Here is a 72,089-nt window from a genome sequence, read left to right as displayed (position 1 = left end):
GATTAGCATGAAACAGAAGAACTTTCGTAAACCACTAAGTTACCTTAACGGGGGTATGAATGTCCCCAACAATAAGCATTTCATATTTCTTTTTAACAGTAGGTAGAGGTAGTTGAAAACTTCCAATAGTGATTGTCGGAGATTTTTCAATAACATTAATACCATTCACCTGGAATTATTTCTTCAGAAAGTGCACCGTATGCTCATTACCATTGATATGAAAAGTGACCTTGCTTTTATCGCAATCAATAACTACCCCTGCAGTATTCAAGAAGGGTCTACCAAGGATAATCGACATGTTGTCATCCTTGGGCATCTCAAGTATAACAAAGTCAGTCAAAATTGTAACATTAGCAACAACAACGGGCACGTCCTCACAAATACCAATAGGTATGGCGGTTGATTTGTTACCCATTTGCAAAGATATTTCAGTAGGTGTGAGTTTATTCAAACCAAGTCTTTTGTATAAAGAGAAAGGCATAACACTAACACTAGCACCTAAATCACACAGAGCAGTTTTCACATCGTTTCTTTTGATGGAGCAAGGTATAGTTGGTATTCCCGGATCTCCAAGTTTTTAGGTACTCCATCTTTAAAAGTATAATTAGCAATCATGGTGGAGAATTCAGCTTCCGGTATTTTTCTCTTATTGGTGATGATGTCTTTCATGTACTTTGCATAAGTAGCCATTTTCAAGATATCAGTTAAGCGAGTACGCAAAAAGACTGGCCTCGACATTTCAGCAAAGCATTCAAATTGTTCATCTTTCTTTTTAGTTGACTTAGGTGGAAAGGGCATAGGTTTTTGAACCCACGGTTCTCTTTCTTTACCATGTTTTCTAGCCACAAAGTCTCTTTTATCATATCATTTGTTCTTGGGTTGTGGGTTATGAAGATCAACTGCAGGTTCTATCTCAACATCATAGTTTGGTTCTTTATTATTTGTTTGAGTATCTTCACGAACCTCATAATTATCTTTTTCATTATCAGAAGGTGAGTGTTCACTACCAGATTGAGTTTTAGCATCGGAGATAGAAACTTCATTATTATTATCAGGAGGTTTTTCTACTTCACGTTCACTAGAGACATGAAAAGTCCTATCATTTTTCTTCTTATTTTTATTTTTAGCAGGACTATGTGTATCAGTGTTATCTCTTTGAGAGTCTTGTTCAGTTCTTTTTGGGTGTCCCTCGGGATAAAGTGGTTCTTGAATCATCCTACCTCCTCCATTCATTACTCTAACAGCATGATCACTGATATTATTATTCATTTCATCAAGCAACTCTCTTTGAGATTTAGCAACTTGTTCTAACAGAGTTTGAACCATAGAAGCATGCTTCCCCACACCTCTAACATCATTTGAAATTCTAAATAACAAGTCACTCAAGTGAGAAATCATATCAGAATTGTATTTCCATTGTTTCATAACATTTGCGTTGAAGTGATCTTGCTTTCTAATGTAATTTTCAAACTCATAAAGGCATTGGCTAGGGTGCATATTGTGAGGATTATCATTATCATTGAATTTCATTAAAGAATTTACCTCTACCACCTTAGGCAGTGGTGGCGTATCAATCCCATGTATTTCTTAAATAGGAGGTAAATTTTTGACATCCTTAGCTTTAATACCTTTTTCCTTCATAGATTTCTTTACCTCTTGCATATCTTCAGGACTGAGATATAAAATACCCCTCTTCTTCGGAGTGGGTTTAGACAGTGGTTCAGGAAGAGTCCAATCATCATAATTTTACAATATATTGTTCAATATTTCTTCATCTTGCCCAATAGTTTGTTCCCTGAAAACACAACCATCACAACTATCTAGGAAATCCCTAGAAGCATCAGTTAGTCCATTATAGAAGATATCAAGTATTTCATTTTTCTCAAGAGGATGATCAGGCAAAGCATTAAGAAATTGGAGAAGCCTCCCCCAATCTTGTGGGAGACTCTCTTCTTCAATTTGCACAAAGTTAAATATTTCCTATAAGGTAGCTTGTTTCTTATGAGCAGGAATATATTTTTCAGAGAAGTAATAGATCATATCCTGGGGACTACGCACAAAACTAGGAGCAAGAGTATTGTACCAAGCTTTAGCATCACCCTTTAATGAGAACGGAAATAATTTGAGAATATAATAGTAGCGAGTATTCTCATGTTGAGCAAAAAAGGTGGCCATGTCATTCAACTTAGTAAGATGTGCCACAACAGTTTTAGTTTGATAACCATGCAAAGGATCAGATTCAACCACAGTAATTAACTCTAGGTTGACAGAGAATTCATAATGCTTATCATCAACTGTCAGGACCCCGATTCCAAGCCACATCGATCTAGCCGGTAACACCTCATATCACTTTGCGGCCTCACGCACGGTATCCCACGGGTGTCGCCTTACCATGGCCCGGGACCGTTTGCGCCTTTTGGCTCACGTATATGATAGTGTCGCTAGCATCCATATGACAGAGAACCCGGGCCGACATGGCTAGTCGTGAACCCAAAGCGGCACAAACCTATGGAGACAGGCATACATGAATCACATCGAGCATGTCGGTCATCAGCGAGTGATTCCGGGCTGTAACACTGGGCTAACAGGACTCCGGGGAACCCGGGCTATAGCAGGCTAGGCAGGACTCCGGATATCACCACGTGACATTTCCCTGAAGGGACAGACATAGGAACAAAGTGAAACACATGCCGGCCAGTCAAGTGTCCTGAGCAGTAGTGCTGGGCTAGCAGGACTCCGGTGAACCGGTCTGTAGCGGACTACTATGGCTCGAGGAACACTTGACTACATTTCCCCATAAGAAAGGCTGCCAAGGATAAACAACTAGATTGTCGGATCCCACTCATACCAAGCATTTCAATCATACACACAATATGCCCGATATGAGTACATACAACATGGCATCACAAGAAAACTCTACAACTCAAGTACTTTATTTGAAGGCTCCAGAGAGCCATACATAACATGTTCATACAGATAGGGGTCACATGACCCGACACTCAAGTCATACAATCATACAAGCACATGCGGAAGCAACTAGTCTGAGTACAGACTCTAGAAAGAAAGAAGGCTTCTCGAAGCCTGTCTATCTACATAGGGCCCTCCATGGCCAGGATCACCACCTGGGTGGCTAGTCACTCGTCGACGTCAAGGTCTACGTAGAACTCATCGATGTCGTCTGAAAACAGTAATTAAGCAAACATGAGTACAAAGGTACTCAGCAAGTCTTACATCAGAACCTAATATACATGCTCATTCTCAAGAAGGTGGTGGGGTTATTGCAGCAAGCCAGCTTTGACTCTTGGCTAAGCTATCCTACAGAACTTCATTAGTAAAATAGTTTTCGCACACGAGTCCACTACTCACCAACACAATACTCCACCGGGGATCCTCCCTCGTCATCCTACGAGAGGGCCATCCTCGGTACTCACACTTATCTTGAGTCTTTTAGTAGTATCCATTAACTTGTCTATGAACTGTATAGGCAACCAAGTAGTCCTTTACCGCGGACGCGGCTATTCGAATAGTTTTATACCCTGCAGGGGTGTACTTCGTCACACATGTTTCCACCACTTAGCGTCTGCACACGATATGTGCTCGGCAGACTTCAAGCGAAAACCGACGTTGGGTGTAGCCACGACCTGACTAACCTCACAAGTCTCTAGTCCAGGTTTATCGCCTATTCAGGTTCCATCCGCAAGGAAATCCGGCCGGGTGTCCTCAACGGCCCCAAACGATGTGTACAGGGTTCCCGAGACACAAACGGCGCTCAGTACCCGTGCCACGGTGTATCTACCGCATCATAGCCCACCCCTACGGTCAGCGCTACGCACGGCTGCCAACACATAACCTACAAACACCAGAAACTAGTTGCAACTCCTGGACAGAGGACGAGATGGGTCAGTAAGTCGAGCGGGGTCATATTTCAGGGCCCAATGTGTGGTAGTAACTGAATCTTAAATCACGCATACAGATCTCAGTTCTTATGGACGGCCTCAATGAAACAACCCACCATGTACTCCTACATGGCCTCTCATCGATACCTTTACCAAAACATGTTCAACACATCCCTCACATTACCGACATAAGCATTTCACTCTAGCCCATCACCCAGATGAACCAGACCTGACACAACTCTAAGCATAGCAGGCATAGCAAGGTAGGAATCACATACATGGCTCAATCAACTCCTACACATGCTAGTGGGTTTCATCTAGTTACTGTGGCAATGACAGGTCATGCAGAGGATAAGGGTTCAACTACCGTAGCACACAGCAGTTTGAATCGCGTTGTCTTAATGCAGTAAACAAGAGCAGAAGCGAGAACATGGGTTTGTATCGAATGATCAATGGGTTGCTTGCCTGTTGTAGAGGTAGTATGGTACTGCCCTTCAGACGGATACTCGGGGTTATCCTCGGAGGCAGAACCTACCACGAAAGACACACCGAACATAATCAACACATGGCAATATGCAACAATATGATGCATGCTATGACATGGCAAGATGAAAGTGTCTTGGCCTAATGCAAGCTAAAACAGGAGGGGATGAACTCATTTGAATCAAAGATTCAAATGTTAGCTCATTAAACATGGCCTTATTAGTGCATTACCTTATTCTGCTTAAACAGCAAGGTTAACTTGTTTTGTCATTCATGAAACCATTACAGATGGATAGATTGAATTTTTCTGATCATTTTTCATATATAAATCTTTGCATTTGGAGCTATGGGTTGATTTTCTATGATTTTTAGAAGTTTTGCTATTTTCTGGAATTTCCTATTAAAGAATAAATCCAGTAATTGAATTAATGCGTCAGCACTGCGTCACTGTGACGTCAGCGGGTCAAAGGCGCCAGCCCAGGTCAAACCTGACTGGTGGGCCCCTTCTGTCAGTCTTCTCAACTAACTAACAGAGTTGGTTAGTGTTTAGTTAGCACTAAACTGGGTTAGTTAGGCTCTGGGCCCACATGTCAGTGAGAGAGGGGTAGTTAACGATGTCATTAACCTCTAACAAAGTGATTAGCTCTAATTTAAACTAATCTAAATTAGTTAGAAGCGGCCCCACCTATCAGTGTCTCAGGCGGAGTCAAACTGGGCCCTGGTCAGCGGGGTTAATCCCGCCGGCGTTGAGTCACCGGCGAGGCCGAGACGGCGGAGGGCTTCGGAAATCGCCCACAGGCGACCAAATCGACCGCGGTTTGGTCCTACGCGTAGCTGGGGCTCGCGCGCATCTAGTGGGGCAAGTGGGAGGAGCTGGGGTGGAGCGAGCTCGCCGGAGTCGAGCTCGTGGCGGCGGCCGGAGCTCGGCCGTTGGTGGTTTTGCTGCTGCAGCGAGCTAGGGGGAAAACGGACGTGCTAGCAGGTGCTGCGAGGTGCGGGGAGTGTTAAGCACCCGCGCTTGACCAAATGGCCACCGGAGTGACGTCGCGTCGAGCTCGCGCGACGGCGTGCTACGGTGAGAAAGGGGGCGGCGTCTACGGCGAGCAAACGAAGCAGGGAAGAGGGGGGATCGATAGAGGAGCTCACGGCGGTTGCAGAGCGCGTCTCAGCGGGCTCGGGGGAGGTCGGACGTCGTCGGGGCGTTGCCGGCGATCTCGGCGGACCGAGGAAGAAGAAGGCGTCGGGGAGGCGCTTGGAGGCGTCCGGCATCGCGTGAGTCGATGAGGAGGTCGAGGACGGCAGCGCGGAGCTAATGGGCTTGTCGGAGGGGCGACGGGGTGGCTCTGGTGACGACTACGGCGAACGGCGGCGAGGATCGCGCTCGGCCATCGCGGGAGAGGGTGAGGGAGACGAGGGGGGGAGTGAGGAAGGAAGAGAGGGGGACGTGGGGGTCGGCGTGGCACCCCTGGACGTCTCCAGGGCGTCGGCAGAAGTAGGAGGTGGCCGGCGTGTGGCCGCGGGCGCCGGCCATGCGCTCCTCGTCCTCCTGGCGGGAGGAGGAGGACGACTGGCAAGGCCAGTCGGCTAGGCCGAGCCAGGTGGGCTGGGCCAGCACAGGTGAGGCCCAGGTGGTTTCCCTTTCTCTCTTTTTTTTTGATTTGTTTCTGTTTTCTATTTTTTTCTGCAACTGTTGAGCTTTATTAAAAATACTAAAATGTTTCAAAAATCCTGAAAGTAATTGTGGGCTCTGTTTAGAATATTTCCAACAGCAAACATCTATTTCCAGAATATTTGAGCATTTAAATTATTTTATAGCATTTAGATGCCCAAAATCAAATACTTATGATTTAATTCAATGACCTTCTATTGACCTAGAAAATTGTGCACCAATTTTGCCAGAGGTTCTATCCCAAGACAAAGAGGGTGAACTTTTTAGAAGGGAATTTCAGGTTCATTGAAAATAATTTTAGTAAACCCTAGTTGTTTCCAAGGGGGTGCTGGGGGTTCTGCCTTCCCCATTTCAAATTTAAGAGGAATTTAAACATGATGCACACTCTAATGCTTGAACTAACTAGGGTGTGACATCAACAAAGATAGGTGAAGTAGCAAATTGAGGATCACATTTTATTTTAGCATTCAAATATCTATCTTTATACTTGCATAATAACTTTTCCAGATCATCTATATCCTTACAAGCAAGAATATCTCTAGTTGTCTCATCATTCATAACATAACCTTCCGGTACCTTAGGCAATTCATATCTAGGAGGGCTAGTTCTAATAGGTGTTTCAATATTTTCAGTTTCAAGATCTTCATTAGTTTCAAAAATTTCATCAGTTTGAACATTCTCAAAAGCTTTAGTTCTAGCAACTTGTTCATCAAGAAATTCACCAAGTGGCACATTATCATCAAGCAAGGTACTATCATCATCATAAATATCATTCATAGTAGAAGTAGCATCATCAATAACTTGTCACATATCAGAATTGATAACATGTGGTAGTGTTGCAAGTTTACTTATAACAAAAGGTGAATCTAAAGCAGAGCTAGATGGTAGTTCCTTACCTCCCCTCATCTTAGAGGGAAAAATCTTAGTCTTAGCATCCTTCAGATTCTTCATAGTAGCAATTTGACAATAATCCCATGTGACTCAACAAATAGAGCTATGCTCCCAGGCAACAGCGCCAGAAAAAGGTCTTGATAACCCACAAGTATAGGGGATCGCAATAGTTTTTGAGGGTAGAGTATTCAACCCAAACATATAGATTCAACACAAGGGGAGCCAAAGAATATTTGCAAGCATTAGCAGTTGAGTTGTCAATTCAACCATACCTGGAGATTAATTATCTACAGCAAAGTGATCAGTAGCATAGTAATATGATAGTATTGATAGTAGTAGCAACAGCAATAGTAACAGTAATAGTGATAGCAATAGTTTTGTAGTAGTGATAATAGTAACAATAGCAGTAGTAAGTTAGCAAGAACAATATGTATGAAAATCGTAGGCATTGGATCGATAATTCGTTGGATGATATTCATCATGTGACAAGTCATAACCTAGGGCCATACGACACTAGCTCCAGTTCATAATATAATGTAGGCATGTATTCCGTAAATAGTCATACATGCTTATGGAAAGAACTTGCATTACATATTTTGTCCTACCCTCCTGTGGCAGCGGAGTCCATAAGGAAACTAAGGGATATTAAGGCCTGCTTTTATTAGAGAACTGGAACAAAGCATTAACACATGATGAATACATGAACTACTCAAACTACAGTCATCACAGGGACATGTCCCGACTATTGTCACCCCGGGGTTACGGATCGTAACATGTAGTAGGTGACTATAACTTGCAAGATCGTATGTAGAACAAAGATATAATGGTGATAACATAAATGGTTCAAATCTGAAATCATGGCACCCGGGCCCAAAATGACAAGCATTAAGCATGACAAAGTCATAGCAACATCAATCTCAGAACATAATGGATACTAGGGATCAAGCCTAAGAAAACTAACTCGATTACATGATGAATCTCATCCAACTCCTCACCGACCAGCGAGCCTATGAAGGAATTACTCACTCCCGATGGGAAGCATCATGGAATTGGCGATGGAGAAGGGTTGGTGATGACGAAGATCAAAGACCCCCCTCTCCGGAGCCCCAAACGAACTCCAGATCTGGCCTCCCAATGAAGAATAGGAGACGGCTGCGACTTCACCTCATGGAACGCAATAATTCTTTCTCCCTCATTTTTTCTGGAAAAATAGGATTTTATAGCGCTTGTTTCAGGATCTACGGGGCCACCAAGTGGGGTCAACCCACCTAGGCGCGCCTGGAGGGGGTGGCATGTCCTGCTGGGTTGTGCCCACCCAGGTCCCCCCCTCCGGTGGTTCTTGGTTCCAGTAATTCTCTTTTATTGTATAAAAATTCGTTGCAAAGTTTTGTTCCAATCCGGGAACTTCTATTTCTGCACAAGAACAACACCATGGTAGTTCTACTAAAAACGACGTCAGTCCGTGTAAGTTTCATTCAAATCATGCAAATTAGAGTCCAAAACAAGAGGAAAAGCATTAGGAAAAGTAGATACGGCAGAGATGTATCAGTTGCTTGGCTTAATTTAGTTTGCTACTGATTACATAATGCCATAGCCTATTAATCCCATTATATACTGCGCCTATCTATGTGTTTGATACTTACTGTTAAGAATTACCTGCTTGCCTGAACTTAAATAGGTACTTCAGCACATAGATAGCTGGTCATACGTACTTCTAGGGTGCAATAGAATTCACGTGTAATTTACGTTCTGATACCCTGCTTGTTTAAATGGTTAGTTGTTATCACTTCTAGCACTACTAATGTTTGCATGTTCATAGATAGACAACTGTCAGGTTTATATGAGGGACACCGTCTTTTTAACTTATATATATGTTTTGAAATCACTTTGCTTACATCAAAGAAATTTATAGATGTCTGTGTTGCTAGTAAATGGTACCGACTTGTTAATTTAATACATTGCCAAGAACTTGCTAGTTTTACTAGTTCATGTGTAATTAAATACATTGCCAAAACTGGTTAGTTTTACTAGTTTGATGTTAGTTTCTTATGGCTCTTGCAACACTTTATTTATGATTGCTAACATTCAAGTTTGCAGGATCCAACTGAAACTCTCTTGGCACAACAGGTATGTTTTCAGAAACTTCCTTGTTTACCTGGTTTGTTGCTGTAACTTGTTGTTCTTTATCTTACCAACTTCAAGTTCAGGATCCAATTGGAAGTCCAATTTCATAGAAGGTAGATTTTCAAAAATATATTTCTATAACAGGTTGCTGTTGTAACTTGTTTCTCTAATCAAGTTACTGACTACTCAACTTTTCAGGATCCAAGAGAAACTCTAATGTCACAACAGGTTCCTTTTGCAAAACTTGTTTGTTTAATTGCAACCGATTGCTCTAATCATGTTACTTGCTACTCAACTTTTCAGGATCACAGAGAAACTCCGATGCCAGAAGAGGTACCTTTTGCAAAACTTGTTTGTTTAACTGCTTTGCTACTGCAACTGTTTACAATGATGTTAATAACTACTTTTCAGTATCCAATTGAAACTCTTTAATTCCTTGTTTGTTTAACTGGTTTGCTGTTATAACTCCTAGTTGAGATGTTTTGCTAACTTCAACTTTTTGGAATCCAATCGGAACTTTAATGGCAAAACAGGTTAGCCCAAGATCAAAGAGCGAGGTCCCCATGGACGTTGTATCATCCCACAGTAGTGGCACTGGCCCAATCGTGCATCATGAATTGCCAACTACTGATGCTGTAAAGGCTAAACTATTGTTAGAAAGAGCTTCTGCACTTAGAGTTGAAGTTGAGATGTTGAGGAAGCAAACAACACAATCACAAGTAGTACTCAAGACAACCATTAAATATTTCGTGGATTTCAAAACTAAGAAAGTTGAGACTGACTCTGTTGTTAAGTTCCTGAAGGAAAAAATGGAAATTAAATTCCCACTTGGTAAATCATAGGTGAAATGTTCTTTCCATCATTGAATAACCTTTGTGTTGTTTGTTCATGTAATCGATCAAACCATTTGTTTTAGAGATCATGTAATAATTGTTTTTTGTCTTTTGGTTTGTAATTTTTTAAGCACAAGTCTGTATTAATTGATAAGACTCTGAGACATTTCATTTTGATTGTCATGCCAGACCTACAAATATGCCAATCGGGCTGAATGTGCAGTCAGGAATAATAGTAGTATAGATGGTACTTAAGTGGCACGCATCTGAGAGGACCAAGATGTTGTACTAGCTTCTCTAAAAAAGGATGCTCTTGTAGCAAAAAAAAAGTACAGCGGCCTGGCTTATGTATGTTAGTTGATATTATTGATCCATATACTCTATAAGTGTTTATATGTCTGACAGTGTTGTACATTATTGGTTGATTGACTCGGTATTTGAAACTTGATACATCGCTTGTGTACATATATAAATGAGAGTACACATTATGTTGCTTGTGACACTTGAGTTGGACATAAAGTGGTTTCAAATATTCGAATTCATCTTAAACTGGATTCTAGCTTCTGAATTCGAGTATCGGCATTTGTAAATCATATTCATATATGACAGTGGAATACATTTTTGTCGTGCTTTTCAAGATATATAAAAATACATAGAATGATTTATAAAGATTCAAATAGGAATACAAAATGGATTCGAAATTAGTTGCTAGGGTAAATGTGGATGGTTCTTGTGCCAAAATTCGAAAGAAGAGGTAGAATGTCCACTCCCATGTCGGCTGCCCCAAGCCAGTGTTTGGAGGATGGAAATTACTGTCTACCCCTTACATGGACAATCCATCGGCCTAATTTCCAGTTCTCTCAATAGGGTGTGACGCCCCCGATTTGACCGTACACTAATCATGCACGCAAATGTGTACGATCAAGATCAAGGACTCACGGGAAGATATCACAACACAACTCTACAAATAAAATAAGTCATACAAGCATCATATTACAAGCCAGGGGCCTCGAAGGCTCGAATACAAGAGCTCGATCATAGACGAGTCAGCGGAAGCAACAATATCTGAGTACAGACATAAGATAAACAAGTTTGCCTTAAGAAGGCTAGCACAAACTGGGATACAGATCGAAGGAGTCGCAGGCCTCCTGCCTGGGATCCTCCTAACTACTCCTGGTCGTCGTCAGCGGGCAGCACGTAGTAGTAGGCACCTCCGGTGTAGTAGGAGGCGTCGTTGAAGGTGGCGTCTGGCTCCTGGGCTCCAACATCTGGTTGCGACAACCAGGTAGAAGGGATAGGGGGAAAAGAGGGAGAAAGCAACCGTGAGTACTCATCCAAAGTACTCGCAAGCAAGGAGCTACACTACATATGTATGCATTGGTATCAATTGGAATAAGGCTATCATATGTGGACTGAACTGCAGAATGCCGGAATAAGAGGGGGATAGCTAGTCCTTTCGAAGACTACGCTTCTGGCAGCCTCCGTCTTGCAGCATGTACAAGAGAGTAGACTGAAGTCCTCCAAGTAGCATCGCATAGCATAATCCTAACCGATGATCCTCCCCTCGTCGCCCTGTGAGAGAGCAATCACCGGTTGTAACTGGCACTTGGAAGGGTGTGTTTTATTAAGTATCCGGTTCTAGTTATCATAAGGTCAAGGTACAACTCCAAGTCGTCCTGTTACCGAAGATCACGGCTATTCGAATAGATTAACTTCCCTGCAGGGGTGCACCACATTCCCCAACACGCTTGATCCCATTTGGCCGGACACACTTTCCTGGGTCATGCCCAGCCTCGGAAGATCAACGCGTCGCAGCCCCACCTAGACCAACAGAGAGGTCAGCACGCCGGTCTAAACCTAAGCGCCCAGGGGTCTGGGCCCATCGCCCTTAGCACACCTGCACGTTGCGAACGCGGCCGGGAGCAGAACTAGCCCCCTTAATACAAGATCAGGCTTACGTTCCAACCCGGCGCGCGCCGCTCAGTCGCTGACGTCACGAAGGCTTCGGCTGATACCACGACGTCGGGATACCCATAACTACTCCCGCGTAGATGGTTAGTGCGTATAGACCAAATGGCCAGACTCAGATCAAATACCCAGATCTGGTTAAGCGTGTTAAGTGTCCGCGAACGCCGACCAGGGCCAGGTCACCTCTCTCCTAGGTGGTCTCAACCTGCCCTGTCGCTCCGCCACAAAGTAACAAACGGGGGCCGTCGGGAACCCAGGCCCACCACCACCTGGGTGGAACCACCTGCCCCTTCAGCCCCCATCTCCGAACAGTACCATAGGTAATGTAACAGTGTAAAGTATATAGCATATGCCCGTGATCACCTCCCGAAGTGATCACGGCCCAGTAGTATAGCATGGCAGACGGACAAGAGTGTAGGGCCACTGATGGAACACTAGCATCCTATACTAGGCATGTAGGATTGCAGGTAAAGGTAACAACAGTAGTAACAAGGACAGGCTATGCATCAGGATAGGAATAACGGAAAGCAGTAACATGCTACACTACTCTAATGCAAGCAGTATAGAGAAGAGTAGGCGATATCTGGTGATCAAAGGGGGGGCTTGCCTGGTTGCTCTGGCAAGAGAGAGGGGTCGTCAACTCCGTACTCGTACTGGGTAGCAGTGGCGTCGATCTCGGTGTCTAGCGAGAGAAGAGGGGGAAGAAACAATAAATATAATGCAAACAAATGCATGACGATGCATGACATGACAAAGCGTGATGCTAGGTGTGCCCTAACGCGGTACGAGGTGGTACTGGTGAAGGGGGGAACATCCGGGAAATTATCCCCGGTGTTTCGCGTTTTCGGGCAAAGGAGCCGGAGGGGGAAAGTTGCGTGTTCGCTATGCTAGGGATGCGTGGCGGACGAACGGGCTGCGTATTCGGGTTTGCCTCGTCGTTCTGAGCAACTTTCATGTACAAAGTTTTTTCATCCGAGCTACGGTTTATTTTATATTAATTTTTAAAGTTTTAATTCATTTTCTAAAATTATGTATTTATTTTAATCCGAATTGACCAAGTCAAAAGGACTGGTCTAAATGGGAGTTGGTGGCCCACATGTCACTGCTTTAATAATTTCCAAAAGGATTTATCTAAACTAAATAGATGGGACCCACATGTCATTTGCTAATAGGCTAACTTAGCACTAAACTAATACTAAGCTACACCTAACATAATTAAACAAGGACCGGCCACTACTGGGCATAGCCTAGCCGGCCACACGTACGGTGCGCAAACACATAGAGCACACACGCACACACAATGCTTGGGTTTAAGAGAAGATAGCATTTTGTGATTTTTGTAGGATTTAAACCATGCATCAAATGAATTTGGTCCAGTGGAGTAATATGTAGTTTGTCAAGTGTACATTCTACTCATATTTTTTGGCCTGTTAGTAGTTGTTTAACCGCTGATTAGAGGCTGCCTAGGGGGTTAGTCAAAGTAGATATTGAAAAGCTAACTAGTAGTACAGTAAGCAGCAGCAGTTGGTGCAGCAGCAGGGCAAGAGCTTCAGCAGAAGCAGCCCGAGCAGGCACATGGGCGCGTGCGGGATGGCAAGCAGGGCCGGGCGCGGCGTCGGGCGAGCAGCAGGCGACGGAGGCGGGCGCAGCCAGGCGGCGGTGAGAGCGAGATGCTGGGGGGTGACGCCGACGCGGCCGGCGCCAGCGGGTGCGAACGGCGACGACGGACAGGGCCAACAGCGGCGCAGCAGTAGACGACCTCGAGGCCTGGCGCGGGCGAGACGCAGGGGGTAAGGCCATGGGCAGCAGCACCACGTACGCGTACGCAGACGAGCTCGGGGATGGCGGCTACGGCAACAAATCAAGGGGGTAATGAAGGAGGATGGACGCGGCTCACTTCGAGGGAGGTCGTGGACGTGCCTGGAACCGCCGGGAGGCGCCGGTGGTGGAGATCGACGGCGATGGCGCCGTGGCCGTGGCGGGGAAGACGACCAGATGGCGAGGTTGTGGAGGGCTTCAGCTCGAACCGAAGGTTGTAGGCGATGCAGACGAGGCCAACGGAGCTGCAGAGCATAACCTCGCGGGTCAGGGACGGCTCCGGCCATGGGAACAACGGTGACGCGGACATGGACGTGCTTGGGGCATGGGAGATCTGTGGGGAGGGAGAGAGGGAAGGAGTGGGGGAATGGGATCGAGGGGTCGGGGCGTGGCGCCCTTATCCCCTCCCGGCGCTGTCGGCGAGATGGTGCGGCGGCGACCAAGCCCCTGTAGCGACCTGGTTGCGTGAATAGGAGAGAGAGGAGGGTTCGGTGAGGGTGGGCCGGCCTGATGGTTTAGTGGGCCAAAGCCCGGGGGTAGGCTGGTTCTTTTTATTTATTTTTTTTGTTTCGTTTTGGTTTTCTTTCTTTTTATTACACTCTGTTTATATTATTTTAGTAGGAAAAAACAGCTTTACTAAAACATATGACTGTCTCTATAAATCGATTTACAAAATAAACCACAGCCACAAAAGGTTTCACACATAATAAAAATAGTTTAACATTTTAAATTAGGAAAGGCATTTAACAATTATTTTTAGTCACTGTTATATTCACAAAAGAGCATTCAAATACTTTACAAAAGTGTTGGATCACCACCATAATTAGTTATGTAATATTTCCCACACTTTGAACATTTTATTTTGCATGGTCGGGAAATTTAAATTTTAAGCTTTAATTTGAATTTGAGTTTGAACTAAGAGTTGGATCAAACAAGGATTAGCAACAGTAATGTGATGACATGGCCCCATTAACGGGGGATTACTGTAGCTTAATGATCCGGGCATCACATAGGGGTAGGTTAGTAACTTCAATTAGACGTGACATGGCCGCATCTGAGCCCATTCCGACACGGTGGGCGCCAAACATGGGTGGAAAAACACATTTGATTCAAGCTCGTCCGAAAGACCTCTGTCTCTCCCTCCATTTCCCCATTCATACACGGTAGGCAGCATAACAAACTCGACTTGGCCGAAATTGATGTAGGCAAATATTTTCAATAGGGGCAGGTTTGTAACTTTACTCAGAAGTGAAACAACCGCCCTACCTGTCAGCCCGGTTCGTACACCATGGATGCCAACCGCGGGCGCCAAAACACCCTCTCCTCGCCAGAAATCACTCTGGGCAAATATTGGTGACATGTAAGATTACCGTCCTATCCCCAACAAACGAGACGTCCAAATTTTAAACAAGGGCTAAGTTAGTAACTTTCCCATATTTCAGACAGGCGCGTCCCAAAAACATGGTTCCCCATACCTCTCCCTCCATTTTTCCATTCATACACCGTCCGCGCTAGAACACCATCCCCACACCAGCCTCCTCTGTCCGCCACCCCATCCATCGCCGCCTTCCTCCACCCCATCCATCACCACCATCCTCCCCCATGCCGGATTGCCTACCAAGACCACGTCGTCCACTACAAGAGATGGACGTTTCACATCCACGGTGATGGACCAGGAGACTTGCATCGCGTCCTCTCGCTTCATCGATGATGTCGTCCTCTTTGCCGGGGCCGCTCACATGACCTTCTCATCCACCGCAATAGGACTTATCCCCCGATGCACCTGTCTACCATCGCAGATCTACTTCAACGCCACCGACAGCCATCGCACCCCCGATGCCTACACAGCTCCACAAGAGAGGTGGTACTTCATATTTGCTCAACTTTTTATCTCAACCAGAAAATAGATCGTAACTTGGTTACCGTACTTTCTTTTCATCTCTTAGAATTTAGTTCTTAGTTGGAAGCAAACAATGGATGCTAAATAGCATTTTTGCGGTTTGCAGCTTTAAATCTGCCACGGCATAGTCATAATAGGGTTTAATTGATCATGCTTAGGAAACTGTTATGATACTGAACCTCATGCCCTATGTCTGTTTTCAAAGCACAAAGAGTTCTTGACGAGATTCGCTGGCGTTACTACGAGGAAACTGTTATGATACTGAACCTTACTGAACCTCATGCCCTATCGAGCATCTTATCCCATCTTAAAGTTGGTTTATTCGGCAGCCGCAAATGCTACTCATTATAGGGATTTCGACAAAGTGAATTTATTTATTACTAAAGCCGAAGTCAGTAGGAGTACTATTATGAAGAAATTCAGACGTCGAGCTCGGGGACGTAGTTTCCCCATAAAAAAAGCATGTGTCATATAACAATTGAACTAAATATAGTAAAGAAATCTAAATAACCTTTAGATCCATCTAAGATTTCGATTCCTAGTAAAAAAAATATAGAATAGAAAAATATGGGACAAAAAATAAATCCACTCGGTTTCAGACTTGGTACAACCCAAAAACACCATTCCTTTTGGTTCGCACAACCAAAAAATTATTCTGAAGGTCTACAGGAAGATAAAAAATAAGGTATTGTATCAAGAACTATATACAAAAGAATAGGAAAAAGGGCTCGAATAGAAAAATAGAATCAGACTCAAGTTCCGAAGTAATTACACATAATAGAAAAATGGACTCAGGTTCAAGTTCCGAAGTAATTACACATATAGAAATCCAAAAAGAAATCGACACGATCCATGTCATAATCCATATTGGATTCCCAAATTTATTAAAGAAAAAAGGAGCAATCGAAGAATTAGAGAAAGATCTACAAAAGGAAATTAACTCTGTAAACCAAAGATTTAATATTTCTGTCGAAAAAGTTAAAGAACCTTATAGACAGCCTAACATTCTTGCAGAATATATAGCTTTCCAATTAAAAAATAGAGTTTCATTCCGAAAGGCAATGAAAAAAGCCATTGAATTAACTAAAAAAGCAGATATAAGGGGAGTAAAAGTAAAAATTGCGGGTCGTCTCGGAGTAAAAGAAATTGCATGCGCCGAATCTATTAAAAAGGGTAGACTTCCCCTCCAAACAATTCACGCTAAAATTGATTATTGCTGCTATCCAATTCGGACTATCTATGGAGTATTAGGTGTAAAAATTTGGATATTCGTAGACGAAGAATAAGTAATCTTGTCTTCGGATTTTGTCCATTGATAGAATAAAAAATGACAAGAGACTTTTTTCCTGAAATCCCTGCAAAAGAAGAAATTATACCTCTTTCTATAAGATTTAATGAAAATTGATAAATCATTTAATATAATTGCTATGCTTAGTGTGTGACTCGTTATTTTTTTCTTTTTTTTAAGAAAAAAACTTTGTAATTATAGAAAATCAACTAATAACCAACCTATTGCTTTGTATTGTCGAGATCCTAACTAAGAGACAGTCCCTATATGAATAAATACCTCTATCATAAATGAGTAGATGTGTCATATAGTTGTAGCAACTGCAATTTTTTCTCTAAAAAAGAAAAGGGATTCTAGGTTGTGAAGCAAAACTAAAGGGATGTGGATAAAGGGAGGGATGATAGAAAGAAGGAAGAGGAAATAAATAAGATATAGGACTCCACTATGTATGATCTATGAATTACATCATAAAAGGCAATGTGATAAAGCATCAATATAATAAAAATAATAGAGAATTAAAAATTGTAACTTGAAACAAGAACTACAAATTTAAAGCAATAATAAAGAGCCGCCCGGGTTAATAAAACTGAGAAAATTAACTCGGAAAGATATTTTTTGGAAGCTCCGTTGCGGGATTCAGACCTAACCATTCAAGGAGAAGCAGTGGGAACGACAGAACCTATGATTCCATAGGATTTTATTGAAAAGAATCTTAACACTTCATTGGGTGGGATGGCGGAACAAACCAAAAAAATTGTCTTATTTGGTAAGTTTATAAATTAACAAATAAGACAGGAAAGTGTAAATATTCCCCCGCGAAAATCTTATTGAATTAGAATACTTTACCGCGATTCAATAAGAGTAAGAAGGATTACATTATCTATAAATATAGAATTTAGATAAATATACACACACATCTGGATATATTCTAGATCTTCTTTTTTGACTATATATTATATTTTTCTGTTTTAACAAATTCAATATAAAAAAACTGAACTTTTCTATTATCTATTGATGTGTATCTATCCGTACCGTAATATTTTGGAGTATTATGAATTAGAGAAATGTACATGCTTTCTGATTCCATTCACGAGGAGCTGGATGAGAAGAAACTCTCATGTCCAGTTTTGCAGTAGAGATGGAACTAAGAAAGAGAACCATCGACTATAACCCCAAAAGAACCAGATTTCGCAAACAACATAGAGGAAGAATGAAAGGAAAATCCTGCCGAGGCAATCGTATTTGTTTTGGTAGATATGCTCTTCAAGCACTTGAACCCGCTTGGATCACGGCGAGACAGATAGAAGCAGGACGAAGAGCAATAACACGATATGCACATCGTGGTGGAAAAATATGGGTACGTATATTTCCCGACAAACCGGTTACACTAAGACCCACGGAAACACGTATGGGCTCGGGAAAGGGGTCCCCCGAATATTGGGTATCCGTTGTTAAACCTGGTTGTATACTTTACGAAATGGGGGGAGTATCTGAAACTATAGCTAGAGCAGCTATCTCCATAGCTTCCAGTAAAATGCCCATACGAAGTCAATTTATTCGATTAGAGATATAGAACCCTAAAAGGGGTATGGAAGATAAAAAAAATGCCCAGTTTTTCTTTCTGGAAAGACAATATTTTTTTCATCCTTTTGCATTGAAATAACAAATTGATATCAAAATAATATGATTCAACCTCAGACCCTTTTAAATGTAGCAGATAATAGTGGAGCTCGAAAATTGATGTGTATTCGAGTCATAGGAGCTGCTGGTAATCAGCGATATGCTCGTATTGGTGATGTTATTGTTGCTGTAATCAAAGACGCATTGCCCCAAATGCCTCTAGAAAGATCCAAAGTAATTCGAGCTGTAATTGTACGTACATGTAAAGAGTTCAAATGCGAAGACGGTATAATAATCCGCTATGATGACAATGCTGCGGTTATAATTATCAAAAAGGCAATCCAAAAGGAACTCGAGTTTTTGGCGCGATTGCCGAGGAATTGAGAGAATTAAATTTACCAAAATAGTTTCATTAGCTCCTGAAGTATTATAAATACTAGTAGGCGAAATTGAGACCAAAGAATTAATTTAGTAGATTGTGTTTTACGTATATGTTTTAAAATCCAAAATGAAAAAAAAAAAAAGAAAACATGTTGATTATAGAAAAATTAGGAGGAACCTAGAATTAGAGTCTTATGGGCAAGGACACTATTGCTGATTTACTAACCTCTATAAGAAATGCGGACATGAATAAAAAAGGAACAGTTCGAGTAGTATCTACAAATATTACCGAAAACATTGTTAAAATACTTCTACGAGAGGGTTTTATTGAAAGTGTTCGGAAACATCAGGAACGTAACAGATATTTCTTGGTTTCAACTTTGCGACATCAAAAGAGAAAGACTAGAAAAGGAATATATAGAACAAGAACCTTTTTAAAGCGTATCAGCCGACCCGGCTTACCAATTTATACCAACTATCAAGGAATTCCTAAAGTTTTGGGTGGAATGGGAATTGCTATACTTTCTACTTCTCGAGGAATAATGACAGATCGAGAAGCTTGACTAAACAGAATTGGGGGAGAAGTCTTATGTTATATATGGTAATCGCCCCGCCTATAGTGCTCGAATTCTATCTCGCCCTTCCTATTTTTAAAATAAAAATAAAAAAATAGGAGAAAAAAATATGACAGAAAAAAAATAGGAGAGAAAAAAAACCCGAGAGAAGCAAAAGTAACTTTCGAAGATTTAGTTACGGAAGCCCTACCCAATGGAATGTTCCGCGTTCGGCTAGAGAATGACACCATCATCCTAGGCTATATTTCAGGAAAGATACGGTCTAGTTCTATACGAATACTGATGGGGGATAGGGTCAAAATTGAAGTAAGTCGTTATGATTCAAGCAAGGGATGTATAATTTATAGAATTCCCCATAAGGATTCGAAGCGTATCGAAGACTCGAAGGATAGCGAAGATTTGAAGGATAGCGAAGATTTGAAGGATACCAAAGATTCAAAGGATTAGGTTTTTATTATTTTTCTAGGGCAATAAATTCTAAGTTCTAAAATTCAAGCGAAGAGACTTATTTTTTCCAAAAGATTACATTCATAGTTTAAAAAAGGATACGGAAATATGAAAATAAGAGCTTCCATTCGTAAAATTTGTACGAAATGTCGACTAATTCATAGGCGTGGACGAATTAGAGTCATTTGCTCTAATCCGAAGCATAAACAAAGACAGGGGTAATCTATCGAAAAAGAACTTTACTTTCGAAAAAGTAAGAACAAGTACCCGCAGAAATGTTCCAATTCCAAATAAAATAATTTCATTTAAAATAATTAAAGTAAAGGGTTTATTTTACCCTAAAAAGGATATCTTTGTATCTTTTTTTCTTTTTTTATTTCTAACTCATATTTATGAGATAATAAAATATGGCAAAAGCTATACCAAAAATTGGTTCACGTAAGAAAGTGCGTATTGGTTTACGTAGGAATGCACGTTTTAGTTTACGGAAGAGTGCACGTAGAATAACAAAAGGGGTTATTCATGTTCAAGCTAGTTTCAACAATACCATTATAACTGTTACAGACCCACAAGGTCGGGTGGTTTTTTGGTCCTCGGCCGGTACTTGTGGATTCAAATGCTCAAGAAAAGCATCACCCTATGCTGGTCAAAGAACAATAGTAGATGCTATTCGTACAGTAGGTTTGCAACGAGCAGAAGTTATGGTAAAGGGCGCTGGTAGTGGAAGAGATGCCGCATTACGAGTCATTGCTAAAAGTGGTGTGCGATTAAGTTGTTTACGCGATGTAACACCTATGCCGCATAATGGATGTCGACCGCCTAAAAAAAGACGTCTGTAAAAGAATTAACCCGCTTTCAACTTTCATTTCAAGAGAAATAAACGATTCAATGATAAAATAATAATACTAGTCTATTATGGTTCGAGAGGAGGTAGCAGGATCCACTCAAACACTACAGTGGAAGTGTGTTGAATCAAGAGTAGATTGTAAGCGCCTTTATTATGATCATTTCATTCTGTCCCCGCTTAGAAAAGGTCAAGCGGACACCGTCGGTATTGCCTTGCAAAGAGCTTTACTTGGAGAAATAGAAGGAACATGTATCACACGCGCAAAATTTGGGAGTGTGGCGCACGAGTATTCTACAATAGCAGGTATTGAAGAATCCGTACAAGAAATTTTACTAAATTTGAAAGAAATTGTATTGAGAAGTAATCTCTATGGAGTTAGAGATGCATCCATTTGCGTCAAAGGTCCTAGATACATAACTGCTCAAGATATCATCTTACCGCCTTCCGTAGAAATCGTTGATACGGCACAACCTATAGCTAACTTGATAGAGCCCATTGATTTCTGTATTGATTTACAGATCAAGAGAGATCGTGGATATCAGACAGAACTCAGAAAGAACTATCAAGATGGAAGTTATCCTATAGATGATGTATCCATGCCTGTTCAAAATGTGAATTATAGTATTTTTTCTTGTGGGAATGGAAATGAAAAACACGAGATACTTTTTCTAGAAATATGGACTAATGGAAGTTTAACCCCTAAGGAAGCACTTTACGAGGCTTCTCGTAATTTGATTGATTTATTTCTTCCTTCTCTACACGCGGAGGAAGAGGGCGCTAGTTTCAAAGAAAATAAAAACAGGTTTACTCCACCCCTTTTTACTTTTCAAAAAAGATTAACTAATCTAAAGAAAAACAAAAAAGGAATTCCATTGAATTGTATTTTTATTGATCAATTAGAATTGACTTCTAGAACGTATAATTGTCTAAAAAGGGCCAATATAGATACACTATTGGACATTTTGAGTAAGACTGAAGAAGATCTTATGAGAATTGACAGTTTTCGTATGGAAGATAGAAAACATATATGGGACACTCTAGAGAAGCATCTCCCAATTGATTTACTTAAGAATAAACTCTCGTTTTAAATCCATTGCAATTTTTTTCTTCCTTTTCGAGTTAGAATAAAAAGAAAAAATTTAGCATCTTTGGTACAATATATATTTTCGTGAAATGGATCATAATAAAATGGATTTTAGGTATCTAGGGAAGATTCACTTGGAAGTAACTATTTCCTAGATACCTATGGTACTTCACGGTTGAATGAATCAAAAAATATCTAAAAAGACCTAAAGTTAATGATTTATCAATGGGTAATGTTGCTCCAATACCAACCACAATGCAAAGACATTAGAATTTCTAGGGAAAATTGGACAGCATAACAGCTGTAAATGCTCAGAAAAAGATTTGAGACATCCACAACAGTTCGCAATACCCCTCAACAACATCATATCAAGGTTCTGATTCAATTAGCAACATACTAAGAATACTAAAAACTGAACTAGGACTTGTAACAACAATCCTATAAGCTACTACGGATTAGTAACACGTGAACCTGATAGAAGAAGAGAGCCTAGTCCTTAACCCACGTTGAATGAGAAGAGAATGACTCAGATCAGAGGCATAGGGTAAAGGAGTAAAAGAGCCTTACGTTCCCTCCCACAATCAATTCCCCTACATATAACTAAAGCATTTCTAGACTCGACATCGACCAATTTGGCTCAACGAACCTACAGGCAGTCCGGCTCTGATACCAACACTGTCAGGACCCCGATTCCAAGCCACATCGATCTAGCCGGTAACACCTCATATCACTTTGCGGCCTCACGCACGGTATCCCACGGGTGTCGCCTTACCATGGCCCGGGACCGTTTGTGCCTTTTGGCTCACGTATATGATAGTGTCGCTAGCATCCATATGACAGAGAACCCGGGCTGACATGGCTAGTCGTGAACCCAAAGCGGCACAGACCTATGGAGACAGGCATACATGAATCACATCGAGCATGTCGGTCATCAGCGAGTGATTCCGGGCTGTAGCACTGGGCTAACAGGACTCCGGGGAACCCGGGCTGTAGCAGGCTAGGCAGGACTCCGGATATCACCGCATGACATTTCCCCGAAGGGACAGACATAGGAACAAATTGAAACACATGCCGGCCAGTCAAGTGTCCTGAGCAGTAGTGCTGGGCTAGCAGGACTCCGGTGAACCGGGCTGTAGCGGACTACTATGGCTCGAGGAACACTAGACTACATTTCGCCATAAGAAAGGCTGCCAAGGATAAACAACTAGATTGTCAGATCCCACTCATACCAAGCATTTCAATCATACACACAATATGCCCGATATGAGTACATACAACATGGCATCACAACAAAACTCTACAACTCAAGTACTTTATTTGAAGGCTCCAGAGAGCCATACATAACATGTTCATACAGATAGGGGTCACATGACCCTACACTCAAGTCATACAATCATACAAGCACATGCGGAAGCAACTAGTCTGAGTACAGACTCTAGAAAGAAAGAAGGCTTCTCGAAGCCTGTCTATCTACATAGGGCCCTCCATGGCCAGGATCACCACCTGGGTGGCTAGTCACTCATCGACGTCAAGGTCTACGTAGAACCCATCGGAGGGGGCGGTGTTGTCGTCTGAAAACAGTAATTAAGCAAACATGAGTACAAAGGTACTCAGCAGGTCTTACATCAGAACCTAATATACATGCTCATTCTCAAGAAGGTGGTGGGGTTATTGCAGCAAGCCAGCTTTGACTCTTGGCTAAGCTATCCTACGGATCTTCATTAGTAAAATGGTTTTCGCACATGAGTCCACTACTCACCAACACAATACTCCACCGGGGATCCTCCCTCGTCATCCTACGAGAGGGCCATCCTCGGTACTCACACTTATCTTGAGTCTTTTAGTAGTATCCATTAACTTGTCTATGAACTGTATAGGCAACCAAGTAGTCCTTTACCGCGGACGCGGCTATTCGAATAGTTTTATACCCTGCAGGGGTGTACTTCGTCACACATGTTTCCACCACTTAGCGTCTGCACACGATATGTGCTCGGCAGACTTCAAGCGAAAACCGACGTGGGTGTAGACCACGACCTGACTAACCTCACAAGTCTCTAGTCCAGGTTTATCGCCTATTCAGGTTCCATCCGCAAGGAAATCCGGCCGGGGTGTCCTCAACGGCCCCAAACGATGTGTACAGGGTTCCCGAGACAACAAACGGCGACTCGGTACACCGTGCCACGGTGTATCTACCGCATCATAGCCCACCCCTAGGGTCAGCGCTACGCACGGCCGCCAACACATAACCTACAAACACCAGAAACTAGTTGCAACTCCTGGACAGAGGACGAGATGGGTCAGTAAGTTGAGCGGGGTCATATTTCAGGGCCCAATGTGTGGTAGTAACTGAATCTTAAATAACGCATACAGATCTCAGTTCTTATGGACGGCCTCAATGAAACAACCCACCATGCACTCCTACATGGCCTCTCATCGATACCTTTACCAAAACATGTTCAACACATCCCTCACATTACCGACATAAGCATTTCACCCTAGCCCATCACCCAGATGAACCAGACCTGACACAACTCTAAGCATAGCAGGCATAGCAAGGTAGGAATCACATACATGGCTCAATCAACTCCTACACATGCTAGTGGGTTTCATCTAGTTACTGTGGCAATGACAGGTCATGCAGAGGATAAGGGTTCAACTAGCGTAGCACACAGCAGTTTGAATCGCGTTGTCTTAATGCAGTAAACAAGAGCAGAAGCGAGAACATGGGTTTGTATCGGAATGATCAATGGGTTGCTTGCTTGTTGTAGAGGTAGTAGGGTACTGCCCTTCAGACGGATACTCGGGGTTATCCTCGGAGGCAGAACCTACCACGAAAGACACACCGAACATAATCACCTCATGGCAATATGCAACAATATGATGCATGCTATGACATGGCAAGATGAAAGTGTCTTGGCCTAATGCAAGCTAAAAACAGAAGGAAATGAAATCATTTGAATCAAAGATTCAAATATTAGCTCATTAAACATGGCCTTATTAGTGCATTACCTTATTCTGCTTAAACAGCAAGGTAAACTTGTTTTGTCATGCATGAAACCATTACAGATGGATAGATTGAATTTTTCTGATCATTTTTCATATATATATCTTTGCATTTGGAGCTAGGGTTGATTTTCTATGATTTTTAGAAGTTTTGACTATTTTCTGGAATTTCCTATTAAAGAATAAATCCAGTAATTGAATTAATGCGTCAGCACTGCGTCACTGTGACGTCAGCGGGTCAAAGGCGCCAGCCCAGGTCAAACCTGACTGGTGGGCCCCTTCTGTCAGTCTCTCAGCTAACTAACAGAGTTGGTTAGCGTTTAGTTAGCACTAAACTGGGTTAGTTAGGCTCTGGCCCACATGTCAGTGAGAGAGGGGTAGTTAACGACGTCATTAACCTCTAACAAAGTGATTAGCTCTAATTTAAACAAATCTAAATTAGTTAGGAGCCGGCCCCACCTATCAGTGTCTCAGGCGGAGTCAAACTGGGGTCAAACCCCTGGTCAGCGGGGTTAATCCCGCCGGCGTTGAGTCACCGGCGAGGCCGAGACGGCGGAGGGCTTCGGAAATCGCCCACAGGCGACCAAATCGACCGCGGTTTGGTCCTACGCGTAGCTGGGGCTCGCGCGCATCTAGTGGGGCAAGTGGGAGGAGCTGGGGTGGAGCGAGCTCGCCGGAGTCGAGCTCGTGGCGGCGGCCGGAGCTCGGCCGTTGGTGGTTTTGCTGCTGCAGCGAGCTAGGGGGAAAACGGACGTGCTAGCGAGGCGCTGCGAGGTGCGGGGAGTGCGTTAAGCACCCGCGCTTGACCAAATGGCCACCGGAGTGACGCCGGCGTCGAGCTCGCGCGGCGGCGTGCTACGGTGAGAAAGGGGGCGGCGTCTACGGCGAGCAAACGAAGCAGGGAAGAGGGGGGATCGATAGAGGAGCTCACGGCGGTTGCAGAGCGCGTCTCAGCGGGCTCGGGGGAGGTCGGACGTCGTCGGGGCGTTGCCGGCGATCTCGGCGGACCGAGGAAGAAGAAGGCGTCGGGGAGGCGCTTGGAGGCGTCCGGCATCGCGTGAGTCGATGAGGAGGTCGAGGACGGCAGCGCGGAGCTAATGGGCTTGTCGGAGGGGCGACGGGGTGGCTCTGGTGACGACTACGGCGAACGGCGGCGAGGATCGCGCTCGGCCATCACGGGAGAGGGTGAGGGAGACGAGGGGGGGAGTGAGGAAGGAAGAGAGGGGGACGTGGGGGTCGGCGTGGCACCCCTGGACGTCTCCAGGGCGTCGGCAGAAGTAGGAGGTGGCCGGCGTGTGGCCGCGGGCGCCGGCCATGCGCTCCTCGTCCTCCTGGCGGGAGGAGGAGGACGACTGGCAAGGCCAGTCGGCTAGGCCGAGCCAGGTGGGCTGGGCCAGCACAGGTGAGGCCCAGGTGGTTTCCCTTTCTCTCTTTTTTTTTGATTTGTTTCTGTTTTCTATTTTTTTCTGCAACTGTTGAGCTTTATTAAAAATACTAAAATGTTTCCAAAAATCCTGAAAGTAATTGTGGGCTCTGTTTAGAATATTTCCAACAGCAAACATCTATTTCCAGAATTATTTGAGCATTTAAATTATTTTATAGCATTTAAATGCCCAAAATCAAATACTTATGATTTAATTCAATGACCTTCTATTGACCTAGAAAATTGTGCACCAATTTTGCCAGAGGTTCTATCCCAAGACAAAGAGGGTGAACTTTTTAGAAGGGCATTTCAGGTTCATTGAAAATAATTTTAGTAAACCCTAGTTGTTTCCAGGGGGGTGCTGGGGGTTCTGCCTTCCCCATTTCAAATTTAAGAGGAATTTAAACATGATGCACACTCTAATGCTTGAACTAACTAGGGTGTGACATCAACAAAGATAGGTGAAGTAGCAAATTGAGGATCACATTTTATTTTAGCATTCAAATATCTATCTTTATACTTGCATAATAACTTTTCCAGATCATCTATATCCTTACAAGCAAGAATATCTCTAGTTGTCTCATCATTCATAACATAACCTTCCGGTACCTTAGGCAATTCATATCTAGGAGGGCTAGTTCTAATAGGTGTTTCAATATTTTCAGTTTCAAGATCTTCATTAGTTTCAAAAATTTCATCAGTTTGAACATTCTCAAAAGCTTTAGTTCTAGCAACTTGTTCATCAAGAAATTCACCAAGTGGCACATTATCATCAAGCAAGGTACTATCATCATCATAAATATCATTCATAGTAGAAGTAGCATCATCAATAACTTGTGACATATCAGAATTGATAACATGTGGTGGTGTTGCAAGTTTACTTATAACAGAAGGTGAATCTAAAGCAGAGCTAGATGGTAGTTCTTTACCTCCCCTCATCTTAGAGGGAAAAATCTTAGTCTTAGCATCCTTCAGATTCTTCATAGTAGCAATTTGACAATAATCCCATGTGACTCAACAAATAGAGCTATGCTCCCAGGCAACAGCGCCAGAAAAAGGTCTTGATAACCCACAAGTATAGAGGATCGCAATAGTTTTCGAGGGTAGAGTATTCAACCCAAACTTATAGATTCAACACAAGGGGAGCCAAAGAATATTTGCAAGTATTAGCAGTTGAGTTGTCAATTCAACCATACCTGGAGATTAATTATCTGCAGCAAAGTGATCAGTAGCATAGTAATATGATAGTGTTGATAGTAGTAGCAACAGCAATAGTAACAGTAATAGTGATAGCAATAGTTTTGTAGCAGTGATAATAGTAACAATAGCAGTAGTAAGTTAGCAAGAACAATATGTATGAAAATCGTAGGCATTGGATCGATAATTCGTTGGATGATATTCATCATGTGACAGTCATAACCTAGGGCCATACGACACTAGCTCCAGTTCATAATATAATGTAGGCATGTATTCCGTAAATAGTCATACATGCTTATGGAAAGAACTTGCATTACATATTTTGTCCTACCCTCCTGTGGCAGCGGAGTCCATAAGGAAACTAAGGGATATTAAGGCCTGCTTTTATTAGAGAACCGGAACAAAGCATTAACACATGATGAATACATGAACTACTCAAACTACAGTCATCACCGGGACATGTCCCGACTATTGTCACCCCGGGGTTACGGATCGTAACATGTAGTAGGTGACTATAACTTGCAAGATCGGATGTAGAACAAAGATATAATGGTGATAACATAAATGGTTCAAATCTGAAATCATGGCACCCGGGCCCAAAATGACAAGCATTAAGCATGACAAAGTCATAGCAACATCAATCTCAGAACATAATGGATACTAGGGATCAAGCCTAAGAAAACTAACTCGATTACATGATGAATCTCATCCAACTCCTCACCGACCAGCGAGCCTATGAAGGAATTACTCACTCCCGATGGGAAGCATCATGGAATTGGCGATGGAGAAGGGTTGGTGATGACGAAGATCAAAGACCCCCCCCTCCGGAGCCCCAAATGGACTCCAGATGTAGCCTCCCAATGAAGAATAGGAGACGGCTGCGACTTCACCTCGTGGAACGCAATAATTCTTTCTCCCTCATTTTTTTCTGGAAAAATAGGATTTTATAGCGCTGGTTTCAGGATCTGCGGGGCCACCAAGTGGGGTCAACCCACCTAGGCGCGCCTGGAGGGGGTGGCATGTCCTGCTGGGTTGTGCCCACCTAGGTCCCCCCCTCTGGTGGTTCTTGGTTCCAGTAATTCTCTTTTATTGTATAAAAATTCGTTGCAAAGTTTTGTTCCAATCCGAGAACTTCTATTTCTGCACAAGAACAACACCATGGTAGTTCTACTGAAAACGACGTCAGTCCGTGTAAGTTTCATTCAAATCATGCAAATTAGAGTCCAAAACAAGAGCAAAAGCATTAGGAAAAGTAGATACGCGGAGATGTATCAGTTGCTTGGCTTAATTTAGTTTGCTACTGATTACATAATGCCATAGCCTATTAATCCCATTATATACTGCGCCTATCTATGTGTTTGATACTTACTGTTAAGAATTACCTGCTTGCCTGAACTTAAATAGGTACTTCAGCACATAGATAGCTGGTCATATGTACTTCTAGGGTGCAATAGAATTCACGTGTAATTTACGTTCTAATACCCTTTTTGTTTAAATGGTTGGTTGTTATCACTTGTAGCACTACTAATGTATGCATGTTCATAGATAGACAACTGTCAGGTTTATATGAGGGACACCGTCTTTTTAACTTATATATATGTTTTGAAATCATTTTGCTTACATCAAAGAAATTTATAGATGTCTGTGTTGCTAGTAAATGGTACCGACTTGTTACTTTAGTACATTGCCAAGAACTTGCTAGTTTTACTAGTTCATGTGTAATTAAATACATTGCCAAAACTGGTTAGTTTTACTAGTTTGATGTTAGTTTCTTATGGCTCTTGCAACACTTTATTTATGATTGCTAACATTCAAGTTTGCAGGATCCAACTGAAACTCCCTTGGCACAACAGGTATGTTTTCAGAAACTTCCTTGTTTACCTGGTTTGTTGCTGTAATTTGTTGTTGTTCATCTTACCAACTTCAAGTTCAGGATCCAATTGGAAGTCCAATTGCATAGAAGGTACATTTTCAAAAATATATTTCTATAACAGGTTGCTGTTGTAACTTGTTTCTCTAATCAAGTTACTGACTACTCAACTTTTCAGGATCCAAGAGAAACTCTAATGTCACAACAGGTTCCTTTTGCAAAACTTGTTTGTTTAATTGCAACCGATTGCTCTAATCATGTTACTTGCTACTCAACTTTTCAGGATCACAGAGAAACTCCAATGCCAGAAGAGGTACCTTTTGCAAAACTTGTTTGTTTAACTGCTTTGCTACTGCAACTGTTTACAATGATGTTAATAACTACTTTTCATTATCCAATTGAAACTCTTTAATTCCTTGTTTGTTTAACTGGTTTGCTGTTATAACTCCTAGTTGAGATGTTTTGCTAACTTCAACTTTTCGGAATCCAATCGGAACTTTAATGGCAAAACAGGTTAGCCCAAGATCAAAGAGCGAGGTCCCCATGGACGTTGTATCATCCTATAGTAGTGGCACTGGCCCAATCGTGCATCATGAATTGCCAACTGCAGATGCTCTAAAGGCTAAACTATTGTTAGAAAGAGCTTCTGCACTTAGAGTTGAAGTTGACATGTTGAGGAAGCAAACAACACAATCACAAGTAGTACTCAAGACAACCATTAAATATTTCATGGATTTCAAAACTAATAAAGTTGAGACTGACTCTGTTGTTAAGGTCCTGAAGGAAAAAATGGAAATTAAATTCCCACTTGGTAAATCATAGGTGAAATGTTCTTTCCATCATTGAATAACCTTTGTGTTGTTTGTTCATGTAATCGATCAAACCATTTGTTTTAGAGATCATGTAATAATTGTTTTTTGTCTTTTGGTTTGTAATTTTTTAAGCACAAGTCTGTATTAATTGATAAGACTCTGAGACATTTCATTTTGATTGTCGTGCCAGACCTACAAATATGCCAATCGGGCTGAATGTGCAGTCAGGAATAGGGGTAGGTTAGTAACTTCAATTAGACGTGACATGGCCGCATCTGAGCCCATTCCGACACGGTGGGCGCCAAACATGGGTGGAAAAACACATTTGATTCAAGCTCGTCCGAAAGACCTCTGTCTCTCCCTCCATTTCCCCATTCATACACGGTGGGCAGCAAAACAAACTCGACTTGACTGAAATTGATGTAGGCAAATATTTTCAATAGGGGCAGGTTTGTAACTTTACTCAGAAGTGACACAACCGCCCTACCTATCAGCCCGGTTCATACACCATGGATGCCAACCGCGGGCGCCAAAACACCCTCTCCTCGCCAGAAATCACTCTGGGCAAATATTGGTGAGATGTGAGATTACCATCCTATCCCCAACAAACAAGACATCCAAATTTTAAACAAGGGCTAAGTTAGTAACTTTCCCATATTTCAGACAGGCGCATCCCAAAAACATAGTTCCCCATACCTCTCCCTCCATTTTTCCATTCATACACCGTCCGCACTAGAACACCATCCCCACACTAGCCTCCTCTGTCCGCCACCCCATCCATCGCCGCCTTCCTCCACCCCATCCATCACCACCATCCTCCCCCATTCCGGATTGCCTACCAAGACCACGTCGTCCACTACAAGAGATGGACGTTTCACATCCATGGTGATGGACCAGGAGACTTGCATCGCATCCTCTCGCTTCATCGATCATGTCGTCCTCTTTGCCGGGGCCGCTCACATGACATTATCATCCACCGCAATAGGACTTATCCTATGATGCACCTATCTACCATCGCAGATCTACTTCAACGCCACCGATAGCCATCACACCCCCGATGCCTACACAGCTCCACAAGAGAGGTGGTACTTCATATTTTCTCAACTTTTTGATCTCAACCAGAAAATAGATCGTAATTTGGTTACTGTACTTTCTTTTCATCTCTTAGAATTTAGTTCTTAGTTGGAAGCAAACAATGGATGCTAAATAGCATTTTTGCTACCGTCCTATCCCCAACAAACGAGACATCCAAATTTTAAACAAGGGCTAAGTTAGTAACTTTCCCATATTTCAGACAGGCGCGTCCCAAAAACATGGTTCCCCATACCTCTCCCTCCATTTTTCCATTCATACACCGTCCGCACTAGAACACCATCCCCACACTAGCCTCCTCTGTCCGCCACCCCATCCATCGCCGCCTTCCTCCACCCCATCCATCACCACCATCCTCCCCCATTCCGGATTGCCTACCAAGACCACGTCGTCCACTACAAGAGATGGACGTTTCACATCCATGGTGATGGACCAGGAGACTTGCATCGCATCCTCTCGCTTCATCGATCATGTCGTCCTCTTTGCCGGGGCCGCTCACATGACATTATCATCCACCGCAATAGGACTTATCCTATGATGCACCTATCTACCATCGCAGATCTACTTCAACGCCACCGACAGCCATCGCACCCCCGATGCCTACACGGCTCCACAAGAGAGGTGGTACTTCATATTTGCTCAACTTTTTGATCTCAACCAGAAAATAGATCGTAATTTGGTTACTGCACTTTCTTTTCATCTCTTAGAATTTAGTTCTTAGTTGGAAGCAAACAATGGATGCTAAATAGCATTTTTGCGGTTTGCAGCTTTAAATCTGCCACGGCATAGTCATAATAGGGTTTAATTGATCATGCTTAGGATGAAAATGCACGTACGCCGCTAGGGTGTGTATCTCTATAGGGTGACCATGGTGGGTCGCAGCCCACCCTGGGATTTTGGGTCGGCCCAGGCCCGATTCCCCTCTGTTCTGTTGTGCTTCCGATATCTACTCACCCCCAGCCACCTGCCTCACCGGTGACTTGCTGTCCTTGGAGGAGATGCCGGACTAACAGGAGGTCAGGAGCCGCTCGCCCAACAGCGTCACTGCTACCCGAACACGCCGCTGAGCCTACCTTCCCAGTCCATTCAGGGGTCAAGCATGGAGCAGCCAATAAGCCAACCCGATTTATCCTGATATACGTCATCAACACTCAGCAGCCACTCCTCATCACCCATTTTCTAATTGATTCATTACTCACTAGGCAGGACTGTCATTAGGGTTTGTTGTGTACTGAGTGCTACTACACTTAATGGTTTAGATGTATTTTAGTAATCTTTAGTACCTGGAAAGTTTATAGGGTTTCAAAACTCCGGCCCTAGGAACAGACACTAGTCATTTGGGATTGTTGGTCATAGTGACATTGACCCAGATTACTACTGCAGGCCAAATTTGTTGATAATTTTGCTTGTCTTTCTTACTCATTTGATATGATATTCAATTATTCACGTCGATTGGTTCCAAACAATACATGCTCGACCAACTTCTTGATTCAGATTTTGGATGGTCTCTTACTGCAGTTACAATCCTGCATACTTGTCCTAGTAAGCTCACAAGTAATGATCGATTCACTAAATCTATGCTTGCCTTGTCATATTTGTTGTCCACATTCTATTAGGGTGGACCACCCTGTTTCAAAATACTAGAACCGTAGACATGAGTTAGTAGTATTTCTCTGTGTGATCTCTTCCATCATGTGTGGGCAATGGATACTGCATTGTATAGAAAGAAAGTGTCTTTTCCACCTTTTACATAGACTATGATCTTTTACATGGAATACAATCTGCCTACTTCCTTTGTGTCACACTACCAGCACTCCACCCTTGAAGCTAAACATTATGCCACTCATAATTCCTTACTTTATTTGTTCAAATACAAATTTGATATGATTCTAATGTTCCTACTTCAGCTTTGAAATGTGTGTCTGCCTGTTATAGAGACATAAGAGGTTTCTATTTCTGTGTGTGGTCTGGTCAGCACAGTTGGGGGTGAACTTTGCATATGCAGGGGTTTATAAGGAGACACTCTTTGAGTTGAATCCACAATGCATTCCATAGACAATCTGACTACTTTTTATGTTTTCATGAATCTCATATACTAAACAGCATCATAATGATTATGAGTTTGCGCGCATGAAAAGAATAAAGCAGAACAATGCCATGGCTATCAAACTTGGCATTAAGGGACTGAAATCAAGTTTGGATTTAATGCAATGCAAACTCTCTGCACCTACAGATTCATGCTCAGAATATGATCCTAACAGCGATTCTCAGCTAGAGGGAGACCTAAGTCAATGTAGCTCCCTAGTGGAGGAGTCAGAGGCAGATGCCCTATCTTATTCACCCATCAAGGTGCTTGCTCTCACTTTACAAGGTTATATTGGTCACACATATCTTGCAACTAATGCTTTGCATTGCTTCTACTTTGTTGCACTGCCATTAGCTTAGTTTCCACATCATGTATGTGAATACGCCCTGCCTATCCATTTTCAGTACATATTCCATCTGCCATCATACCATATTTATCCATTCAAATGTTGTTCTTGTGTATCAGACGTTCAAAAGGAAGAGGGCGATTGCTGATCGTGGAGGAGCACGAGCAAAGTATTTGGAAAAGGTAATGACACCTGATAAATCAAATAGCCCATTAGGTGTAGTTGCAATATCACCTGACCCGCAAAACACAGCCCCAACTCTAGCAGACTCTAGCCCTACTACACTTGTCATCTCTGATGCCCAACTTAGCAGACCCCAACTGCAGCAAACAATATGATGATGCCTGTTGACATAGCACCAGCTCTACGATGCAAAACCCCCATTCCAACAAAGAGTACACCAAATCCAGTTGACAAATCCCTTTTCGAACGAGAGAGAGCCCTAATTGCAGCAAATAGGACCCATGTTCCATTTCTTTGCAGTTTAGAAGATGAAGCTTATATTGTTGTCAGGAACTTTGTGTGCATCTTTCCTTCAAGGAAAGATTATACCACAGACACAGAACAATTTCCAGTCTTCCACCTCAACTTACGTGTAAGTAATGTACTAATGTTATTGCATATGTTTCTGCTAACAGAAGACACACTATTTCATTCTTTTAAGTAGGTGAGGACCAAACTGGATTGTCATGAAAAGCAAGGGTTGGTTGCACTTTTCAAGCACTCGTTGATGAAGTATCGTTCCTACCTGAGGCAAGCACACTTTGATGGCAAGCCTCTAGACGGAATTTCTGTAAAGTCTCTAGTGCTACATTTATCAGACAGTGACTGGAATAATCTTGTTACACATTGATCTCGTCTGCAGCGTAAGCTACTGCCTATGAGATCACATCACAATTTGAACTACATTTCTGCATGTGCCTTAATGTCTCACTTGTATGAAAACTGTTTGTAGAAGAACATTCATTCTCAAGGGACCACAAAATCTCGCAACTATACTGCACACTTCATTGCTCTTGTGAGTACCTCTTGCCCTATATGACAATACTTATTTTCATAGCCGGTTTATCGTCCATTGATGGACATTATAAGATCCATATGGAATCATAAATAAATTTAGAATCAACCCAATGCTTTTGAAGTGGTTTAGCTCTGAAGTCCTCTTGAAAGGACTGAACGTCGTCTATCACTGTACTTACATTAATACCTACTCTCTTTGTCCCATAATATAAGAATGTTTTATATAGTACACTAGTGTTCAAACCACTCTTATATCATGGGAAGAGGGATTGGTTCATTGTGTAGCATTCCGCATCTTATCTCCCTCGCCCACCATTTCCTAAAAAATATCAGATCTATATTTAATCTTACCAAAAAGTTGAATACACAGACAATGCCAGTGCAGAAGTGTAACCCATTGCTCTTGTCAGTACATTTTATCCTATAACGCTTGTACTTCCAGGGATTGGTAGTTGATTATGTAGCATCAATCCGCATCTTATCTTCATTATCCTCTATCTCTTCCAGTCTTATCATATCTATAATTACTCTCTACAAAATGTAGAGTATAGGCAATGCTTATGAAGAAGATTTTGTGCTGAAATTCTTGAGTTATCCTTACCTTGACATGGAGAAGGGCATTATAAAGTCGGTGTTAACTGTTAATGCAAGTCAGTCATTCTAAAGCCTTTATCCTCAACTGCTGTTTAATTTGCTCATACTCCCTATCGTTAACTGCTGTTTAGTTTTCTATTTCTATCAAAATGCATGTTCGCAACAAACGTAAGTTCCAAGTTTTACTTGTAAAACAAAATTCCTTATTCATACCATGCACATTACTTAATACTCCCTATATGTATGCTTGTTTTTGTGGATCTATAATCCAGTGTGTGGTGAAGCAGCCCATGTTTGCACCTTGTCATCTCGTATTTTATCTTACTCATGTGGCTGATGATATGAACAACATGCCATGCACATTAACCAAAATAGATACAATGATTGTCTTTGCCCTACATCTATGTTTGTTATGTTGACATGGTAATCCGCTAGTGTGGTGAAGCTCCCTGCATTATGAACAATGCAAATTATTCTATTGATATTTTAATCTTACACTTTATTTTCTAATTTGAAATTGGATGGAATTGAAAGCACAGTTATCGTATTTGTTTATACACATGTAAAACCTGTCATCTCTCAACTTGTTTCCGGGTGATATGCCTAATGGCATGCACAAGTCAGCTGAAGGCTGTGAGACAAACCCAACATATGTTGCAGCAAAGAATGCAAAACATCTTGAAGATAGCGAGACAACCCCAATGTCTTGTCTTGATGTAGTGTTCAAGTTACTTGAGACTACCAGTCAGACAATCTCACAGAATTCGCTGTCTGAATCAGTTCGACTTCTCCAGTCCCAAGTTCTAGCAGAAAGGCATTCTGCAACTCAACTTCGACTTAAAGTATTATCTCTAAGAAATATTGCGGGGAACACCAATGAGAACCTCATTGCTAAACAGCTACACCTGGAAGCTATGACAGACATGCTAGGCCAGTCTCACAGCCTTGCTCAGCAGCTTGTGCAGCAGTTCCTGCGAAAGGCTAACCTTTCTTCAATTGTCTTGGAAGTGGTCTTGGTTCAGTATTATTAAGTTATGCTGCAATGGTGCCATGTTTTTGTAATCTACTTCTTTGTTGCACTTTATGATCACTAGTGGCAAACTTCGATGCTCAGTGGATGTAATATACCATAAATCCTTTATTGTACAGTGTAGGTTTATTCTAAGTCACTATGCCGTAATTTCTTTATTTTATAGAGTAGGTTTGTTCTTAATTCCTACTAGTTACTGCCATCATTTGCTATCTAAAAAACTGGAGAAAATATGATGTAGTCGACTGGGCTGAAACATTCGCCTCTAACGGGCTTACTTTTTAGTGGATCACAATTGCACCGGCCTGCAACTTTCTTGGGCCTGAAAGGCCATTGGGGCCTTCACACTTTGCGCCAGGCCCACAACTTACACGAGCCATTAGTGGACCCAACACTTAGTTGGGCCCATGTAGCTTTGGGCCATTAACAGGCTGAATATTCTGCTGGCCTGTTACGACCTAGAAGAAATCATGGGCCTTTAGAAGGCCCAAATGCATGTTGGGCCCAATTTTCATTAGTCGTCAACGGGCCTTCACTAGGCTGAAATGTAGACATGGCCTTTTTCGGCCCAGTTATACGACGGGCCATTACCAGGCCGAAACATATCTCGGGCCTTAGATAACTCACTGATATCATGGGCCTTTAAGAGGCCAAAAGCTTAGTAGGGGCATCAACGGGCCGAATTATACGACAGGCCTTTATCAGGCCCAAATTCATGTTGGGCTGAACTGTTGCCACCTTTATCATGGGCCGTTAGAGGGCCGGATGTAGCGTCGGACCATATATGCCCCATGGGTAGGACGGGCCATTCCCGGGCTGAAAGACACACCAGGTTGAAATGGGCCCATGTCTACATCGGGCCTCCAAGAGGCCGAAATGTCACTGCACCGTAATTGGGCCCAAATATTCAGTGAACAATAATGGGCCAGATCTGGCTTCAGGCCGTAAATGGGACATGTTTAAACATGTCGTTATTGGGCTGGCTGAAAGTGCAACTAATCCATGGGTGGTTTTGGTAATTCTTAACAACATATAGCTCATTGAACTAATATTCTCTTAAGATAATCAGTTCAGAAATTTCAATGATTGGCACGACATGCACTAAGAGATGTGGACCACTCAAAATGCTAAGGTCACATATTAGCAAAAGCTCAAGAATCTACTTCTTCATTTTAGTGATCCAAGATCACATTGAGTCCATAGGAAAAGCCAATACTATTAAAAGGGGATGAGGTGTTGGTTAATGGCTTGCTTGCTCAAAATGCTTAGTGATATGCTCCAAAAGCCCTCAACCACTTTCCCATTTCCACATATGTCCTAAACCTAAAGCCAAACTCGGCCCCACCGATTTGATCTATCTGGCGCCAACGAGTTCACTTGACATAGCCATTGCCAGAAACCCTAATCAGTTCGGTCTTACCGATAGGGATCTCGGTCTCACCGATATGGGATTGCAAACTCTCAGTTTCCCTTCGTAACGTTTTGGTCTAAACGAGATGACTGATCGGTCCCACTGAGTTGGCAATGCAAACTCTCTGTTTCCTTTTCATAACATTTTGGTCTCACCAAAAAGAGTGATCGGTCCCACCGAGTTTCCCCGGCCAAGTCTCTGTTTGCTCATTACTGAAATCGGTCCCACCGAGTTCATGTGATCGGTCTCACCGAGATGAGGTTTCTCCCAAACCCTAGCGCATCGGTCTCACTGAGTTGGTATTGTCGGTCCCACCGAAAAACCTAACGCTCACATTTTGAACCAAGACGGTCTCACTGAGTTTCACTATTCTATCCCACCGAGTTTGGTAAATTGTGTCTAACGGTTAGATTTTGTGTGGAGGCTATATATACCCCTCCACCCTCCTCTCCAATTGAGAGACAGCCAACACAACATGCCTACACTTCTAGCATTCATTTTCTGAGAGAGAACCACCTACTCATGTGTTGACACCATGACATTCCAATACAACCACAAGAATCTTGATCTCTAGCCTTCCCCAAGTTGCTTTCCACTCAAACCATCTTTCCACCATATCCAAATCTATGAGAGAGAGTTGAGTGTTGGGGAGACTATCATTTGAAGCACAAGAGCAAGGAGTTCATCATCAACACACCATCTATCACCTTTTGGAGAGTGGTGTCTCCTAGATTGGTTAGGTGTCACATGAGAGCCTCCATCAATATTGTGGAGTTGAACCAAGGAGTTTGTAAGGGCAAGGAGATCGCCTACTTCGTGAAGATCTACCCAAGTGAGGCAAATCCTTCATGGGTGATGGCCATGGTGTGATAGACAAGTTTGCTTCCTCGTGGACCCTTCGTGGGTGGAACCCTCCATGGACTCGCGCAACCGTTACCCTTTGTGGTTTGAAGTCTCCATCAACGTGGATGTACGATAGCACCACCTATCGGAACCACACCAAAAAACTCCATGTCTACATTGCGTCTGCTCCCTCCAAACTCCTCCCCATACTTTCATATGCAATGCTTTACATTCCACTTCTATAATCTTAGAATTCCATGTGTAGGTTGATTTCTTGACTTGCGTTAAGTTGCTAAAATCTACCGAGACATAAAATTGGGAAAAGGCTAGATTTTTATTTTGTCAAGTAGTCTAATCACCCCCCTCTAGGCATATTTTCGATCCTACAATTGGTATTAGAGCTTTGGTCTCCATTTGCCTTGATTTCCATAGCTTTGGTGATCATAGCTTTGGTTTCACAACCTAGGAGAGTATGGCGTATAGCGAGGGAAATTACCACCGTAGAGGTCCTTACTTTTATGGTACTAATTTTGCTAGTTGGAAGCATAAGATGAAAATGCATATTCTTGGACATAACCCCACCGTTTGGGCCATTGTGTGTATTGGCTTACAAGGTGAATTCATCGATGGAATGGAACCGAATCGTGAAGCAACCGTTGGAGAATTGAAGATGTTGCAATACAATGCTCAAGCTTGCGATACCCTCTTAAATGGATTGTGCCTCGAAGAATTCAACAAAATCAGCCGTCTTGAGAATGCAAAGGAAATTTGGGATTCTTTGATTGATATGCACAAAGGTGCCGACTCCGTCAAGGAATCCAAATTAGATGTGCTTCAAAGTCAGCTTGAGAAGTTCAAAATGAAGGATGGTGAATGTGTCGCTGAAATGTACTCTAGGATTGCTCTCATCACAAATGAGATTGCCAGCTTAGGAAGTGCAGAGATGACCGATAGATTCATCATCAAGAAGATACTAAGAGCCTTGGATGGAAAATATGACACTGTGTGCACATTGATCTGAATGATGCCCAATTACAAAGATCTCAAGCCAACGGAAGTCATTGGTAGAATTGTTGCTCATGAGATGTCACTCAAGGATAAAGAAGAGCTTCACAACAAGTCTAGTGGTGATTACAAAGCTTCATGTGATGCTCCTACATCATGAAGTGAGAAACAAGTCTTCAATGATGAATTGAGCTTAATGGTGAAGAACTTCAACAAGTTCTACAAGAGTAGAAGCAAAGAAAGAAGTTCCAAGTCAAGGTCCTACAATGACAAAAGATCTTCTAGTCATGAACGTAATTGCTATACTTGTGGAAGACCCAGACACTACACCAATGAGTGTATGGCTCCCTACAAAAGAAGAGAAGACTCACCTAAAAGGAGAAGTAGGAGAGAAGAATCACCTCCTAGATAGAGAAGGAGTAGAGATGATCGTTATGAACGAGGAACCTCTCACAGAAGCAAAGATTTTGAAAGGAAGGACAAGTCATCAAGGAGCTATACAAAACGAAGACATCGAGATCATGTTGGTGAATGGGTATCCGGTTCCGACTCCGATAACCACTCTAAGAGAAGTTATCACTCCGACTCTGAATATACTCAAGATGAAGGTGTTTCCGGTCTAGCACTTGTGTCATCCAACTCCTACGTCATATTTGATTCACCAAATGAAGGAATTGGAAGATGCTTCATGGCTAAAGGCCCAAAGGTATCACACCCCGAGTATGTTAATTTCAATAGTGATGAAGATGATTTTCTAGGTGATGATGATTTACTTGTTGACAACTCTAGTGATGTGTAACGCCCTCGATGCGGCTATATCTCCCACGTGTCGAAGCACGACTTAGAGGCATAACCGCATTGAAAGTAATGTCGCAAGTGAGGTAATCTTCGCAAACAACCCATGTAATACAATAGGGGAAAAGATACATAGTTGGCTTACAATCGCCACTTCACACAATTACATGAATAAAGCATTACATCATCCAAATACAATCAAGGTCCGACTACGGAACCAAAATAAAAGAAGAACCCCAAAAGCGACAAAGGTCCTCGATCGACCCCAACTGGGCTCCACTACTGATCAACTAGAACGAAAAACAACACAAAGGACAAGATCTTCGTCGAGATCCTCCTGAGCTTGATTGCGTCATCTGCACGGTCACATCGGCACCTGCAAACTGGTTTTGGAAGTATCTGTGAGCCACGGGGACTCAGCAATATCGCACCCTCGCGAACAAGACTATTTAAACTTATGGGTAAGGTAAAGGTATGAGGTGGAGCTGCAGCAAGCGACTAGCATATATGGTGGCTAAACATACGCAAAAGAGAGCGAGAAGAGAAGGCAAAGCACGATCGAGAAACTATGATCAAGAAGTGATCCTAGAACAACCTACGTCAAGCATAACTCCAACACCGTGTTCACTTCCCGGACTCCGCCGGAAAGAGACCATCACGGTTACACACGCGGTTGATGTATTTTAATTAAGGTCAACTTCAGGTTTTCTACAACCGGACATTAACAAATTCCCATCTGCCCATAACCGCGGGCATGGCTTTCGAAAGTTCAAAACCCTGCAGGGGTGTCCCAACTTAGCCCATGACAAGCTCTCATGGTCAACGAAGGAATAGACCTCCTCCCGAGACATTCCGATCAGACTCGGTATCCTAGTTGTACAAGACATCCTCGACAATGGTAAAACAAGTCCAGCAAGACCACCCGTTGTGCCGACAAATCCCGATAGGAGCTGCACATATCTCGTTCTCAGGGCACACCGGATAAGCTAAGCGTACAGGAGCCGACGTGACCCAAGTTGCCAAGGGATGGCCCTGCACGGTGCTCTGGGTTGGACCAACACTCAGAGGAGCACTAGCCCGAGGGTTTAATAAAGATGACCCTTGGGCTGGCCGACCCAAGGGAAAGGAAAGGCTAGGTGGCAAATGGTAAAACCAATGTTGGGCCTTGTTGGAGTAGTTTTATTCAAGGCGAACTGTCAAGGGGTTCCCATTATAACCCAACCGCGTAAGGAACGCAAAATCCGGGAACATAACACCGATATGACGGAAACTGGGGCGGCAAGAGTGGAACAAAACACCAGGCATAAGGCCGAGCCTTCCACCCTTTACCAAGTATATAGATGCATTAATTAAATAAGATATATTGTGATATCCCAACAAATAAACATGTTCCAACAAGGAACAACATCTCCATGTTCCAACAAGGAACAAACTTCAATCTTCACCTGCAACTAACTACGCTATAAGAGGGGCTGAGCAAAGCGGTACCATAGCCAAACAACGGTTTGCTGGGACAAGGTGGGTTAGAGGCTTGGTTCAACAATATGGGAGGCATGATAAGCAAGTGGTAGGTATCGCAGCATAGGCATAGCAAAAGAGCGAGCAACTAGCAAAGCAAAGATAGTAGTGATTTCGAGGGTATGATCATCTTGCCTGAAATCCCGCAAGGAAGAAGAACGAGTCCATGAAGAAGACAAACGGACGTAGACGAACGAATCCTCACAACACGACGTTATCGGAACCAACCCGAAGAAGCAACACCGGAAAGAAGCAAACAGTCGTGGTAAACAACCACCACATAAATATGGCATGATGCACAACCAAGTATGATGCATGTCCGGTTAAAAGAAGCATGTCATGGCAAAGTGCACAAACAATACTACAAATTAAGTGGAGCTCAATATGCAACTCCGTTGCACATTGACGGAACACCACGACAAGTTATTTAGTTCGATCTCGTTTATGTACCCAACAATATTAAATGTTGTTAAACATGGAAAGAGGGTGAAGCAAAGTAAAACTACCTATCTAGTCAAGGTTAAATGAGGCCGGAAACAACGAACAACAAATTCCGGTAAATCCCCATATGCATATTTTAGATTTGGTGCTGTTCTGCCCTAAACACAATTTTAGGGTTGTTAAACATGCAAAACAAGTACACCATGTTAAACTAGGCATTTTTCTACCCCATTTACATATAAAGATTATTAAAATCCGAGTTACGGTTATTTAGTTATGAAAAAAAATCATTTTAACATGGCATAGGGGCAAATTTAATCAAACCGCATTTTAAGCATTTTAAACATAAATGAAAGTTGCATATTATTAAATTAGACAAAATTCTAGACATTTTACATATTTAAAACATTTTAATCCGATGCACGGTTTATGAGTAATAATATGCATGATCTAGGGGGACTTTTCTGCAAAACAGGTAGCAACTGGATAATTACTAAAATCACTGGACAGGAAAAAACACAGCGGGCCGGATCTGGTTGGCCTAACTGAAATAGGAGTTGGGGAAGGCTGCTCACCCATGGGCCTCGGCCCGTTCGGAGAAGAGGAGGCCGGCTTAGGCAGCGGTTGGGCCGGCCTGCCTGCGACCCACACGGGCGCTGGATCAGGGCCAGGGACGCAGGAACTAGTGGCCCAGCGAGGAGGCGAGTGAGGCTGAGCGGTCGTCCGCCTGATCCCACGCACAACGCAGAGGTCATGGCGGCGGCGAACTGGGTGGAGGCCGCAGGTCCAGGAGGTTGGGGACGGGCACCGGCGGCCGGAGCAGACCAGATCCGGGTGCGGTGGCCCCATTTCCGGCGATGGTCGAAGGGATCCGGCGAGGGTGAAGCAGATCGGTGGCGGTGCTCCACGAGATTCCTGGCAGAGAGGGAGAACAGCGAAGGGAGAGGTTAGAGAGAGAGCTCGGGGAATAGGAAGGAGGGTGCGGGCTCACCGGTACTCATCTCCGACGATGGCGGCGGCAGATGGCGTCGTGTAGTGGGCGGCAGCGAGCGCTCCCAATCCCATCGGGATCAAGCGAGAGGTGGGAGGAGCAGGCGACGCGGTTGCTTGCATGGTAGCGTCGGGCCAGATTCGGTCCGCAGCGGGCCGTGGACGGGCTTCGACGGGCCCGAGCGGTGTAGGGAGGTTGATGGGTGACATGGCGCGACGGGGATGGTGGAGAGCGCCTGGCCGGCGGTGGCTGGCCATTTGGGTGGTGCCAAATGGCGGCGAGACTGTGGCTGGGTGCGGAAAACTGAGGAGGGGGAAGGCTAGAGGTAGGTGGATTTGACTAGGCTGTCCAAAATTGGAAGGAAGGGGGTTTATATAAGGAAAGGGGTGTTAGGATTAGGGTTAGGAGGGGTTTGGGGGCTTCCGGACCCTCGGATCACGATCCGATGGCACCGGTCAGAGAGGAGGGCTAGGTGGGCTGTGCTAGAGAGATAGACTGAGAAGAGAGGAGAGAGAGAGAGACCCGACGACTGTTTCCGGAGACCGAAAACGTCCGACGATAGACCGGCTATATTGCCGCTATAGTTAAACGTTGGGGCGTCAAACGAACTCCGAATGCGACGAAAATTGACAGGCAGCCTACCTACAACATAAAAACACCCGCACGCCAACTTTCATCCCATTCTGAGAACATTTTCCGGCCACTAATAAAATAATATTTCGGACATGCCGCGAGCGCGTGCGAGTGTGGTTGGGCTCAGAACGGACAACAAACGGAACTGGGGAAACCCGGACGAATGCAAGTTTTGAAAACATGATGATGCAATGCACATGATGACATGACAAGATGCAACACGCAAGAAAAAGACAACACAACAACAGCGAATAACTGGAGGACACCTGGCACATCGGTCTCGAGGCGTCACATGATGAAAACTATGATGAACTTGCTATGAATCAAGCTAATCAAGATAAAAACAAATGACGATCATAAGAAGGAGATTTAGCGTCTAACTAAAGAACTAAACACTCTTAAGTTAGCTCATGAAATTACCTTAGAAGATCATCGAGAACTTTTAAAGGCTCATGAGAAGCTACGCTTTGAAAAGCTCAATCTAGAGCAAGAACATGGGTTCTTAAAAGCAATCAATGATGATCTTCGTATGAAAAGTTCTTCTTACATTGCCAAGCGTTTACTCTTGTCCACTTACATGCCACAAGTAAAATCTACCAAAAAGAGTAAGAAAGATTCCTCTTCTAGTAGTAACAATAATCATGCTAAATTCAATATTGTTGCTTATAGTAGTTCTCTTGTTTCCACTAATGATTCTCTTAGCCAAGTTACACTTGAGAAAGAAAATAGCTTATTGAAGGGAATTATATAGAAAGGTGTTTACAAGAGCCTTGCCGGAAGTAAGCAATTTCAGGAAATTGTAGGCAAGCAAGGAAGGCACCAGAAAAATCAAGGTGTTGGTTTTGAACGAAAGTTCAATGCCAATGGAGTTGAATGGGAAGAAGATCAATACACCAAGACTAAGCTTGTTCCTCAACAAGAGAAGTATGATCCTATGTCCTTTAAGGGGAAACAAGCTCAAGATGATCTTCCACCACAAGACCATAATCCAAAAGGCAAGGACAAGCTTCAAGAGGAGATTGATGCATTTGAAGAAGCTCCTAAGGCCTTGGTCAAGTGGGTTCCCAAGACTAAATCAAGTTCTACTTCATCAAGTACAACTACAACTCCAAGGATTCCCATCAAGATGATGTGGATCCCGAAGAAGAAGAAGAACTAGAGAGTTCTTGAGGGTGACTCTGCCAACATACTTCACTCATATTCATATTGGCAAGGACAAGTGCAATCAACTTTCACATCTTGCACTAGTTCAAGGAGTCACAAACCCTCTTGTTGGTAAGTTAAGGCACAAGATAACCTAATGTTTTCATGGACATCATCTTGTGTGTACTTTAGTCTATGTCTATGAATATCCTTGTATGTTCCTTGTGGGACTAACCCATGTAGGTATTGCAAGTGCAACTCACTCCAATGATTGCTTCAAATGATTTACATCAACATTGAGCATCCACATCTTCAACATCTACATGAAGTCATCATCGACAAAACCCAAGGTTAGTTCATCCCTCTTAGGGGGGATATTACATCTAGGGAGAGCTTTACTCTAAGAATTGAGCTAAAGCAACTCTAATGGGGTGAACACAACAATGCTTTATGTAAAAGTGGTAACCCCACTTGTGCTTAAACGATGAGTGTCACCTACGATCAAATGTTCTCATTTGACTCCTCAATCAATATACTCATATATAGATGACCTAGTCAACGCCAATTGCTTGATGGATGCTAGAGTGTTTGTGCATGCTCTGCCACATATTTCATTTGCCATCTTATTGTGTGAGCATGTTGAGTGCATGTTTTTCTCATTCGAGGACATCCATTTGTTGCTTTGATTGTTTGGTATTTTCTTTTGCCAAATGGATGGACAAGAATGCCTAACAACTCCCTCTAGCTACCTATGCTTTTCTCGTCTCAAACTCTATTCATGCTACATCACAAAGTTTGATCAAGTCAGATTCTAACCCTCTGGGTGAGGAGCACTCGGAGCCACCGATTCTTCATTGACTTAAACATCCAAAACCTCTTAGTGTATTTTGGTCTGACCGATTCATTCCTTTCGGTCATACCGAGTTCATTGAGTTGATCTAGGTTTCAATATCGGTGCAACCGATTTGAACAGTTCGGTCACACCGAGTTGCAGTAACTGCTTGCGATTCTACATCTCGGTGCCACCGAGTCGTTCCACTCGGTCACACCGACAGGGTCTGGATATATATACCCATGGGTCAAATTTTGGAAATTTCTCCAAAACCCATCGCCCGCGCATGTCCAGCTCTGCCGACTCGAGGTCTCCGGATTGTCTCCTCATCGCCAGCGACCCCCTGCCGCTGGTCTTCGCCACCGTCAACGGATGTCTCCGCCTCCATTGGCACCATATCGAGCCCATCACCATGTTAGGGTATGAGTTCAGTTCTTTGAGCTTTCTCACTCTGATTCTTAGAACGAAGACAATGCCATGATTCTTTCCACGTTTGAGATTGTTCTGTCCAGCAAAAACTTCCTTTAGATTAGTTTTGATTCAAAAATTTAGGGTTAGGTTTCTGCCGAATTCATCTCGGACCGACCGAATTGTAGAAATCGGTCTCACCGATTTGGCCTAGGCCATTGCACTTGTGATTTTCGGTTTGACCGAAACATGCAAATTGGTGTGACTGAGTTCGATTCTCAGTGATACCCTAGCAATCTCGGAGTCACCGAACTGTGTCTCAGTTCGATCGATTCCACTAGTTTAGACACTAATATTGCTTCGGTGTCACCGAATTTAACAAATCGGTAGCTCCAAAATGCTTTCTGTAGAAAACTAAAACTAAGTTTTTTGACTCAATTGTTTTGCAAAATCTCTACACTTTGTGATGCTCGTCCACTCTATCTCAACTATATATATTCACAGGGATATCTTTCAGGGTTAGCTTGCAGTTTTAGCCATGTCAGACCAGAGTGACAGCCAGAACAGATCTGAGGAACGGGTTAACTTGAGTGAGGGCACTAGTCCATCTGGCAGCTATGATGAGGTTAGCAGAAGCACCCCAAGCCACTTGCCCAAAGCAGCAACAAGGACAAGGAAGAAAAGGAATTTAGATGCTGAAGATGAGGACTATGTTGCTAGTGAGGAGTTAGTCGCCTCCAAGAAGAAAGTGTTGTAAAAGGAATATGATGTTGCTGCTGCAACCAAGCCTAGGTTGCACAAGAAAGCTCCTGCCAAGAGAGTGCCGATGTCCAAAGCCAGGGCCTCAACTCTTGATACTTTGAGGTCCACTAAAGAAGAGGCTGCTGGTGAGGGCAAGAAGAGAAAGGAAAGGGTCAAAAAGACCATGGCTTGAGTTATTGGAAAGCCATCTATGATGATTGAATCCGATGGGGAAGAGGATGAAGATGATGTTGCACCAGCACCCAAAGCATAGAAGTTGATGGGGTGCCATCAAGTCAGGAGCTGCTCCATCAAAGCCCAAGACTGCCCCGAGGCTGCTGCTCAAGCTTCTAAGCCTGCAGCACCCTAGAGATCAATTAGGAACATTCCAATTGTTGAGATGGACAAGGCCCGAGTGCCTGAAGTGGAAGATGAAGAAGAAGCCCAAGTGCTTAGAAAACTCAAACCAAAATTCCTGATAATGATGACAATCATCCAATTGCTGAGAACATGAAGAAAGAAAAGATGCAGGACTCAGATTGTGGAGATAGTCAGACCCCTATGCTGTGAGAAGAGGAACTGATGTGGACTACAGGTTTCACACTACGGAACAACAGGACTTTTATGAGACTGTCCTCTTGGACAAGAAGCCCATTGTGTGTGACATGAAATGGGTGAACTGGAAATACATTCACAGCAATGAAGATCATTTCCCTTGAGTGCATGAGAGCTTCAGACTCAATGGAGTTGACACATTTGTTGGTCAAAAATTGACAAATTGGAATGATGAGTTGATCATGCAGTTCTATTCCACTGTTCACTTCTACCTAGATAGAAAGATTGTCTAGATGACTGAAAGTACTAAGTACCAATCTACAGTTGCTGAGTGGGCCAAGCTTATCAATGCCCCTGAAGAGCATGAGGATGATACTGATGTCTATGCCACGCGCAAGAAATATCACAACTCCATGGCCAATATGTACAAGGAGATACCTGACAAGGCCTTGGAGACACACAAGCTAGGCTTCAGTATATTACTTGTTGTCTGGATTGGCCACCATGAACACCATTTTTAGGCACACTTTGTTGCCCAAGTTAGGAGATCATAGGATGATCAAAGGCCACTCCATCAACTTGCTTCAAATGTTTGATGTGCCACAGAAATTTAAAGTGATGAGTTTGATTGTTGAGACTATCAAGAGAACTGCAGCGTATCAAAAGAGATCATGTGGCTATGCTCCACACATCCAGATCCTCATAAATTCCAAGATGGGCACATGCACATATCTGTTGGATAAGGAGCACCATCCCTTGAGGCCTGATTTTCAGGATAGCACTATGGTGATGGATCCTTCACATCCAACTTCTATTGAGGCTCAAGAGAAGAGAGAGAAGGCACAGGCTGAAAAATCTTCAAAGATTCCAGATCCTTCTACATTCAATCGCAAGACCAAGCAGGACCAGCTCAGCTATCTGCTTGAGGCCACTATGAGAATAGAGAAAGGACTAGCTACCCTGACTCAAAATCAAGAGAGCGTTGAAAGGATTTTTGAGACAAAGCTTCTTGACTTGGATGTCAAGGTCACTGAGATTCAGACTTTAGTGGAGAAGATATAAGAAGAGCTTGACAACAGGAGTGACAGGACTACCACAGATGCCTATTAGAGGGTGCCTAGAAGACAGAGGTCTGCAGCAGTGCCAGTGACAGGCACTAGGGCTACAACCTCAGCTCCAAAAGCCACAACCTCAGTTGCCCCTCTAGTTGCTACTCCACCAGCTCCACAGACCTCTTCAGATGCATTCGTTGCAGGACTCCTCTCCACGCCACCTTCGCACTCCGGAGCTCCTGGAGATCGTGCTTAGAGAGCCGCATAGCACTATGCATTTTCAAGCTTTTTGGTAACTTGTTGCCAAAGGGGGACAAAGTGTATAAATCATAGGCTTTGAGAGAGAGAGTGTGTGTGTGTGTGTGTTTTGCTTCTTTTTGCCTCTCTTGCTACTTTGTTTGCTTGCTCGTTTGGTTGATATTCTACTTGTGTGTGAGAGATACTTGTCTGGTTATGTGCTTGATCATATGATACTTTAATGTTTGTGCTTGAATGATGATATTCTATCTCTCATGTATGATGATTCACATCTTTTCTTGGTAATGAGTGCATATTTCATATTATATCATTTTGAGCGCTCCACCAAGATGTATGTGACATGGAAGAGTAACCCATAGTCCTAATTGATTGTGCATTTGCATTCAAAAGCAAATTTTACATAATGCACAAATTTAGGGGGAGCTCTTTCTTATCACATACTTCTCAAAGAGACGATGTATTTCATTCTTATTATCATTTGTCGAAGCTTTGATCTATATGTTGTCATCAGTTACCAAAAGGGGGGAGATTGAAAGTGCAACTAATCCCTGGATGATTTTAGTAATTCTTAACAAAATATAGCTCATTGAACTAATATTCTCTCAAGATAATCATTTCAGAAAGTTCAATGATTGGCATGGCATTGACTAATAGATGTGGACCCCTCAAAATGCTATGGACACACATTGGCAAAAGCTCAAGACTCTACTTCTTCATTTTAGTGATCCAAGATCACATTGAGTCCATAGGAAAATCCAATACTACTAAAAGGGAATGAGGTGTTGCTTAATGGCTTGTTTCCTCAAAATGCTTACTAATATGCTCCAAAATCCCTCAACCACTTTCTCATTTCCACGTATGTCGTAAACCTAAAGTCAAACTCGGCCCAACCGATTTGATTTATCCAGCGCCACCGAGTTCACTTGACATATCCATTGTGAGAAACCATAATCAGTTCGGTCTTACTAGTACGGATCTCGGTCTCACCGAGATGGGATTGCAAAGTCTCTTTTTCCCTTCGTAATGTTTTGGTCTAACCGATATGAGCAATCGGTCCCACCGAGTTGGCAATCCAAACTCTTCGTTTCCTTTTCATAACATTTTGTTCTCACCAAAAAGAGTGATCGGTCCCACCGAGTTTTCCTGGCCAAGTCTATGTTAGCTCATTACTGAAATCAGTCTCACTGAGTTCATGTGATCGGTCTCACTGAGATGAGGTTTCGCCCTAACCCTAGCACATCGGTCCCACCGAGTTGGTATTGTCGGTCCCACCGAAAAACCTAACGTTCACATTTTTAACCAACTCGGTCTCATCGAGTTTCACTATTCGGTACCATCGAGCTTGGTTAATTGTGTGTAACGGTTAGATTTTGTGTGCAAGATATATATACCCCTCCACCCTCCTCTACATTTGAGAGAGAGCCATCAGAACATGGGTGCACTTCCAGCATTTGTTTTCTGAGAGAGAACCACCTGCTCATGTGTTGAGACCAAGACATTCCAATCCAACCACAAGAATCTTGATCTCTGGCCTTCCCCAAGTTGCTTTCCACTCAAACCATCTTTCCACCATATCCAAATTTGTGAGAGAGAGTGGAGTGTTGGGGAGACTATCATTTGAAGCACAAGAGCAAGGAGCTCATCATCAACACACCATCTATTACCTTTTGGAGAGTGGTATCTCCTAGATTAGTTAGGTGTCACTTGGGAGCCTCCGTCAAGATTGTGGAGTTGAACCAAGGAGTTTTTAAGGGCAAGGTGATCGCCTACTTCATGAAGATCTACCCAAGTGAGGCAAATCCTTCGTAGGCGATGGCCATGGTGTAACATCCCAAATTTTCAATTTGGAATGTTATACATAGATCATCATTGCATATCATATTTTATTTGCATTTTGGCTTGATCCTAGAAATCCTACGCAACTCAAGGACCCATGGGGAGAGTTGGGGATTTCGTTATTTTCATATTTGGAGTTTTCTCAAATTTTGAAAATAGGATCATTTGATTTAATTATTGTATGTTCAATAATTCCAATTATAAAAATAAGTGAGAGGGAATAAAATGACTTTCCCAAATTAAAGGAATATTGAGGATTTAATAAAAAAAATCAAATAATTATTTTGGAGTTTTTCGCTGTTTTATTTGAATTTAGGAAAAATACTCGTTTTTCAAAATTGCATTTAGGCCCCAAATAAATGTTCACCTTGTCCGACTTGATTTTATAAGTCGGGGAAAATTTATTTCGGGATTTTTGGAGTCCGTTTAGTATTTCTTTTATTTGTTTTTCTGCGCGAAACTATTTAAAAAAACGAACCAACCTAGTCGGGCCGTACCCGACCCGGACTCTAGCCGGACGGCCTTTATAAGCCGGGGGAGCCCAGCCCGAGCCACCCAGCCCCGCCCTAAACCTAGCCGCCGCCGCCCCGAGCCGCCGCCGCCGCCCCGCCGGAGGTAGCCGCCGCCGGTCTTCACCGGTTAACCGCCCGGTTTTTTTATAAAAAACCGCGGTCGTTTTCTTTATTTAGATCGGTTTATTTTTTCCAGTTTAGTTTATTTAGCGGGCGTTCATCTGTACGTTCGTTTAACGAATGGTTTTCGTCGTTTAGCCGCAGACAGCGAACGTTCGTTCGTTAGCCTGTTCATCGTTTTTCTTTTTCTCGGATTTTCCGCGATTATTTCTCATCGCGATTTCTGATCCGATTTTCGTTTTAGTTTAAATTTTCGCTCGTTTATCGGAATCAGGCGATTCAAGCGCCTAGAGTTTTGTCTCGAAACCCTCTTTCCGTTTAACTAACTCAAACAAGTTTTTGCTTCTGTAAAATTAGACTTAGATCCAGATTAGTTAATGAAGCTTGTTTCTTTCGCTCTTTGACCTTCATTGCTTCGTTTGATTTGATTCGTTTTGCAAACCGGAGTTCTTAAGTTGAACATTCTGGGTAGATCTCTTATTTGAGTTTTACATGTGCATTAGATGAGTACTTATTGTGTGCTTGTTTGTTTGCGATAGAGTACCCTGAGTGCGCCGCTTGCTACTTGGAATCACTAGGTTTCACGGATCATTAGCAAGGCAAGTAACACTTTGATCATACCTATTACTACCCAGTTTTATTGCATTAGATCAATCCTCAAACATTGCATGATTAGGATCTAATTAAATTGTGGGTTTTGGGGATGTAGATGACGTAGTACCTAATACCTGTTTTATTATCAAACCCTTGGGAGTTACTTCTATGTTTGCTTATATTGCCATGCTATGCTAGTAGACGTGGATTGGGTGAGTGTATCCATGACAGAGGTGAGATTGTTAATTAATGGTTTATTTAAGGTGGCAACTTTAATACACATCTGGGTGGATTGAGGCACCTGGGTATTCCAGCGATTGCCTGTTGTTTTTCCTTATGGACCGCCACCCAGGCTCAAAGGGATCATGAGATTATTCATACTAGAAACTTCCGTGTGCAGCCACAAGCTACTATGGGCTCTAGAATAGTTGATTAAGCCGTGCGAACTCTTACAGTGGTAGAATAGCAGATGTAGGGGAAAGTAGGTGTAATGGTCTACCCGATCGTAAGGTGCTAGCGCTTCTGAAAGACTATGTCTCGGTCATCTGTTTCTCAAACACCATGTAGTGCGAGAAATCCAACGGAGGAGATCGAGTCTTATGGGGAAAAGTGCGCAAACCTCTGAAGAGTGTATAAACTAATCATGATTAGCCGTGTCCCTAGTTATGGACGTCATGAGAATCTAGTACTTGGATTATCATGTGAATATCATCATGTGACTTTAATTAATTTTGTTGGGTTTTAATTATGATGTTTAATTGGGATTGAGAGGGTGTCTACACTCTCAATGTTTAACAACCACCATGATAGTTAGATAAAATTTATTCCTTTGCAGTAGGGAAAAACTGGCTTTACGCAAAACTGTAACCATAGAGCTTTCCACCATCCAAATATGCATGTAGTATAGCCTATTTCTGTTCATTACTCTCTATGTGTTACATTGCCAGCATATTCCATGTGCTGACCCGTTTTTGGGCTGCAACGTTGATGTTGCAGACTTTTCAGACGACGAGTAAGGTGCTTTTAGGTCGTGGTTCTATACTCAGTGATGCCATTGGAGTTTATGGACTCACTTATCTTCCAAGCCTTCCGCTGTTATCGTAATTAGATGGCCTTAAGCCATATTATTTGTAATAAGTTCTCTTTTGAGACACTCGTTGTAATAAGTGTGTGATTGCAACTCTGTTATAAATCCTTCAAGTATTGTGCATGTCAGCATTACTGATCCAGGGATGACACTGAAGCACACAGATCAAACTGTTTGAGGTCTGGTCGCTACAAGATGGTATCAAAGCACACACTGACTGTAGGACACGACCACTATGCTAAAGCCCTAGATCACTACTCACTCTTCTCAATTGTGACTCCTCGTCTTTTCTACTCTTTTAGGATGGCGGATGCAAGGAACAAGTTCATGCAACCGGATGAAGATACACCCTTTGGACGCCACCTGAAGGAAGTCACTAAGTACCTGAACATCGGAGTACCAAGCTTCACCGAGACCTACAACGCCACTTTACCCGAGGAGGAGCGCTGGATGATTCAAGTTCATGTTCCAGGAAGGACGTTCGCGCCAGTCACCGAGCCCATAGAGTTTTCCTTTGATGCACCAACCTGGAGTCTAGGAAAGAGCATGGCGGCCCACATCACCATGGGACGTATTGGAGAAGTTTACCGCAATGATCTCAAGGATACTATCTACCGGATTTGTGGGCACCGAGATGAGCACTGGGAAATGATCAGCACCAAGAAGGATAGATCAATTGAAGCTTTTATCCAGGAGTTAAACCAGCACATTCGACGTCAGGAGAACCAGATGTGCGCAGACATGATAGATCTGAAGAAGGCAATGACAAGAATCACGGAACTGGAGGAAGAACTCAAGGCTACACATGAAGATTATGAGGAGGAAATCATCGTACTAATGGAGAAGAATGATGACCTAATTAAGAAGATCGGAATATTCATGGGAGACCCCACACCAGTAGAAGAAGACGAAGAACCCAAGGAGATTGGCCCGGAAGACTACATCATCATCGACGACACCGACTCTGACCTGAGCGATGATGACTATGAAGATGAAGCTGGAGCAGATATCATGGAGTCTGCAACCGAGGAATATTTCTAGTAGACCACCACATCAGTAGTAGTATTACACCATGTAAATAGAGTAGTCCAAGCACTTTTGCGATAGTTAGACCGATTGTATGCCCTTGTTTGATTGATTGAGTGAAATGTTTGTGTTTGTCTCATGTGCATATGGGTAGTGCTTTCTCATTAGAGCTCATTCTATTCTAATCTCTCCCCTCTAAACCCATCAGATGCCTCCGAGACGTGACAATGGATTTGTCTTCCCACCGGAGCTCACTCAGTTGATCCAGCAGCAGAATGCGTTGATGTAGTTGCTAGTCCAGAATCAGAATCAGGGGAACAACAACAACAACAACCCACCACCACCACCTGTTGATCACTTAACTCGTTTCCTTAGACTAAATTTGCCGGTGTTCTCCAGTAGCACCGATCCTATAGTAGCAGATGATTGGCTCCACAAGATTGGAAGGGAGTTAACCACTATAGGATGTACTGACGCTGAGAAGGTGCGTTTTGCCGCACATCAGTTGGATGGACCAGCAGCATCATGGTGGGAGAATTACACTGTCACCTACCCTATAGCCATGGTGACATGGGACCAATTTCAGCAGGCTTTCCGTACAGCCCATGTTTCAGCAGGAGCTATGGCCATGAAGAAGGGTGAGTTTCGCAACTTGCGCCAAGGAGGACGGACAGTTGGCCAATACGTGGATGACTTTAGTAAGTTAGCACGTTATGCCCCGAATGACGTTGCTACGGATGCAGCTAAGTAGGAGAAGTTTCTGGAAGGACTGAATGATGAGTTGATCATGCAGTTGATGGTAGAAACTTTCAACAACTACCAGGAACTGGTAGATCATGCTCTTATGATTGAAGGGAAGCAGCAGCAGATTGAGAACCGCAAGAGGAAGTATGGACAAGGGAAGTACAACTCAGGAGCTCATCAGAAGCCACGTTTTACCCCGAAAACGGGAGGACATTTTCAGCATACCCATGGAGGAGGGAGTTCGCGTAATCATAATGGCCCCAAGAACGGTAATGGGAATGGGGGAAGCAACGGTCAGAACCGTACCAACCCATCAACCCCAGCTAAGAGAGACCTGAGCCAAGTCACTTGTTATAAGTGTCAGAAGACCGGACATTATGCCAATGAATGTCCTGAAACCCAGAATGGAAATGGCAATGGAAGCTCTGGGAAGAAGCCGAACCCTTTCAACAGGGGACAGGTGAACCACGTTAACATGGAGGAGGTTGAAGCCCAGCCAGATGCAGTAATAGGTAAGTTTTTGGTTAAGTCATTTACTGCAATCATCCTTTTTGATACTGGTGCATCGCATTCATACATATCAAGGGGATTCGTGGATAAGTATAAACTGCCCACCAAGGTTCTTAGAACACCTATGTTAGTAAGCTCACCAGGAGCGGAGTATATGGCCAGTAAAGGATGTTTTCAAGTGCCATTGAGTATATGTAGGCATGTGTTTCCCTCGGATTTAATCATTTTGGAATCACAAGGTTTCGATGTAATTCTGGGTATGGATTGGCTATCGATGTATGGAGGAAACATCGATTGCGCCAGTTAGTCGATTTTGCTTACCACCCCAGAAGGAAGAAGGATCAAGTATGTGTCACGACATGAGCTGAAGAGGACACAAGTAAATTCCCTAACAGGAGTTGTACAGGAGGAAGTACCGGTGGTAAAGGATTTTTCGGATGTATTTCCAGAAGAATTGCCTGGCATGCCACCGGATAGAGACATTGAGTTTTTGATTGAGCTTTTGCCAGGCATGGGACCAATATCTAAGAGACCGTATAGAATGCTTGCAAAGGATTTGGAGGAGATTAAGAAGTAGATTAAGGAGTTACTGGATAAGGGATATATTTGCCCAAGTTCGTCACCTTGGGGATCACCAGTACTTCTAGTGGAAAAGAAGGATGGATCATTAACGATGGTTGTTGATTATCAAGGATTGAATGAAGTGACGATCAAGAATAAGTACCCACTGCCGATGATCAATGATTTGTTTGACCAATTGCAAGGAGCTAAGGTATTTTCCAAGATCGATTTGCGATTAGGATACCACCAATTGAAGATTCAAGAGCAGGACATACCTAAGACAGCTTTTACCACAAGGTATGGGCTATATGAGTATACTGTTATGTCATTTGGTCTGACTAACGCACCTGCTTATTTTATGAACATGATGAACAAAGTGTTTATGGAGTTTTTGGATAAGTTCGTCGTAGTATTCATTGATGATATTCTGGTTTACTCGAAGAATGAAGAAGAACATAAAGAACATTTGCGTTTGGTACTTGGTAAGCTCAGAGAACATCAGTTATACACCAAGTTCAGCAAATGTGAGTTTTGGTTGAAGGAAGTTGGATTCCTCAGACATGTTATATCCGAAGAAGGAATAGTAGTAGATCCCACCAAAGTTGTCACTGTGACAAATTGGGAAGCTCCAACAACAGTTGGAGAGATCCGGAGTTTTCTTGGACTCGCAGTATACTACCGGAGATTCATTGAAAATTTCTCGAAGATTGCAAAACCTATGACGGAGTTGTTGAAGAAGGATACCAAGTTCAATTGGACTGAGGAATGTGAGGCCAGTTTCCAGGAGTTGAAGAAATGTTTGGTTACCTCGCCTGTGTTGATTCTGCCAGATCACCGCAAGGATTATGAGGTGTATTGTGACGCTTCACATCGAGGACTTGGAGCAGTGCTTATGCAGGAGGGAAGAGTTGTTTCGTATGCTTCACGATAGCTTAAGCCCCATGAGTTGAATTATGCTACACATGATTTGGAGTTAGCAGCCATAGTGCACGCATTGAAGACTTGGAGACATTTACTCATTGGAAACCATTGTGAGGTGTACGTGGATCACAAGAGTTTGAAGTACATCTTCACGCAGAAGGAGTTGAATCTCAGGCAAAGAAGATGGTTGGAGCTCATCAAGGATTATGACATGAGATTGCATAATCACCCCGGAAAGGCCAACGTAGTAGCCGATGCGTTGAGCCGCAAGAGCCATGTCAACACACTAATGACCAGAGAGTTACCAAAGGAGTTAGCCGAGGATCTTCGTGAGCTATGTTTGGAGATTGTTCTGAGGGGCTATGTTGCAGCATTTGAGATTCAGTCTACTCTGATGAATAAGATCAGAGAAGCTCAGAAGACCGACAAGGAGATTGCCTCTATTAAAGAGAAAATGAGCAAGGGAAAAGCTAAAGGATTTCGTGAGGATGAACACGATACCTTATGGTTTGAGGACCGCGTTTATGTGCCCAATGACCCGGAGATCAGGAAGTTAATTTTGCAATAGGCCCATGATTCGCCGTACTCAATTCACCTAGGAAATACAAAGATGTTTTTGGATTTGAAAGACACTTATTGGTGGACCGGAATGAAGAAGGATATTGCAGAGTATGTAGCCGTTTGTGATGTATGTCAGAGAGTAAAGGCAGAGCATCAGAAGCCAGCAGGATTGCTACAGCCATTGCGGATACCCGAATGGAAGTGGGATAAGCTAGGCATGGATTTTATCACGGGATTACCTAGGACCCGCTCAGGCTATGACTCGATATGGGTTGTAGTCGATCGCTTGACGAAGGTAGATCATTTCATCCCAGTAAAGACCACTTACACCAGTGCTAAGTTGGAAAAGATATACATGACCAGGATCGTATGTCTGCATGGAGTTCTGAGGAGTATTGTATTAGATAGAGGAACCCAGTTTACCTCTAAGTTCTGGAATCAGTTGCACGAAACTTTGGGTACCAGGCTAGAGTTCAGTACAGCTTTTCATCCGCAAACCGATGGGCAGACTGAGAGAGTCAATCAGATTTTGGAGGATATGCTGAGAGCTTGTGCGCTAGATTATGGATCTAGTTGGGATGACAACTTTCCATATGCAGAGTTCTCTTATAACAATAGTTATCAATCAAGTTTGAAGATGGCCCCTTTTGAAGCCTTGTACGGAAGATGGTGCAGAACACCATTGTTGTGGGATGATGTTGGAGACCGCCAGTTGTTTGGACCAGATGTGATTAAGGAGTCTGAACAAAAAGTGAAGTTGATTCGTGATAGGCTCAAGGTAGCCCAGTCCAGGCAGAAGAGCTATGCAGATTCTAAACGTAAGGAGACAGTTTACGAAGTCGGAGACAGGGTTTATCTTCGTGTATCCCCGCTTCGAGGAGTTAAGCGCTTTGGAGTTAAGGGAAAATTAGCGCCATGTTTTGTGGGACCATACAAAGTTTTGGAGCGTATGGGAGAAGTTGCTTACAAGTTGGAGTTGCCCGAAGGATTGCAGGAGTTCATGATGTGTTCCACGTTTCCCAGTTGAAAAAGTGCCACGCAGAGATGGCAGATATACCGCTGAGAGATACAGTGCCGCTGGAAGCGATTCAGTTGGATAGTGATTTGACCTACGAGGAGAAACCAGTCAAGATTCTCGAATATGCCAACCGAGTCACCCGCAGCAAGGATATCAGGTTTTGTAAAGTTCAGTGGAGCCACCACACCGAGGATGAAGCCACCTGGGAGCGAGAGGAAGATCTGCTGAAGGACTACCCTCACCTATTTTTTTAGCCAACCCGAATCTCGAGGGCGAGGTTCACCTTAAGGGGGGTAGGTTTGTAACCAACCCGAATCTCGAGGGCGAGATCCTAGAAATCCTACGCAACTCAAGGACCCATGGAGAGAGTTGGGGATTTCATTATTTTCATATTTGGGGTTTTCTCAAATTTTCAAAATAGGATCATTTGATTTAATTATTTTATCTTCAATAATTCCAATTATAAAAATAAGTGAGAGGGAATAAAATGACTTTCCCAAATTAAAAAGAATATTGAGGATTTAATAAAAAATCAAATAAGTTTTTATTTTGGAGTTTTTCGCTATTTTATTTGAATTTAGAAAAATACGTGTTTTTCAAAGTTGCATTTAGGCCCCAAATAAATGTTCACCTTGTCCGGCTTGATTTTAGAAGTCAAGGAAAATTTATTTCGGGATTTTTGGAGTCCGTTTAGTATTTATTTTATTTGTTTTTTTACGCGAAACTATTTAAAAAAACGAACCGACCTAGTCGGGCCGTACCCGACCCAGACTCTAGCCGGCCGGCCTTTATAAGCCGGGGGAGCCCAGCCCGAGCCACCCAGCCCCGCCCTAACCCTAGCCGCCGCCGCCCAGAGCCGCCACTGCCCCGCCAGAGTTCGCCGCCGCCGGAGGTAGCCGCCGCCGCCGGTCTTCACTGGTTAACTGCCCGGTTTTTTATAAAAAACCGCGGTCTTTTTCTTTATTTAGATCGGTTTATTTTTTCCCGGTTTAGATTATTTAGTGGGCGTTCGTCCGTATGTTCGTTTTAACGAACGGTTTTCGTCGTTTAGCCGCAGACAGTGAACGTTCGTTCGTTAGCCTGTTCGTCGTTTTTCTTTTTCTCGGATTTTCCGCGATTATTTCTGATCGTGATTTCTGATCCGATTTTTGTTTTAGTTTAACTTCTCGCTCGTTTATCCGAATCAGGCGATTCAATCGCCTAGAGTTTCGTATCAAAACCATCTTTCCGTTTAACCAACTCAAGCAAGTTTTTGCTTCTGTAAAATTTGACTTAGATCCAGATTAGTAAACGAAGCTTGTTTCTTTCGCTGTTTGATCTTCGTTGCTTCGTTTGATTTGATTCTTTTTGCAAACCGGAGTTCTTAAGTTGAACTTTCTGGTTAGATCTCTATTTGAGTTTTACATGTGCATTAGATGAGTACTTATTGTGTGCTTGTTTGTTTGCGATAGAGTACCCAGAGTGCGCCGCTTGCTACTTTGAATCTCTTGGTTTCACGGATCATCAGCAAGGCAAGTAACACTTTGATCATACCTCTTACTACCCAGTTTTATTGCATTAGATCAATCCTTGAACATTGCATGATTAGGATCTAATTAAATTGTGGGTTTTGGGGAAGTAGATGAGGTAGTACCTATTACCTGTTTTATTATCAAACCCTTGGGAGTTACTTCTATGTTTGCTTATATTGCCATGCTATGCTAGTAGACGTGGATTGGGTGAGTGTATCCATGACAAAGGTGAGATTTTTAATTAATGGTTTATTTAAGGTGGCAACTTTAATACACATCTGGGTGGATTGAGGCACCTGGGTATTCCAGCGATTGCCTGTTGTTTTTCTTTATGGACCTCCACCCAGGCTCAAAGGGATCATGAGATTATTCATACTAGAAAATTCCATGTGTAGCCACAAGCTACTATGGGCTCTAGCATAGTTTATTAAGTCGTGCGAACTCTTACAGTGGTAGAATAGCAGATGTAGGGGAAAGTAGGTGTAACGGTCTACCCGATTGTAAGGTGCTAGCGCTTCTGAAAGACTATGTCTCGGTCATCCGTTTCTTAAACACCATGTAGTGCGAGAAATCCAACGGAGGAGATCGAGTCTTGTGGGAAAAAGTGCGCAAACCTCTGCAGAGTGTACAAACTAATCATGATTAGCTGTGTCCCCGCTAATGGACGTCTTGAGTATCTAGTACTTGGATTATCATGTGAATCTCATCATGTGACTTTAATTAATTTTGTTGGGTTTTAATGATGATGTTTAATTGGGATTGAGAGGGTGTCTACACTCTCAATGTTTAACAACCACCATGATCGTTAAATAAAATTTATTCCTTTGAAGTAGGGAATTACTGGCTTTACGCAAAACTGTAACCATAGAGCTTTCCACCAGCCAAATATGCATGTAGTATAGCCTATTTCTGTTCATTACTCTCTATGTGTTACATTGCCAGCATATTCCATGTGCTGACCCGTTTTTGGGCTGCAACGTTCATGTTGCAGACTTTTCAAACGACGTGTAAGGTGCCTTTAGGTCGTGGTTCTATACTCAGTGATGCCGTTGGAGTTTATGGACTCACTTATCTTCCAAGCCTTCCGCTGTTATCGTAATTAGATGGCCTTAAGCCATATTATTTGTAATAAGTTCTCTTTTGAGACACTCGTTGTAATAAGTGTGTGATTGCTACTCTGTTATAAATCCTTCAAGTACTATGCGTGTCAGCATTACTGATCCAGGGATGACACTGAAGCATAGAGATCAGACTGTCTGAGGTCTGGTCGCTACACATGGTGGGATAGACAAGGTTTCTTCTTCGTGGACCCTTCATGGGTGGAGCCCTCTGTGGACTCGCGCAACTGTTACCCTTCGTGGTTTGAAGTCTCCATCAACGTGGATGTACGATAGCACCATGTATCGGAACCACGCCGAAAATCTCCGTGTCTACATTGTGTTTGCTCCCTCCAAACTCCTCCCCTTTACCTTCATATGCATGGTTTGAAGTCTCCATTAACATTCCACTGCTATACTTTTAGAATTGCATGTGTAGGTTGATTGCTTGACTTGTGTTAAGTTGCTAAAATCTACCAAGATATAAAATTGGGAAAAGGGTAGATTTTTATTTGGTCAAGTAGTCTAATCACACCCCTCTAGACATACTTTTGATCCTACACTGGCCCACTAGTACCAGAGTAAATACTATAGGCCTTTGACTAGGCCGGTCTTTTTAACCTATATGGGGCTCTGTTGGGCCGTGCTACTTGTTGACGTATCATAGGCATGTCTCCTCCATTGGACGGACGACATCTGGCCCACCGAGGAGGATACACGTGTTTCCTCCAGCCAATGATGATTTTACATGTGGAAAATCCTCATTGGTCCGGGCTGTTAATGGGTTATCGAATCCAAACCGGAATCTGGTAGCTTAACAGCGACCCGTTACGGTGGATGCCACGTGTCGGTTACCCTTGATGAAAGCACTTCCATGACGTGCCATTTATCGTCATGGAAGTGGACACTTCCGTGATGATAATTTTGGTATTGTCATGGAACACTCTACGACAGCACATATATGACTATGTTGATTCTGTCATAAAATCGTCGTGGATGTACGTGCATGACAAAAAACATGACCTACTGTGACAAACATGTATCATCAGGGAACTTTATTTATTTTGTAGTGATGGTGATGTCCGTAGGATGCTCCGCATCAAGTCAGGTATTAAGCTTAAGTATGATTGTGTTAAATCTTTTGTGAATACCGATGTTTTTCAAAAGTTTAGCACTAAATATGGACTTGGCTGTGAGATAGTAGCCTCCTTTTGTGAATCATTTGATCTCCCTAAGGAGAAGTGGTTCAAATATCACCCACCTATTAAAGAAGAAATTAAAGAATCGGTAGTAGCTAAGGATGAAACTGTTATCTATAATGTTGATCCAGTTGTTCCTACTTCTTATATTGAAAAACCACCTTTCCCTCTTAGGATGAAGGAACATGCTAAAGTTTCAACCGTGGTCACTAAAAGTTATATTAGAACACCTAAACCAGCTGAACAAATTAAGGTAGAACCTAGTGTTGCTATGGTTAAGGATCTCCTGGTTAAAAATATAAATGGGAATGTTATTTACTTCTGCGATGAAGCTGCTAGAATTGCCAAACCCGATGAAAAGGATAAACATAGACCCGTTGTTGGCATGCCCATTGTCTCAGTTAAGATACGAGATCACTATTATCATGGTTTTTCAATTTAGGTGCTAGCGTGAGTGCTATTCCTTTTACCTTATATCAAGAAATTATGAATGATATAGCACCTACTGGGATAGAAGACATAGTACTATTAGACATGCTAATAGAGACACTATCACACCTCTTGGGATTGTTAGAGATGTTGAAGTCTTGTGTGGGAAAATAAAATAGTCTACTAATTTTCTTGTTCTTGGTTCCCCACAAGATGTCTTTTGTCCCATTATCTTTGGTAGACCTTTCTTGAACACCGTTAATGCTAAAATAGACTGTGAGAAACAAACTGTTGGTGTTAGTTTTGGTGATGAGTCTCATGAATTTAACTTTTCTAAGTTTAGTAACAAGCATCATAAGAAAGAATTGCCTAGTAAGGATGAAACAATTGGTCTTGCTTCTGTTGTTGTACCTCCTACTGATCCACTAGAACAATATTTGCTAGACCATGAGAATGATATGCATATGCGTGAAAGAAATGAAACAGATAAGATTTTCTTTGAACAACGTCCTCTGCATAAACACAATTAGCCTATTGAAACTATGGGAGGTCCTCCTCCACCTAAAGGTGATCCTGTGTTTGAATTAAAAAAATTGCCAGACACTTTGAAATATGCTTATCTTGATGAGGAGAAGATATATCATGTTATTATTAGTGCTAACCTTTCAGAAATATGAAGGAAGATTATTAAAGGTTCTAAAGGAGCACCGAGCTGCTATTGGGTATACTCTTGATGATTTAGAGGGCCTTAGTCCAACTCTCTGTCAGCACAAAGTTAATATGGAACCTGATGCTAAACCCATTGTTGATCACCAATGATATTTAAATTCTATGGGCTAATGTTCATATCCACCATCGACCTCCTCCAGCCTCCATGGGCTACTGTTTATCCATCATCAATCTCCTCCAGCCTCCACCTACGACTGTTCATCCACGGGCTCCTGTTCATCCAGCCTCCATCGCTCCTCCACCGGCTACTGTTCAACCATCCCTCTCCATGGGGTCCTGTTCAACTACCCCTCCACGGGCTACTGTTCATCCAGTGCTCCACCGGCTGCTGTTCAACCAGCCCTCCACGGGGTCCTGTTCATCCACCCCCAACTGACTCGATATGTGTATTGTTCATCGAGCGGCAACAACCTCTACCACAGGGTCCTGTTCATCCAACCCCCCCACCAGAAACTGTTCATCCAACCCCCCCCCACAACGCTCACTATTTTTTAGTTAGCAGCAGTACCGAAGGAATCGCTCGATTGGGTTCAGCTAACAGCCATGGATCAATCACTCGGAATTAGTAACGCATAGCCTGCAGTGCAATCGCTCGGGTTCAGTTAGAGCACAACGCCTCGCACACATGCGCATACGTGTATGAGAGAAATGCGCAAACCTCTGTGCATCACTCGGCCCCGACCACCCACCGTAACTGGGAACTCCCTGATATTTTCCTCGTCCTCGCTTCTACCACGGTTTTTTCCGTCATGGACAGCCCAAAGAATATCATGCAGCTGCGTCTCCGGCCCATCCAGGATAAAAAGCCCATTTCTGTCATGATTTTTTATCATAGAAGTAGGAGCCCACCACATCTATGATGATACCGGGTTTTGTCACAATTATCATCATAGAAGTGTCATAAGCATGACCGAATTTTTTTTGTTCGGCCCAAAATGTCACGGATGTGTCTTTCTTTTGTAGTGATAGCTGATAGTAGATGGGTAAGTCATGTTCATTGTGTCCCTAAGAAGGGAGTTATTACTGTTGTTTCTAATGATAATAATAAACTTATTCCACAAAGAATTGTCACTTGCTATGGAATGGTAATCGATTTTAGAAAATTAAATAAAGCTACTAGAAAAGATCATTACCCTCTACCTTTTACTGATCAAATGCTGGAAAGATTGTCAAAGCACACACATTTTTGTTTCCTTGATGGATATTCTAGTTTTTCTCAAATACCTGTCTCACAACTTGATCAAGAGAAAACCACCTTTACTTATCCTTTTGGAACTTATGCTTATAGACATATGCCTTTTGGTTTATGTAATGCACCTGCTACCTTTCAAAGATGTATGACTGATATATTCTCTATGTTTTGTGAAAAGATTATTGAGCTTTTCGTGGATGTTTTTTTCCGTTTATGGAACTTCTTTTGATGATTGTTTAAGCAACCTTGATCGAGTTTTGCGGAGATGCAACCAAACTAATCTTGTCTTGAAATGGGAGAAGTGTCACTTTATGGTTAATGAAGATATTGTCTTGGGACATAAATTTCTGAACGGGGTATTGAGGTGGACAAAGCTAAAGTTGATGCAATTGCGAAAATGCCATGTCCTAAAGATATCAAAGGTATTCGTAGTTTCCTTGCTCGTGCTGGTTTCTATAGGAGGTTTATTAAAGACTTCTCTAAAATTTCTAGGCCTCTTACAAACCTTTTACAAAAGGATGTTCCATTTGTTTTTGACGATCATTGTGTAGATACCTTTGAAACACTGAAGAAATACTTGATTTCAGCACCTTTTGTTCTACCACCTGATTGGAACTTAACTTTTGAAATTACGTGTGATGCTAGTGATTATGTTGTTGGTGTTGTTCTAGGACAAAGAGTTGATAAGAAATTAAATGTTATTCATTATGCTAGTAAAACTCTAGATAGTGCTCAACGAAATTTTGCTACTACTGAAAAAGAATTCTTAGAAGTGGTGTTTGCCTGTGATAAATTTAGATCTAACATTTTTGATTGTAAAGTAATTGTTCACACCGACCATGCTGCTATAAAATATCTTATGGAAAAGAAAGATACTAAACCTAGACTTATTAGGTGGGTTCTCTTGTTGCAAGAATTTGGCTTACATATCATTGATAAAAAGGGTGCTAAGAACCCCGTGGGTGATAACTTGTCTAGGCTAGAAAATATTCTTGATGACCCACAACCTATTAATGATAGTTTTCTCAGTGAACAATTAGCTGCAATAAACATTTCTCATAACACTCCTTGGTATGCTGACTATGCTAATTACATTGTTGCTAAATATATAGCACCTAGCTTCACATACCAACAAAAGAAAAAGTTCTTCTATGATTTAAGACATTACTTTTGGCATGACCCACATCTTTATAAAGAAGGAGTAGGTAGTATTATTAGACGTTGTGTACCTAAGCATGAACAGGGACAAATCCTACGAAAATGTCACTCCGAACCTTATGGAGGGCATCATGTGGGAGATAGAACTGCTTACAAGGTATTGCAATCTGGTTTTTATTGGCCTACTCTGTTCAAGGATGCCCATACATTTGTTTTATCTTGTGATGAATGTCAAAGAATTGGTAATATTGGTAAGCGTTAGGAAATGCCTATGAATTATTCTCTTGCTATTGAACCATTTGATGTTTCAGGTTTTGATTATATGGGACCTTTTCATTCCTCTAATGGGTATACACATATTTTGGTTGATGTTGATTATGTTACTAAGTGGGTAGAAGCTATTCCAACTAGTAGTGATGATCACAACACCTCTATTAAAATTCTTAAAGAAGTTATTTTCCCAAGGTTTGGAGTCCCTAGATATTTAATGACTGATGGTGGTTCACATTTTATTCATGGTGCTTTCCGAAAAATGCTTACTAAGTATGATATTAACCATAGAATTGCATCACCTTATCATCCTCAGTCTAGTGGTCAAGTTGAACTTAGTAATAGAGAAATAAAATTAATTTTATAAAAGGTTGTTAATAGGTCCCAAAAGAATTGGTCTAGAAATTAGATGATGCACTTTGGGCTTATAGAACAGCATACAAAAATCCTATGGGTATGTCTCCTTATAAAATGGTTTGTGAAAAAGCTTGTCATTTGCCTCTTGAGTTAGAACATAAAGCATATTGGGAAATTAAAGAACTCAACTATGATTTCAAACTTGACGGTGAAAAGAGGTTATTTGATATTATCTCACTAGATGAATGGAGAACCCAAGCTTATGAAAATGCCAAGTTATTTAAAGAAAATTTTAAAAGATGGCATGATAAAAGAATCCAAAAGCATGAGTTTAAATTTGGAGAATATGTTCTTTTGTACAACTCTCGTTTTAGATTCTTTGCAGGAAAACTCCTCTCCAAATGGGAAGGACCCTATGTTATCGAGGATGTTTATCGATTTGGATCCATCAGAATAAATAATGTCGAGGGTACTAACCCAAAGGTTGTCAATGGGCAAAGAATAAAACATTATATCTCAGGTATGCCCATTAATGTTGAAAGCAATATTATCGAAACTATGACACCGGAAGAACACATAAAGTAAACCTTCTGGAACACTAGAATCATGAAAAAGAGGAGGTACATGATACGGTAAGTAAAGGGACTCCGGAAAATCTGAAAAAAAAAAAATTTGTTAGTTTTGGAATATTTAAAAAAATAGGAAAATAAGAAACTACCAGGAAGGTGACCCTGGTGGGCACAAGACACCAGGGCGCGCCGCCCAGGTGGGTTGTGCCCACCCCGGGTACCTTCCGGACTCCTTTTTCTTCCATTTGTTTGTTTCCCTAGATAAACAAAATCTTTATATACCCCCCGAACCTATTGACCACCGTATCACGGAGAAATTTCCTATTTTCTTTTATTGTTGTTTTCTGACAGATTCATCTAGGCCAGCATCTTGTCTTCCTCACCCTCCAACAACAGAGAAGAAGATGCAGGGTTGTTTCAGTAGGATCTAAGGAGAGAGGAAGCTAAAGAGGTTGGCATGGAGGAAGATGAGGGAAATCCCCTTGGGGTTTACCCTCCGGCTTCCGAGAGAGGGACACTGGCTGGTATCTCCACTCGTCCTAATCCTCATGAAGCCATGATGACATCAAACAATCAAGAGAATTCTGAAGTGAATGAAGGACTCCCACCAAGGAGGCCTTTACTCAGGTTACATCGTAACAATTTTCACAATTTGATTCACAATTATGGGTTCAAAAATACTCCTCGTGTGCACATACCGTCCAATTGGGACATATCTCATCCAAGAGAAAGTGATGCAGGAACAAACTCCTGGAGCCCGGAAAATAAACACATAATGGCTGAAGTGGAGAAAAACATTGAGTTACTTTGTCGGGCCCTTCAAGAGATTCAAGGCTTGAGGGGGCTACTCATGATTATATTGGAAAACGCTACTACTTCATTGCCACCACCTCCTTCTTCATCACAAAAAGAAAATTGAGTATCGAGTATGGGCACTCCCCTTGGCTTGTGCCAAGCTTGAGGGAGGTGTCCCGGTATCATATCACCTCCACTATCTTTTGCTTTTACTTATCTTAGTTCGATCCGTAGTTATCTTTTGCTTTAGATGAATAAAATTTTAGTTTGATCCTTTCTTTTTGAGAGTTTGCTTAGTGATCTATCCTTGTGATTGTGTGCTAGATATATAATAAAGTTTAGTTTGAGTTTTGCTTTCTTTACTTTCATGTTTCAATGAAAAGAAAGGAAAAAAATGAAAAAAATCATATGCTAATCTTATGGTAAGTAATGACATCACATAAGTAAGAGTATAAGTAGAAAAATTTCATTGGAGATTTACAAACATAGCATTGGTCAATGATGCAATTCATGAAAGAATTAACTAACAAAGAGAATATTCACATGCAAATAAACTATATTGGACATCTTTTGTGATTGTGAGCCCCCATCAAATTGTTATATGCCAAAATTGTTGATGTTGGACAAGGAACCCAACGTAATGATTCATGTTTGTCCATTTTCACATAGAAGTTATATTGTCATAGATCCTTTAACATGTGGTGCTTTCCCGTATCTTTGCTAGCCAAAAATTCATTGGTGCAATAAGGCAATAAAATTGCTTCTAAAAGTGTTAGATCATTTAGTGTAAGAGAAAATTGAGCGTTGTACAAACTTGTGATGGCAAAGAATAAAAGCGACAGACTGCAGAATAAAGGTTTCTATCATAAGGAGCAATATAACGTGACGTTCTTTTGCATGAAGAGATTGAGCATTCAAACAAAAAGCACATGGCAACCTCTGCTTCCCTCCGCAAAGGGCCTATTTCTTACTTTCATGTATTTACTTTTATGCAAAGAGTCAATGCTTTTCTCTCTATTCATTTTTATTTTCTCTTTTGGCAAGCATCATGTGGTGGGGAAAGATGATGTGGAGCATCCCAAGATCATCCCCATGGACGCACCTACACCTCTAATGACAGCACTTGGACCAATGAAAAGAGCCCGAGCCAAGGCTATCGGAGATAAGGTGAACTCACTCCTCTCTGAACTTCCACTTTCTATGCATGAGACATGGCTACTACCTAAGTCCGAGTTGTTGTGCATGATTAGGTACAAAGAGGACCCTCCCGAGGATGCACATGAAGATGTACAAACCACCAAGTCCACGGATGAAGAGAAACGCCGAAAGGAGAAGAAGGCAGCTCCAGGACCCGGACATCCGGCCGCTGGAGATGACCACTACCGCAACAGCCGCCCAGCCGCCAAGTGCTACAGGCCCCGGATATCGGGCGTCAACCTCGGACATCTGGCGCCTCACCAAGTCCCGGACATCCGGCCTCACCCCCGTAAATCCGGCACCCTCCAAAGAGAGAGCAACAAAGTCAGCTCCTCCAGCCCAGACATCCAGCCTGCCAGCCCGGACATCCGACTCTCCGTGAAGTCCCGGACATCCGGCCCATCGCCCGGACGTCCGGCCTCCCCTGCCTGCATGCAGTGCATCTGGACCAAGGCCCATGTACCCCTTCGCCCCTTAGAATATATATATACTCCCCCTCCACCTATGTTTTAGGGTTAGAAAAGGTTTATCTCATGTTTGTGTGAGAGCTTTGCTCATCCACTTGGTTACCTTCTCCACGGAGATTCGAGCCTCCACCGTAGAAGATCCCCCAAGAAGATTCAAGACCCCTTTTAGGGAAGAACTCAAGACCTCCTCACGGAGAAGACCGGCTACCCTTGTATCATCCTTAGTTGTCCGTGGATCGTGTATCTTTTCTTATGTACTCGAGGATCTAGCACATGTGTGACTTGTTCTTCTTAGTTTGAGTGTTCCTCTTGTGTTTTCCCTCGTTTCCCTCCTCTGTTCTTCGTGTTCTTCGCGGGATTCGCTCCTTTCGTGGAAGATCGGCCGATTAGGGTTCTACCCTACATCAAAAGATCTTGGCACATATATCCAGTTGGATGTGGGTAGCATGAGTTACTATTGTTGACATCACCCTTGAGGTGAATGTGTTGGGAGGCGAAACTATAAGCCCCTATCTTTCTATGTGTCTGGTTGAAACATTTTGCTCATGTATATGCGGTGAGTGTTAGCAATCGTAGAAGACTATATGATGGTTGAGTATGTGGACTTGCCAAAAAGGCTCCGATACGTGACCCGTTCTGAAAAGATGATGCATTGTAGTTGCAAAGTTAACTGAGAACATAGTTTGTTGATTTCTAATAGAGTTTATGCTTTATACTTCGATGTTGTGATGAATTGTTACTTATTTAGGAGTAGTCTATGGTAAAAGTTTTATGATAAAGGTTTTATGTTAAATTTTGTTGTTTTCATAATAATAACACGATGCTTGTATGTCTGAATTTTGTTTTTATCAACACCTCTCTCTCTCTAAGCATGTGGGCATGTTTTTCGATTACGGTTTTCGCTTAAGGGCAAGCGTGGTCTAAGCTTAGGGGACTTGATATGTCCATTTTGCATCATGTTTACCTACTGTTATTTATATTGTTTTTTGTATAATAATGCGTTTTGGAGTATTTCTAATGCCTTTTCTCTTATAATATGCAAGGTACACACAAAGATGGAAAATACCGGCAGCTAGAATTCTGGACCTGAAAAAAAGCTACGTCAGGCTACCTATCTGCACAACACCAAATGAGCTAAAACTTTACGGGGAATTTTTATGAAATATATAAGAAATATTGGAACCAATAAGTACCAGAGGGGGCCCACCAGGTGGGCACAACCCACCTGGGTGCGCTAGGGAGCGCAGGCGAGCTGTAGTGGGTTGTGCCCTCCTCGTCCCACCCCCGGTGCCCCTCTTCTGGTATATAAGTCATTTTGACGTATAAAAAAGGGGAGGACTTTCAGGATGAAGCGCTGCCGTCTCGAGATGGAACTTTGGCAGGACCACTTTTTCCCTAGGGCGTCGCGACTCCACGGGGGGAACTTCCCTCCTGGAGGGGGAAATCATCATCATCATCATCACCAACAACTCTCCCATCTTGGGGAGGGCAATCTCTATCAACATCTTCAACAACACAATCTCCTCCCAAACCTTAGTTCATCTCTTGTGTTCAATCTTTGTACCGGAACTATAGATTGGTACTTGTGGGTGACTAGTAGTGTTGATTACTATATGGTTTATTTGGTGGATGATTATATGTTCAGATCCATTATGCTATTTAATACCCCTCTAATCTTGAGCATGATTATTATTTGTGAGTAGTTACTTTTGTTCTTGAGGTCACGAAAGAAATCTTATTGCAAGTAGTCATGTGAATTTTATATGTGTTCGATATTTTGATGGTATGTATGTTGTGATTCCCTTAGTGGTGTCATGTGAACGTCGAATAAATGACACTTCACCATATTTGGGCCTAAGGGAATGCATTGTGAAGTAGTTATTAGATGATGGGTTGCGAGAGTGATAGAAGCTTAAACCGTAGTTTATGAGCTATTCCATAAGGGACTGATTTGGATCCAACAGTTTAATGCTATGGTTAGAATTTATTCTTAATACTTTTCTCATAGTTGTGAATGCTTGCGAGGGGGTTAATCATAAGTTGGAGGTTTGTTCAAGTAAGAATAGCACCTAAGCACCGGTCCACCCACATATCAAATTATCAAAGTAGCGAACACAAATCGAACCAACATGATGAAAGTGACTAGATGAAATTCCCGTGTACTCTCATGAAGGCTTTGTTTATCATAAGAGACCGTTTTGGCCTGTCCTTTGCCTCAAAAGGATTGGGATACTTGTTGCCCTTTTGTGACTATTACCATTACTTGCTCGTTACAAATGATATTGCTATCAAACTACTCGTTACATATAATTTCACTTCTTGCAGAGAATACCTTGTTGTAAACCACTTGTCATTTCCTTCTGCTTCTTGTTGGGTTCGACACTCTTACTTATTGAAAGGACTACGATTGATCCCATATACTTGTGGGTCATCACTAGGCGACTCATCAACCAGTTTTAGCAAGTATACTTTCCAAAGATAGATGTTGTCATTTGGGTGATATGACCCTTTAATGAGTCCAGCTCTTCGGTAACCGACTTAAGCTGACCTTCGACATCTTCAGCGCGTTTCACCAATGCTGTTCTTCCTCTTCATCCGAGGCCTTTAGAGAATTCAACTTGTCAGATGTAGTTTGCACTGACTATTGCTGCGAAGTGGTTGATGACTCGGCTTTATCACGCAAATTCTTTTTAGACTGAAGCCACT

The sequence above is a fragment of the Triticum urartu genome, chromosome 6 (assembly GCF_003073215.2).
Source record: "Triticum urartu cultivar G1812 chromosome 6, Tu2.1, whole genome shotgun sequence".
In the NCBI taxonomy this organism is placed as follows: Eukaryota; Viridiplantae; Streptophyta; class Magnoliopsida; order Poales; family Poaceae; genus Triticum; species Triticum urartu.
The sequence above is the reverse complement of the archived record's forward strand: the minus strand, read 5'-3'. Positions refer to the sequence as shown.